We start from the raw sequence: 72,089 nt of genomic DNA on the forward strand, positions 1-72,089 counted from the left end.
TTCAAATTGGAAAAAAATAATTAAACTATTCTCGTTTGCAAATGACATGATTTTATATATAGGAAACCCCAAAGACCACAAAAGAACTCTGTTAGAACTAATAAACAAATTCAGAAAGGTGCAGTATAGAAAAAAAAAAAAAAAAAAACAAGTCTGTAGTGTTTCTATATGCTAATACGAACTATCTGAAAAAAAAAAATCAAGAAAACAATGAAAACAATTCCATTTCAAATAGATACAAAAATACAACACTTAAAATGAATTTAAGCGAGGAGGTGAAAGATCTCTGCAATAAAAATTAGAAAACATTGATGAAAGAAACTGAAGAAGACACAAATAAAGTAAACATATCCTGTGTTCATGGATTGGCAGAATTACTATTGCTAAAATATATATACTATCCAAAGCAAGCTACAAATTTAATGCAATCTCTATCAAAATATCAGTAACATTCATCACAGAAATACAAAGAAAATTCTAAATTTTGTATGGAAACACAAAATACCTCAAGCAGCCAGCAATCTTGAACAAAAAGAACAAAGGTAGAGATATCACACTACCTGACCTTAAAATATCCTACAAAGCTGTAAGTAACCAAATCAGCATGGTACTGGCATAAAAAAGACACACAGACAAATAGAACAGAATAAAACATCAATAAATAAATCCATGCATTTACAGCCCACTGATTTTCAACAAAAGTGCCAAGAGCACACATTAGGGAAAGCCAATCTCTTCAATAAATGGTGTTGGAAAAACTAAATGTCTACTTGCAGAAGAATGAAATTAGATGCATATCTTTCAACACATAAAAAATCAACTCTAAATGTATCAAAGACCTAAATGTAAGATTGAAACTATAAAACTACCAGAAAACCTCAGGAAAAAAACTTCATGAACTTGGTCTTAGCAAGGATTTTTTTTATGACACCTCAAAAACACAAGAAACAAAAGCAAAAATAAGCAAAAATAGACCAAAAAAAAAGAGAAAATAATTAACAGAGTGAAAATTAACTTATAGAATATATTAATATTTACAAGCTACACATCTGATGAGGAGTTCATATCAAAAATATATAAGGGATTCAACTCACTAACAAAAACAAATAAATAACCTGATTTTAAAATGGACAAAAGACCAAAGTAGGCATTTCTCAAAGAAAAAAATCTCAAAGAGACGTAACTAATGGCCAAAAGGAGTATGTGAAAGTGTTTAAGAGCACTAGTTATCAGTGAAGTGCAAATCAAATCCATGATGAGAAACTGTCTCACTCCAGTAAAAATGTCTGTTATTAAAAATGACAAAAGATAACAAATGTTTTGAAGACGTGGAGGAAAGGAGGATGTGGAAAAAAGGAATATTTGGTACATTGTTGGTGGGAATTTAAATTAGTGAAATTAACCAGGCACAGAAAGACAAATACTACATAATCTCCCTGTATAAGTTCGTTTTTTATGCTGCTGAAAAAGTCATACCCGAGACCAGGCAATTTACAAAAAAAAAAAAAAAAAAAAAAAAAGGGGTTTATTTGGACTCACAGTTCCATGTGGCTGAAGAGGCCTCACAATCATGGCAGAAGGCAAAGAGAAGCAACTCACACCTTACATGGATGGCAGCAGGCCAAGAGAGAGCTTGTGCAGAGACACTCCCAGTTTTAAAACCATCAGATCTCATGAGACTCATTCACTATCACCAGAACTGTGCAGGAAAGACCCACCCCCATAATTCAATCATTTCCCACTGGGTTCCTCCCATGACATGTGGGAACTGTGGGAGTTACCATTCAAGGTGAGATTTCGGTGGGGACACATTCAAACCATATCACTCCCTCATATATGGAATCTGAAAAGGTGATCTCATAAAAGTTGAGAGTAGAATAATGGTTACCAGAGGCTGGATATGGGATAGAGGGGATAGGGAGAGGTTGGTCAAGGGGTACAATCTACAATTAGATAGCAGGAATAAGTTCTGGATTTTTATTGCACAATTGGGTGAATATATTTACCAATAATGTATTGTATATTTCAAAATAGCTAGAAGAGAGAGAGACTTTGAATGTTCTCATCATGAAGAAATGATAAGTGTTAAATAAATATGTAATGAGTATGTTAATTACTCTAATTTAATTATTACACAATGAATACATGAATTGAAACATCATATTAGACCCCATAAGTATGTATACTTTTTATGTGTCAATCAACAATAAAATAAATCTTAAAAAAATTTATACAACAAAAAGATAAAAGGTCATTGCTGGTTGCTGGCTTTTTCTCCCTTACAATGTAGGTTGTAGATTTAATGTCAAAATCTGCTGAAGTGCTACAAGTTGCAAACCTTCATGGACTTAATCAATACACTGGGGCTAGAATTACAGTTATACCTAGGGACTCCATAAACTTAAACAATGTAATGCCTATTAATCTTAGGGGATTTGCAGCACATAAAATAGAGGACAGAGAGCTATGCCTTACCTGAACTATTCCCTTGCCTGAGTTCTCCATGGTCATATCACCTATGGCCCCTAAATATCCCGCAGTGGATATAAACACTGTGATCCAATGAGTAATAAAGTGAAAATAAGTCTTTGGATCTTATAAATTGGCATGATGAAATGGGATCCAGGGATAATTCCCTAAATTAAAAATGTTAATATGCCCAATGTAAATTAAAACAGGACTTTCAAGAATTGAATTTTATTATATAAAGCCCAGATAAAGAAGTAATTGTTCTCCTCACTGATGTTATATTTAACAATCCAATTGGCCTGTTCTTAATCTTGGAAATAATCAGTGATACTTTATGGTGGATTACTGAAATCTTTTTTGTTTTTTTTTTTTAGCAATGTAACTAGATTTTCTTTCTTTTTTTATTTTTTTATTTTATTATTGTTATTATACTTTAAGTTATAGGGTACATGTGCACAACGTGCAGGTTTGTTACATATGTATACCTGTGCCATGTTGGTGTGCTGCACCCATCAACTCGTCAGCACCCATCAACTTGTCATTTACATCAGGTATAACTCCCAATGCCATCCCTTCCCCCTACCCCCTCCCCATAATAGGCCCTGGTGTGTGATGTTCCCCTTCTCGAGTCCAAGTGATCTCATTGTTCAATTCCCACCTATGAGTGAGAACATGCAGTGTTTGGTTTCTGTTCTTGGGATAGTTTGATGAGAATGATGGTTTCCAGCTGCATCCATGTCCCTACAAAGGACACAAACTCATCCTTTTTTATGGCTGCTTAGTATTCCATGATGTATATGTGCCACATTTTCTCCCGGGTTCCCGCCATTCTCCTGCCTCAGCCTCCCAAGTAGCTGGGACTACAGGCACCCGCCACCTCGCCCGGCTAGTTTTTTGTATTTTTTAGTAGAGACGGGGTTTCACCGTGTTAGCCAGGATGGTCTCGATCTCCTGACCTCCTGATCCGCCCATCTCGGCCTCCCAAAGTGCTGGGATTACAGGCTTGAGCCACCGCGCCCGGCTGTGCCACATTTTCTTAATCCAGTCTGTCACCGATGGACATTTGGGTTGATTCCAAGTCTTTGCTATTGTGAATAGTGTCGCAATAAACATACGTGTGCATGTGTCTTTATAGCAACATGGTTTATAATCCTTTGGGTATATACCCAGTAATGGGATGGCTGGGTCATATGGCATTTCTAGTTTTAGATCCTTGAGGAATCGCCATACTGTTTTCCACAATGGTTGAACTAGTTTACAATCCCACCAACAGTGTAAAAGTGTTCCTATTTCTCCACATCCTCTCCAGCACCTGTTGTTTCCTGACTTTTTAATGATTGCCATTCTAACTGGTGTGAGATGGTATCTCATTGTGGTTTTGATTTGTATTTCTCTGATGGCCAGTGATGATGAGCATTTTTTCATGTGTCTGTTGGCTGTATGCATGTCTTCTTTTGAGAAATATCTGTTCATATCCCTTGCCCACTTTTTGATGGGGTTGTTTGTTTTTTTCTTGTAAATTTGTTTGAGTTCTTTGTAGGTTCTGGATAATAGCCCTTTGTCAGATGAGTAGATTGCAAAAATTTTCTCCCTTTCTGTAGGTTGCCTGTTCACTCTGATGGTAGTTTATGTTGCTGTGCAGAAGCTCTTTAGTTTAATTACATCCCATTTGTCAATTTTGGCTTTTGTTGCCGTTGCTTTTGGTATTTTAGATATGAAGTCCTTGCCCATGCCTATGTACTGAAATCTTAATACTAGTCTTCTACCTATTAAGACCCCCCATATTCAATATTGTATAAATTACTAACTTAATCCATCTGTTAAATATATTGCTATTATTGATTTGGCTAATATGCTCTGTTCAGTGTCTGTATCAACAGCCTCTCAGTAGCAGATTACTTTCACCTCTGAAGGGACACAGCATACATTTACTTCTGAAGTACCCGAACAACCTTGCCTAACTGCACACAGTCTTTCCGGGTAAGAATTTAACTTCATGGAGTTCTCTCCAGGAGCACAGGTATGACATTACACTGAAGACATCTTCCTCCAAAAACATTCATTTGGCATTTTCATTCAGGATACATACATACTTATAAAGAAGTATGTAAAATGGGGATGAGCCATTGTCCCACTTGTAGTGCAAGACCTCTGCCTAGAGTAAATTTCTGAAAGTTGTTTGGTAAACCGAGGATGACTCCATGCTGACAGTGTCACGAAACATTTACTGATCCTCTTAGCACCCACAATGGTAAAACAGGGCCCTGATTGTTTTTAAGTTTTTTGGGTTCTAGAGGCAACATGTTCCTCATTTACACTGTTGCTTGCAAATTGTCCCACCTTGAAGCTTGAATGCACTCCTTCCAACAAAGGGCTCTAGAATCTATCTAAATTGTGATATAACAGACCATCCCTCTAGTTCCCCCCAAGAGACTCCTTGCATAGCATCTGCTGTTATGAATTGCAAACACACATTTATGGCCATGAGTTTTCCATACATTTCTTATTCAAGAAACTACCCTCATTGACCCTGCATTATACAGCATTGGAGCAGCAATCCCTGGCCACACACTGAGCTCTCTCCTGGCGTAAGAGGATATTACAGGTTCTGAGACAATAGCCCTTCATACTGAGTTGTCCATTATGTTTGAATTCATGCAAGCAGCACTCCACAAGCTCCTGACACCTCCTTGCTATCAGTTGTACCTAATCCTGAGCCTTCTGACATTTCTCACCTGTAAGAAGTTATAGCCTCCCCTGTCCTGAGTCTCTTGTTAGATACCATGATTCCAGAAAAGGACATCTCTTTCCCAGATTATTTAGCTACTTAGGTAACTGTTTGAGATTAACTGCCTGTACAACAATAGTAGTTTGCATACTTTAAGGATGGAATTGCCATAATGATGGGACTTGCTAGATAACTATTGCTTTTCATTCCTTAACAAATATGTCCCTGATAAAGGACAGCACCCAAGTCTCAGCACAACTGGCCAAACTTCAGACAGAAGTCTTAGTACTGGATGTCATGGCCAATGTACAAATCAGCTTCATTTGTACATTGTTACAGAGTAAAAGAGTAAATAATTCTGGAAATTTCTTGCCCCATAGATACTCAAATAATAAATCAGGGTAACATGTCTTTGCATATACTAAGAACACAACACAAGCCATCACCAGGACACCCCTTATATACTTTATAATTCCAGACATTATTGATAGTGTCTATGTCACTCATTTCACTTATGAAAATATGCAACGCTGGGCTCCTGAACAAGCCATTCAACAAAATTTTCATCTTCATTATAGGCTTCAGGTTGCAGTCTTCATAGAGCAATATATTTGCTTATTTAAATAAGTTTAAACTTGGTTAAATAAACTATGGCTTACTTTAGTCATCAGTCAGCATTAGGAGAGAATAGGCATCTGAATCAATTTCTTGGTTTTTGATTGCTGACACATTTTATGCCTCATACTCCTCCTCTTCCCCTTGTGTTTTTCAGAATCCCTTAAATGAGTAAGTGTGTAAAAGGGTTGTAGCAAATGCAACTCGAGTAAATTAATTTGTACTACTTCCAGGGTTAGTCCCTAAAGACCTGTCACATTTGATCCTCTTTGGTCTTCCCCCTACTTTGCCTGGTATGAACAAGTATGTTGACACTGAAAATACATTTTTGAAGATAGCAGAATAATAAAATTTCAAGTTTCTTGGTTTCTTATATAATTGCTTGGAGGAGAGTCATCACCAACCAGAAACACTTGTAGCTCATGAGTAAGGAATTAATGTTATAGCTTTCATCCATTAGATATGTTAGGATTTGCTTGTTATGGCAGCTAGCATCATCTTAAAAATGCACTGCATCACTTCATTTATATGAAACTTAAAAAAATCAAATCAAAGTAATTTACTATTTTTGCAGTAATTGTATAGGGGATAATTATAAAGAAATCAAAGCATGATTAACACAAATATCAGGATTGTTTTTACATATGTCAGGTAGAGAGAGGGATGTGACTAAATAGTATCACTTAGGCTGTTCATTTTATTTCTATTTAAAGTGCATGCATTTCAAATATACTCTTTTATAACCATGCCAGAGTTCACAATATACATTGGTAAAGAATTTATATAAGGTAAAATATACATATATAAGTAAAGTATGAAAGAAAATAGTTTAGTTGGAAAATTTAAGCACTTAATTATTAGGAATTTGGCATTGAGTTAAAAATATAAATTCAGAGGCACTGTAATATAATGCAATATAATAGCTTCTGAAGGCAAAATACCTCACAGCTGATGATACTGCTACAACGCATATACTGGGTGACCAAAAAGCTGAAAATTGTGAGTGGGACCTAAAGCAGTGCAGGATTCCTCAGCAGGTCGAAGCTTTGATACTTGTGCCATAAGATACTAGTATTACAATTATCTCTGGTAAGGGAAGATGCTATGTGGAGTTTATGACAGTGTCATATGGGGGAAAAAAAAAAATCTTGTGGACTCTTGGGACTCTGAAGTAAAGTCATGAAGTTTTCACTGCATAATTATACCTTTTATTTTTCTAAGAGTATCTCCTGATGTGCTATTAGGGTTTGATAGAGATGGATCACCTAAAGATGAAACCACAAGGCACCATGTAGTCAAAATTGTTCATCATGAGTTTTGGCAAGACCATCAAGTCAAACTAATGTGTAGATCCATCAGAAAACCATCATGAGATGGAAAAGATACATCTAGGATAGGATCAGACAGAGTACAGTAAGAGGGCACAAATAAACTGCATGGGTGGGTACCCTGGATGCCCAGGCCACTCACCACAGAAGACGCACATAAACAATCAAGTAAACATAATGACTTGGTTATCAACAGTCGGCCTCTGTCAGTAGCTGCCATACTATTTGCACCATGTATAGCTTATGCATAGGCCACCACTTGTAAAAAATGATACACTGAGAAACACCAAACTTGCTAGTAACAGAGACCAATGGTGAGTCTCCAGTATGGCACCACCGTTTAGTGAGACCAGCCAGCCACTTGATAACAAGTTGACTATATTTGACACCACCAAAGAAGCAAATATTCATTTTACCTTAATTGATACAGACACATGCTTATGGTACGTGTTTGCTTTTTGTACCCATAGACCCACAGTCAGCACTATTATCTGAGGGCTAACGTGTAATCCATTGATGTGGAATTCTATATATTCAATATTTCAATATATTGCATTGGATTGGTTTAAGGAAATTACTTTACAGTAAAGGAGATAAAGTAATGGATGCATGCTCATGGATTTTACTGTATTAACTTATACAATATCATTCTGGCCTCACAGGATAAAAGCTGTTGGCCTCATAGGATAATAATGTGGCCTATGGAAGAAACAGTTGATGTGCCAAGTCAGAGGTTTTAGCCTTCATGAATGGCCCCCATCATTTAGGATGTAGCACACATTTTACATCAATGACAATACTATGCTGTTTTGTACACAAAAGTAGAATACATGGAGCTTAGAACCTAAGCAGTATAAGGAAGAGTGGTCTAACTTACTATCAGTCTCAATGACCAATTTAAAGGATTTCTACTGCTCATTTTTGTAACTTTGAACTCTCTTTAGAAGTCTTGTCTTGCAGTAGGTTAAACATCGGACTTTTATTATCAATATGATGTATACATACCATTATATAATGCAGACAGGAAAGACCTGAATCTTATCATGAGTAGAGTGTAGTTGTCTGGGTCTAATCAGGAGATAGAAGCTGTACAGTAGGTTAAGCAGAATAATTTTAATATGTATTATTAACTCTGATAAAAGATAAACTACAAGATATAAGGAAAGTATAATAACCCAGAGTTCAGAGAGAATAATCAAAAAAGAACAATCATAGTAGGGCCTCTGATCTTATTGGATAGTGCACCAGAGAGCAGAATGTTTCTCTGATTTGACCAGATCAGAGCTGGTCATGAGCTGTATAAGTAATAGGCAACCCTCCACAATGCGAATGGAAGAGTAGTGATTAACAGCTGACGGCATGTGTGTACAATAGAAGTCTGGGTGCTGGTGGAGACAGGAAGACTTTAGAGCATGCAGGTCATGTAGGGGCTTGCAGATAGACTTCAGGTGCTGACCTTCAGATCACATGGATCACACAGGGACTTTGGTTTCTGTGTCAAGAGAGCTACAGATAATTTACTGCCAGGGCAAGGCTGCAAGGTTGAAGAGGGAAAATATTCTACGTTCATTGCTTGGGTCAGAAAGCATGGCTGCCCTTATATCCCTACCATCTACCCCTAGCCAGCACTGAACACAGTAGGAGAGCCTCTTCCTTCTGCGGATCCCTTTAGAGCACTCTCCTAAGAAAGCTTAACATTGTTCTCTCTTTAAAGAAGGAATACTTAAAAGAATTAATTGGTTTATCATACAGTATACATTAAAGATAGTATTAGGGCTGAAAGGCAATACACTGATAATTGAAACACAAAGTTTCTGTCCCTTCAGGGATAAGGGTCTGTTTGGGTTACCCCACTGATCAAGCAGCAATACTACTCAATGGTGAGAAGAAACAAGAATACGGAGTAAAAAAAAAAAAAAAAAAAAGGTGAATATCAGTTGGGATTGTGAGACCTAGTTGCAAAGTTAGGCACTGGCTATACTTTTTTCATTAATCATCTTTATATTAGACACCACCTCTCAGAATCTTAAAAGAACTGTTCCCAGAAATTATGTGAGCCAAGTGCAACTAAGAGGTTCAATGGTTGGATTGCAGTGGATACTATGGTTACTCACCACCTTCCCCTCCTTCAAGACTAAAGCATTCATTTCCCCAGCTGCTGAGAGTATTAATAATTGATGTATCATAGCTGAATATTCCTTTAGAGATTTCCTTCAATTGAAGAAGCCACCTCATGCAATGTCATGTCTCATTCTCAAGAGCAGCTCATGTCCAGTGACTATTGATGAGACTTATTAAGGTATAGCCCCCTTTGCCAAATTTGGGACAACACTGGTGGTTCATCACAGCTACAGTTTCCCTCACTGGGTTGGCTGTGCTCTTTGCTGTGACTGAATTGCCACCAAACACCTCCTTCAGCCTAATGTCGATTCTTTTAATCTACACAATATGTATCCTCAAAGCAACCCACAATATCATTTCTGCATGTCGATTTCTGTTTCAAAGTTCGCTTCACCGAAAATCAGTTTAGGTCAAGTCTTTGCAAATTGCATTTTGTCACAGAGTCCCCAAATTGGTAAATGTAAATATCCAAAAAAGCACCTGAAAAAACAAAAATTGTTACCAATGATGCTCTGTCACAGACATTCTCTGAACTTTAAAAAAAGGAAAACTAGAAAATGAAAAGAAAGCACTGAAGAAACCCTTTACAAGTTTTTGCCTTACTCATTGCAAACATCGAATGCTGTGTTTTTGAGGATGAGGAGTCTATATTCAACGACATACATTAAATAAAGAAGAAACTCAGCATTTGGTATAAAAATAAAATGGCTAGTTTTCAGATTGCCTGTTACTTGAAAATAAATCTCCTAGTGCTGAGTTAATATTAACTCTCTCTTAACTACTGAGTACTAGTAAAGGCACTACTAATTATTGGTTCTGAGGTTGTTACTCTTCATCTGTTACATGCTTCTTATCTGTAGGATGCTTATGAAAGAGTTTGGAAAATACAGTAGCACCATTTAGTTACAATATGATGTACTTTAGGTCTTGAAGTGGTCATGTCTTTTTAATACAGGATCCACCAAAGAGAGCATGTTTTAGAAAGCATTTTGGTTTTACTGTATTTAATTTTTATTGACAAGAAATTGTGCATTTTTATGGTCTACCTCATGGTGTTCTGATATACGTATGCATTGTGGAAAGACTAAACAAACTAATTAACATGTTCATTTTGCTTTCTTAAATTTTTAAATAATATTCCACAACATATAACTTTAAAAATTTTTGTCTCTCTACAAATGTCTTTAATTCATACTAATTTTTGAAAACTATCTTAAAGTTCATCTAAGAAATCTACTTCCTAAAAATCCCCACAAAATATTGTGATCAAAATTAAGTAAACATTACATAATGAAATAAGACAATAAATACACCAAGAAATACACCAAGAAACATTAATGTTAAGGAACATGACATGGTTTGAATTCCCTGCCAGCACCAAAGGAAACCAATTGAGTTTTCTTCTCAGTTCTCCCGGATGTGGGGCAGGAAGGAAGGGAAAATACTGGGGCTTGAAAGTCACTGGCAATAATAAAAATGGAGTCGCACACTTTAATATTCTCCTCCACCAAATAAAAACTCATAATCTTGCCAAACTGAAATAATAACTCTGCTAGACATGCATTCGGTAACATATTTATAGATATAAAGTACTTAGTTTGTTTCTAATTCCAACAAAATCAAACCTTCCTTAAACTTTGACTTTTCTCCAAATCAGTTTTATTCCTTTTCATGGGAATAACATCTTCTGCTATACTTTTATTAGTAACAGCTTTACTAGTTTAAAAATATGCACTTAACATTCCACATCCAAGAAAAATATCAAAGGACAATGCTTGCCTATATTTTTCTAAGAAAACAATCTTCTGATTTAAAAAAAAAAAAAAAGAAGAAGAACTATGGTTAAAAAAATTGAAATCTGAAGCAGTACTCTAGAATCCAATAGTACAAACTAAATAACCTCAAGATTTATCTGACTTCAACACATTCATGCAAGAGAATGTCAGGGAATATCAGATTCAAAGAAGGCATATTTCTGGTTATTGATAGAGGACGATGAGTTTACCTTCAAGACTTTAATTCTTTTCTGTGAATCTGTACAGATGAGCCCAACCCAATTTAGATTTCAACACACACAGCATGCAATTACCTTCTGAGCATCAAATCCCAAATAACTTTTGAATTTCATACCTGTCAGCATGCTTACTTGGTATTTTATGAGAAACATTAAGATTTTGCATTTGAAAAGTGATTCATATAAGCAATTTTGAAGATGTTTTTATTTTTGAGTAAAAAGGGAAAAAAACTTTCCACTTAGAACTTTTTTAAAAAAGTAATTATTGACTTAGGATAGGGACTAATTAATGTTTACTTGCTGTTTTGGTACTATTCTTCCCACTAAATTAACTCTATATGACTCAACAATAGTATCAGAAATAAAACTTAACTCGGTACTATGTGTTTGTATGTATAAATGAAGGGTAAAATATATTTGGTAAGTTATAATACAAAGCAAGTGTCTCTCAATGAAGTAAAATGAAACATTTCAAAGCTAAGCGATTGATTCAGGTAGGATTTCTTCGAAAAAAGCCAAAGAAAGGGAATGTTCAGCTCCCCATAGTATGTAAACTCCAGAAGGAAATTTCTCTTCTTTTTTATTTCTCCTCCTCGTCTTCTCCTCATGAGATAGTCCTTTGCCAAGTTGGTAATCAATAGTATATTAACAAATGATTAATGAGAAATAGATGTTTCACAAAGGAGATCACAATCTCTATTATTGGAAGCTGCAGAGGAATCAAACAGAATCAACATGAATAAGAGGAGACGATGACATTTGATATATTTCTTTCTACTCAAAAATTAGCATTCAGTTATAACTTGAAAATACTAGTTCAGAAGATATGTACAAATTAGATATTTGTGGAAAAGAGTTTGAATATGAGTCAGAATAAAATTATTTTACTGAATAGTTAAGAATGATACAGTTTATTTGTAGATGAAATCATCTAGTGTTGTGTGAAAAACATAGAATGGTAAACTCGTAACAGGGGAGATGCGGTGACTTAACTTAATAGTGCAGCCCTTCTGTACATTTCCATATTATCCTGCCATCTAATCTGTACTTAATGAGCCTCCTGGGCATCTCCAAAGTTCATGACTTTGTATTAGAAGCTGCAGTAAAGAAGCACAACAGTGAAAACCATGTACTGTCACAATCACGGGCTTAATAATTTAGTTTAAAACATAAAAACATGTTCACAAAGAGCTACAATAGAAGGCAGAGAAACGTTTCCACCTGCAGAGAGAAACCAGTGTCCAGAAGAGAGGTAGCTCTATACAGAAGTATTATTATTCTCAACAATATTCTAAGTTATACAATACTACTGTTTTAAGCTTTCACATAGTGAGTGTTCTAAAAATCTTTTAAAGTTCTTATTTGTAACAAAAACAGCAAGTTTTTTTGTTAAAGAATCCATTAATAGTATTTAATATTTTGATATTGTTTATAAATTAAGCAGTTGGAATATTTTTTGTTAATAATGAAAAACACAGAAAAAGTTGTCTCTACACAGTTTAAAACAAATGGCACCAAAGGATGCATGGATGCTTTTGCCATTATGTATTACGAATTCTAAGTTTTAAAGATATGACTTTAAACTCAAATGTTAGCTATTTGCTTACATAAAAATTAATCAAATAGTATTAATAATCTAACCAATTTCTAACCTTAATATTTTCTGTAGGAAAAATTGACCCCTTTATTAGAATCCCTGCCATCATCTGGCTTCTAACATTACATATGTAGCATCATTTTTCACTGCTTTCACTTAATAAAACTACCATTCATTTAGATTACTGCTGTTTCCAACATGTCGTGTTTATCTACTTCTATGCCTTTTTTTGGTACATACACTTTGATGTGATTAAAATACTCTGCCTCTTCATAATCTGAAAAACTTATACTTACCCTTTACAAAACCTACTTCAGATGCCATGTATACATATCAGGAGTTCCAGTCCTTCGTTAGAAAATTCTTTCTTCACTGTTCTTTTCTATATAGGCTTTGTTTTGTTAATTCTGCTAGTGTAGCTGTAAGCTTCCTAAATGGTGGGTAGTTTATCATGCTTTTCCCTAAGAGAACAGATAGATTTGTATTTATATTTATATTCTTAGACTTTCATTGAACCTGACATGTAATTTATATGTTTAGTGAATTTAGTCATCTGTAACTTTTCCAATGTAAACACACCCTTTATTCTCATGGTAAAATGTTCTGTCAGGAGGTTGGCTGTGCTGGGAGAAAGATCTGGGCGGCCAGGTGTTGGATTTATCCAATTAAAACAGCAAGCCTGAAATGAAACATTTAAGCCTTTAATCACTTTCTGTAACGGTGTAACCAAGAGTCCAATCTGGAGAAAGCACTAACTCCCCATGTTTCATCTCTCGCCATGTAACTGCTACGTGGAGTGTGACGGGGGGACGGTCAGGTAGATTAGTGCAGAATTTGGGGTCATCTGACCATTGAAGAAGCTTGAAACAAAAGGTTCCAATTGCTTTTTGGACCATGAGGTTGGGGGTGGATGATGAGTATAATGGATGAAGGCCTGTGAGTGGAAAAGTATTGGGTACTGAGTCACTGAGTCAGAGTGGGGAAAGGTGTCTTCAAGGTATCCTTCTTCTTTTTCCATAAGGAAGCCCTGGCAGAGGAGCCTGAAGATACCTCTGCTCAAAATCTCAGATAAAAAGGCTTAGAAATGAATGCACCAGGCTAGGAATGCAAATATGGGAAGAGTTTGACTGGCCAGGGGGCTTGAATCTTTGATTCCAACTTTCTTCAGAGACCAGTATGCATTAGCTGTGCAATAGGTCTGTTGCAGAGAGTGCAGCTTTCCCCTTGAGGCTTGTCAGGTAAAGCTTTGTAATTGATTATGATTGGGCCTGAAAGATCACACATAGGTTTTTAATCAGGAGCTGGATTTCTACGCTCTTATTCATATATTCTGCTAATATTATACATGTTATTAAAAGATGTTTACAGTTTTCTGAAGGGACAATAAACTAATGAAAACTTAAAATTTTTTTTTAAAGAGTTGACAATACTAAGTGTTGGTGACAATGCACAGTAACAGAAACCCTTTCATATAGACATTGCCACCATTTTAAAAACTGACAGCTTCTACCAAAGTTCAACAAATTCATATGTCATATATACTTAAATGAAAACATTTTCTAAAGTGTATATTAAATTCAGTTATGATTTTGATTCTTTTCATATTAACTGCTACAGAAAAATGGACTAAGTTATTTAGGTAACAGACAATACAGAGGTAGAAGATAGTAACAGTATGCTGGTAAGAATAATATGCTATGAGAAGAAGCAAGCAATATACAAGAAATAAAGAAGAAAGGCATCATAAATGTGTATAGAATAGAAAATATTTGGATGAGACAAGAGATGGAAATCACAGATAACAGTTGTCTTTGTTGAGAATAGAGACATATTAATTGAGAGTGGAATCAAAGGAGAGAAAAATTATACAATTGACCATTTAGACATACATAATAATAGCATGTTGGGATTTTACGAGTTTAGAAGGATGTCATTTATTTACTTTTCCATAATTGTTTAGGAAATGGAAAATCACCCAATAAAAATAGTATTTTAAGTTATAGTTTTATATATTAAATATAGAATTTGTATATTTTATCAAAATATGTTACTTTTGGTGTGACAGTAATAAAAAGTTCTAAATTTTGATGAATATTTGCTCAACTATATAAAAAACCTGATTTTTCTTGAGAGAAATACATTTTAATGTGATATCAAACTTGGTAACATTGATGCAACAGTCCTTTATGTTTAACCTGCTATTCCTCAAGTTAATGTAAGTATAGGGGAATGGAAAAAAAGATGGCAGGAAACGACATTTATATGTCTTTGCGATGATTTCTTACAGATGCTTCCCACAATTTCCAACATTTGGAATTCCTCTGTACAAATTGGAGGACAATTTTATTGAGAAAACTGAAAACATTTTCTACATTTTTCTATGGAACCATGTGTTTCACTACAGGATAGAATGATTGTCAAATTGAGAAAAAGTAGAAGAGAAAACTGTTCAATGGGAGAATAACCTAATGATTGGTGCACTAATGTGCAAATGCTTTGGGGATAGAGATGCTTTGACTCCAAAGGGCCTTATTCTGACTTCTTTCTTAGCTCACTTGGTGACTAAAAGCATAGAAACTGTAATCTCATGAACAACTACTTCAACAGAGTATAACCACGTGAATCATTCAAGTAAGACATCATATAATAGCAATTTAAGCATAAGAAGCCTTCAGTTTTTCCTAGAATGTCTTGTCCCACATCCCCTCATTAGCAATAAGGCCAGCAAGGAAAGACTATTAAATGGTACAATCTGGCCCTTTATTCTCCCATAGATGAACTGGTAGAAAAATTGAACTGAAGTTTGTGGGTTCATAATGTGCTGTGGGAATAGTTATTTGTCACACATTTGTCATGGAAGAGTTGTTCCTTTAAGAGCCATTTAGTTTATAATTGCAACCACATTCAGCTCAATTCCTTTAAGGCAGTCACTGATCACTGGAAATAAGTCAGCACTTCTGGAGTGGCATTAACTCTTTGGCCATCATGTCCATTTTATGCATGAGCATTAACAGTTCACTAAACAGAACCCTGGTGTTCCAAAAAGAAAAAAAAAAAACAAGGTGGAATGCACTGGAAAGAAATAGTTGTCTTAGTTCATTTAGTGTTGCTATAACAGAATACCCAAGGCTGGACAATTTATTTTAAAAAAGAAGTTTATTTGGGTAATGATTCTGGTGACTGGAAAGTTCAAGATTTGGCAGTTGCATTTGGCAAAATCCTCAGGCTGTTTCAACTTATGATAAAAAGTGGAAAGTGAGCAGGTGTATGCAAAGAGATTACATGACAAGAGAGGAAATAAGAGAGAGAAACTAAGGAAGCCAGACTCTTAATCACTTGCTCTCATGGGAACTAATTCATTCTTGCAAGAAGAGCACTCACTCACCCCTATATCTGGGTATTAATTTATTCATCAAGGATCTGCCCCCATGACTCAAACACTTCCCATTAAGTCCCACTTCCCAACACTGCTACATGGTAGATCAAATTTCAACATAGTTTTGGTGGGAACAAATCACATCCAAACCATAGCACTAATAATAAATATCTTAGTTTACTTTAAACATATATATTTGTCAATTGTGAAATAAAAATAATTTTTGAAAGAAAATATATTTAATTAAAAGGAGCATATTGTCTCTATATAAACATATTTTACTGGCTCTTATAAATTATTTTAATCATATTTTTATAATTTTTATTTTCTATTTGCTTTGTTAAGACAAACATTAAATTTGAACAGAAATGAAAATTGACAACTATTAAATACATGATCTTGGCATTGATTCATGAACAGATTGTCCACAATGTGTGATAAACAAATACTTCATACACTTATAAACTACTACATTTTATTGGAAGCCTTAGAGTCTACGAGTACTCTGGGTAAGCAGGTATAGGAAGATTTCCAATGGCAGTTCTTTTCAGAATTTTTCCTGCCTCTTTACTAGTGAATTCACTTCTTAGGACTTTGTTGTACTGAATTTCAACCCATTGAGAAGTTTAGTCACTTTTAGATTTTGAAAAGCTGCCTGTGACTATCATTTTCTACCCTTCCTCTTTCCAGTAAAATTCTGAGCTGATAATGAACATTTTAATTATTCTACAGGATTATTTTTTTCTTAGAGACACATTCTAACCTACTTAATTTCTTAAGGTATTTTTACTTTATGTTATCTTATTGTTAAATCTTTAAAAATTTTGATTCTCTTTTGATCATTTTATCTTTTTTTGTATTTCATTTATTTTTATTTTTGTTCATACTAGATAGGCATAATATTATCTGATGTTCTAATAACCTATTTTTATATCTTTCATACGTTTCTTTAAACAAAACTTATTTTTCTCCTAGTTTCTTTGTGAATTTAGCATCCCTTATTCTAAGACTTTGATTTACATCATTTTAAATAGATTATATATTATTGTGATTATGTTGATTCATTCAATTTTTATTTAAACATTTTTATTTTTTTATTTTTTACTTTCAATTGTGTATTTGTTTACCACCCAGTTCAAAAATGGGTGCAGGGCTTTTGTTCAGCAAACATACAAAAAGATATTCAACATCACTAATCATTAGGAAAATGCAAATAAAAAACACAAGCAATGCAAATCAAAGCCACAATGAGATACCATTTTATACCCACTAGAATGGCTACTATTAAAAAAAAGAGAGAGCAGCAAGTGCTGGCCAGGATGTGGAGATATTGAAATCCCTGTACATTATTGGTGGGAATGTAAAATGATAAAACAGTTTAGTCGTTTCTCCAAAAATTAAAAATGGAATTACCATCAGATTCAGCTGTCCTCTTCTGAGTATATATCCAAATGATGTGAAAGCAATCTTGAAGCGATATTTGTACAACCATGCTCATAACAGCATATTCACCATAGCCAAGAGGTGGAAGCAGCCCATGTCCATCAACAGATGAATGGGTTAAAAAATTCATATATACATACAGTGTAACACTATTTGCCTTAAAAATAAATAAAGTTCTGACACCTGCTACAACATAGATGAATTTGAGGACATTATATTAAGGGAAATAAATCAATTACAAAAGAAAAATGCTATGTAATTCACTTACATAAAATATCTAGAGTAGTCAATATCACAGAAACGAAAGTAGAATGGTAATTGCCAGGGACTGAGGAAAAGGGGAGATGGGAAGTTAGTGTGTAAAAGGCATAGATTTCAGTTTTGTGATACGAAACAGTTCTGTAGATGGGTTGCAGAACAACGTGAGTATATGTAACTCTACTAAACTGTACATTTAAAAATAGTTAACATGATCAATGTTTCTGTTATGTGCATTTTGCCATAATTTTTAAAATAATTAAAACACTTAAAAATTTAAATATGGTAGGAATTGATTCAACCATATCCATAATGTTTTTAAATTAGAACATTTTAAAAGTAACAGTTAAAAGACACAGATTGTCAGAGTGGCTTAAACATAAACAAGACAAAAATTTGTGTTGTTTATAAAAATTCTACTTTAAGTATAAAGACTCAGATTAAAAGTGAAGACACAGGAAAACATACACCAGGCTAACACTAATAAAAAATATATTGAAGTAGCTATATTAATTGTAGCTGGGACTACAGACTCCCGCCACCACACCCGGCTAATTCTTTTTGTATTTTTAGTAGAGATGGGGTTTCACCGTGTTAGCCAGAATGGTCTGGATCTCCTGACAGCGTGATCTGCCCGCATTGGCCTCCCATAGTGCTGGGATTACAGGCATGAGCCACCGCGCCCGGTCTTACTTTTTAATTTTTTTGTTTTGTTTTGTTTTGTTTTGTTTTAACTCTCCAAAGTGACAATGGAAACTTTTACTTAAAAAAAAAAAAATTAAGGATATGCTCCCCAATCCACTTTTTAGGCTCTTGCTTTTTGATATAAGGTAGGTATTCTCGCATTTTGTATTACTCCATAACATTTCAGAATGATTCCCTCTGAATGTGTGCAGAGGGTGGCATTTAAGAAGCATGAAAACACGGGGACTTTAATTTATTAACAAATAAAAGTGCTCTCTATTTTCTTCAGAAGATACACAAAGACAGTGGAGGCACAATATTCTCCAAGTAGCCAAGTCATGCATAAGTTAATTGGGCTTTAAATATATGAACATAATGAGAAAAATCACATGCAGTTTTAAAAACATGACAAACCAACTAAAAGCATAATATTTTGCAATAACATAGATAAATTCAAGACATTAACACATAAGTTGAAACAGAAATTTTCCGATTTTGTTCATCTTTGAGATTCTTTCCGATTTTATACTACATGGTGATGTACAGTGAAACTAAAGATTGCTTACAAAATTAATTCAGGAAAAAAGGAAATATATCAATATTTCAGATGAATAATTATAATAAAACTTAGCAGAATAAATTTTTGCTAGAAATTTCCTGCAAAAAATCTACTCTAAGAACTTAATTTGTCATAATTAGCACATTGTGAAAATAAAATCTCTAAACTAATAAATATACTTCACTAATGCTTATTCAAAAATAACATTTTGAAATTGAATGCTATATTTCAGTTGGTTAAGAAAGAAGATACGTGCTTTGAAATATTTTACAAGTAATTTAAAGACGTGCCACAAAATTTATAAGGTGGAAAATTTGGGATACTCTCATATTAGTTGGTAGTAATTATAAAGAGTTTTATATAGTGATTCAGGAAATGTAACTTTAGACAACCTCAGAATAGTAAAAAAATAAAATAGCAATTTAAAATGTAAGAAAAAGTAAAGTATGACAAAGGGAATGCAACAATCTGTAATTGTTTTTTTCTTTCTCTCATTTTAATTTCAACATGACCTAGAAAGAATCAGACAGAAGTCTGAAATAGAAGAATGAAACCATCTGCTGGAATAAAACTATTCCAGGAGAACATAATTAGCTCTACCAGGGCAGAGGCTTCAACTTATTTTGATCACTGATGGATCTTACGGCCTAGAGCCGTGGTTCTTACATTTATTTTTTGTTTCTGGTCCTGATTAAATTCTTAAACTGTATTGAGAACCACAAAATACTTTTGCTTATGTAGTATATATAAATATGTGCATTTATAGGATTACAAATAAGATTTAGGCATTCAAAAATATCCATTTATTAATTCAGTGTAAATAACAACAATAAACCTACTACATGCTAATGTAAACAACATTTTAATGAAATACATTGTAGCTTACAAAGCCAAACAAATAATGTGAAGAGTGACTCATATATTTTTAAGTACCTTAATGTAGGACTAAATAAAAGATGGAAATGAAAAGTGTTTCCATATGTTTTGCTGCTTCTGAATTCAGTCTGCCCTGGTATATTACTTTGATCGAAATATGCAGTTAATCTATACTCATACAGATATGTAGTTGGAAAAGGCAGGAGTCCCTAATAAACTTTATAATAACCTTGATAATTATCAGTTTGAATCTACAGCAAAATCAGCAAGTAATAGTTTTGTTTTTTTTTTTTTTTTGAGACGGAGTCTCCTCTGTTCCCCAGGCTAGAGTGCAGTGGCATGATCTCGGTTCACTGCAACCTCTGCACACTGGATGCAAGCGATTCTCCTGCCTCAGCCTCCCCAGTAGCTGGGACTACAGGCACGAGCCATCATGCCTGGCTAATTTTTTGTATTTTTAGTAGAGACGGGGTTTCACCTTGTTAGCCAGGATGGTCTCGATCTCCTGACCTCGTGATCTACCCACCTTGGTCTCCCAAAGTGCTGGGATTACAGGCATGAGACACCCCGCCCGGCCCCAAGTAATAGTTCTTAAAAGTAGCAATGTAAGAGGTGAAACCATTCTGATTAATTTTCCTTACTATGTTACATTTAAAACTATTAGTATATCTCAAACTTTTCTTCATACGTAATCTTGAAACATCATACATTCATCTTTTAGAAACTGATTCAGTGGATTATGAAGATATTTCAAATGTTGACATCATTTTCATTATGTAATATGAAAAAGAATCACATGCGCTAATATCAACTTCAATCTTATTAGAAAAGTGCATTAAGAAGATGTCATGCTTATTTTGGCAGATGCAAGTTTTCTAACACTTAAATTTTGTCTTAAAATGCAAATTTTATTATTGACAACAAATGCGGTAGGTTGTTTTATTTGGCAGTAACAATGCCAGATTGTTTATTTTTGAGAAGATGTCTGCCAAATACCCAAGGTTTAAAAACTCTGGTGTTCTGTTTCCTGTTCTTTGTGGAAGAAATGGTGCTTCATGAACAAGTGGCTAGTTAATTTCCTCACAATAGCAATCACACAAAAGTCCTCCCTCAAGATAATCATCCTACTTTGATGTGTAGCAGAAGTTCATTATGTTTTTTTTTTTTCCATTTTATCACTCAAAGTATAAAAAGATATGTATCTATGGGTGGAGCTTTATTAAAATTATTTATTTGTGATTCATCAAACACATTCTTTTTGAAAGCTGTCTTCTGTTTGTTTTCTTTCTTTCTTTTTTCTGTTTATGTTCACAAAACAATATATTGACTTCTAGGTATAGTTTGGTGCCACTGAATGACGCCAACCACCAACAACCAGCAATTGTACCTACCATCAGGGCAAAAGTCCACACAATTGTTCCAGGATAACTTATGAGATTCAAAAAACTTATTCAAAATTTTCATTTGTGTTTACTTCCAAGCATTCATTAAAAATAAATTGTCTAATTTATTAATTGGTGTTAATCTTAGATTAATGTAAATACAGCAAGTCCAGCCATGCCTGTAGGTTATTCATTTGTAAGACAAAAACACTAATCTACAGATTGGGTACTAATTCAATCTTGATGTTTATAGTAAGTCTTCAGTTCCATGAGTTACAGTATTGTTAGAAAGTAGAAGTGCCATGATTTTGTTAATTGACTTTTCATCTAGCAGGCATTCAAGGCTTTGTCTTACAGCTATTCTAAGTGTTTCTCCAGCCAACAAAATATAATTTTCCCTGTAAGATGCTTCAGTGGATTTTTCATTTTTAGTTTGAAAAGCTATAATGAATAATTTTTGTTTTTCAAATAGCTTATCATCTCTACATTTAAAATACTCTATTCTTTTAATTCATGAATTGACTAGATTTATCTCAAAATGATCCACAAATTAACTGACAATATAATATTATTCAAAACGGTTCTTTTGAATAAGATACAATATACTAAATTATCAACACTCTAAAGCTTAAAAAGATAGCTTTCATCAGTTCCCTTTCTTACTTAAACTTTTACCTAGTATCTTTAGAATAAATTCCAAAGAATAGATTGTCTTACATATGTCAGAGAATACTCTGATATGTCAGTTTCTTTGTATTTCAGCATCTTTAGGAATAGATAATGCAACTGTGAATTGAAGAAGTCAAGTCTCATAATCCCAATTGTAGTCATCAACCAAATCTTAAATATGCAAAATGTATAAATACAATTATTTTAATAATAAGTAGTTAAATTTCAAAATAATAACATATATGGATCCATTTTTCTAATTTAGAAAAGTGTTCTACTTTGTAAATAAATAATCTTCTCATAAAATAAATCAACAAAATTTACTTTGTTGTATTTTCATGTAGGCATAAAGACAATAATTTCAAAATAATTCATGGGAAGATAATGAGTTTGCAAAGATTATAGTGGTGACAATAAAAAGAAAGAACATAAAGTTCTAAGAACCAACTGCATTAATTCCAAAATACATACAAGTTATACTCTAAAGCCACTACCTTAGAAAACTACAGAAACAAAAAAATAGAAAAATACATTCCATTAGCAGTCAGAGCAGTGACAAGTGACATCATTACAGATCATGTAGCCTCAGAAAAAAATCTTCTGTATACTTATGATAGAGGAAAAGACAAATAATATATCTGCATTTATATGAACATAATTGTGACATTACAAACCACTTAAATAGCTTGGGAACCACCAAGGGACTCTTAATAACTTTTGGAAAACCACTAGCCTAAAAATGTGTCAGATAAGTAATTGGCACTAAAAAACAATCAAATAAATGAAGAAAAAAGTACTTCAGTAGATATATTTGTGTGTGTATTTTGCAATTGTATTTGCAATTAGTAGATATATTTGTGTGTATACTTTGCAAATTTCTTGTTTACTTAAATGATGGAGTTTAACATGTACATTTTAAAAATCATATTTTTATAAATTTTTTCTATAGGAGCAACATATATCATCTTTTTCTTTTTTACAAAATAAAGCAGTCATTATTATACAGATTTACCCTCTCTCATTTTTACTTTTTAAATTTAAAGTCATATAAGAGAGAAGTAAAACAGTTGTTAACATAAGCCAGTGCTTGAATGCATTATTTCTTACTTTCTACAGTCTTACAGTGATGAATAATTTATGTTCCTGAGTTTTCGAAGCATTTGCACAGATCCCATAAATGTGGTAGGATGAACACATACAGTCATGTATTTGGTGATTTAGTGCTGTTAAGGCCTAATAAGGGATTTTGGATTTTTATAACTTATTCTTCTATGACAAAATGATCACATGGGTTCTTAATGTGGAAGCATCCATACACATAGTTTATCTTGACTACTTTGACTACAGTGAAGGGTCTATTCCAGTGAGGAGATTCATGAGTCCAAAGCTCTGTCTACCTAATTCATCATTGTTCCAGGAAGTAGCACAGTGCCAGACACATTACTACTATCAGTGAGTATTTTCATTCCAATGAACATATTTTGAACTCATTAAATTACAAAGTAATTGTTCTCCCATAGGGTGGGCTAAAGTAGACTACTCCTTTCCTTTTTTGTGTCCATCTCTTTAGATATAATATGTTTGATCTTTGGAAAACACTTCATAGAATGCCATAGAATAATTGCAGGCAACATTTTCAATCAACATATTTGAATCAAAATGGCTTATATTTTTGTTACTAAAAGAAAAAATGCACATTTTTATAAAAAGAGTTTTTTGTTTAGTATTTAACAGCAAAAAATAATTTAGTATTGAACCTGAAAATATGTAATGTAATTAATTATATAAAGACAATTTGTACATGCTTATCTTTTGTTAGTAGAAAACTAATTATAATATTCTCTAAAGTAGGAGCAAATGAATTAAATATTGAATTAGTTAATTCTCATGTCAGGAGTTAAAATTTAAAAAGTAACATCAGACAGATATGCAATTAGATGCCCATGACACAGAAAATCTTGGGTTATCATTTTGGGTATCAGTAACTATCTCTGTGACCTTGGGCATGTTATTTGTGACAGACAGTCTTATGATTAATAACATTTTCAGCACAGAGATAAGAAATATTTGTTTCTTCTTTTTGGATTTTACTTGTTGAGGTTGCATATCCCCTGAAATATCAGGTAAATAAATATCAGACTGGGATTTAACCTCTGAAAGTCATGTTTTAATAGTTTTTTTTTTTAAAGGAGGAAAAAACATCTGCTTTTGAAGAATTCCCATGATAATCAAAATTGGCTTGTGAACTTTTAATTATATAACACTTAAAAATTCTAACATGACATCAATTACTCAGAAGATATATAGAAAAATATGGCGCATAATGCACATATGACCAAACTCCTGGTTAATTGCACTTTTCAGATCCTAGAAATCAATTAACCTAATTGTTTAACTGAAATAAATAAAGTAAAATAATTATTTAGCATAACCATTTTCCAGAAGCTCTATATAAAACGGTGGTAAATTGTTACCCTATTGCCATTTATCCTATAGTTAGAAACAAAGCTCTTATTTTTTAGAAGACACACTAAGACCCACTTACATAGATTTTAAGTAAAAATCAAGCAAGGAAAGAAGAGGTATGCAGCAGATAAAAATAAACTTTGCTAAAGAGAATAGAATGTGACAAGAACCACAAAGAACAACCCCGACAAGCATATCTGACAATTAATATTTTGAATAATATCCAAATAAGATTATAAAGATATTTGGCATCCAGAATTCCCAGAAGCTATTTGGAAAGGCTTATGATCTACATAGAGTAGCTCTTGAATATTTTCCAAAGTAAGATGTAAAAGAGGAACATCAAGAGCATCTCTTTATAACCCAGCCTAATCAGTAGTCTCTATTACCAGGAGACAACAGTTAATTTCCTTTGCTTAATAATATTTTATGCCCAAAAATGTGTGAAATTTTTTGTTTCCCTTTTGATAATTAATGTATGGAATAACCTCTGTTTAATATATGACCTTGAGAAACCATACAATTCTAAACAATAAGTAATAGATTTGAAGTGGCATTTTACACACAGTGCCCCCCCAATATAACAAAAACATATCTATCACCATAGAGATTATATTGTCTCATGAGAGATGATTATTAATGTGTGGAGAAAATTATTCCTAGCCTTTGCAATCAACTACGAAAAAGCTGCAAGAAAAATATTGCCAAATTTTCTCCACATCTACGCCACCGCTTATAATTGTCAATTCATTTTCATTTTATTCACTCTTGTAGGTGTTAGCAGTCCTTCAATGTGGATCAAATTTTGCACTTCCATAACAAACAGTATTTTGAGCATTTTTAATATGTTCATGAGAATTTTACATAGTTCATTTAGTGAAATATCTGTTCAAATGTTTTGTCCCTTTACTATTACGATGTTTGGTTTACTACTGAGTTGTAAAGTTACGTATACATTCTGGACACAAGCCCATTGTTAGCTATATGCATTGTAATGTTTCTTCGTGTGGGTTGTACCTTGTTCTTTCCTTAATGGTGACTCTTGAAGAGAAATTTTAATTCTGATGAATATTAAATTACAAAGATTTTATGATTCAGATTTTTGTACACTAAGAATTATTGCCCAACTCAAGATCACAAATAATTTCTCCATATTCTACAATCTGGTTTCAATTAATTTAGTATATACTGTTATATTTTTTTTCTTGTCTAATGCAATTTGATGCTGTAAATTTCCTTCAAAATGCTTGTTTAACTACATCATCACATATTGATGTATTGTGTATTCATTTTCTTTGAGTTCAAAATATTCTGTGATTGTTATCTCTTTTCTACTTTCTAAATATTTGTAGATTTTTTTTCTATTTTGGTTTTTTTATAAATTATACTTTACGTTCTAGGGTACATGTGCACAACATGCAGGTTTGTTACATATGTATACATGTGCCATATTGGTGTGCTGCACCCATTAACTCGTCATTTACACTAGCTATATCTCCTAATGCTATCTCTCCCCCTCCCCCCACCGCACAACAGGCCCCATTGTGTGATGTTTCCCTTCCTGTGTCCAAGTCATCTCATTGTTCAATTCCCACCTAGGAGTGAGAACATGCAGTGTTTGGTTTTCCATTCTTGTGATAGTTTGCTGAGAATGATGGTTTCCAGCTGCATCCCTGTCCCTACAAAGGACATGAACTCATCCTTTTTTATGGCTGCATAGTATTCCATGATGTATATGTGCCACATTTTCTTAATCCAGTCTGTCACTGATGGACATTTGGGTTGATTCCAAGTCTTTGCTATTGTGAATAGTGCCACCATAAACATACATGTCCATGTGTCTTTATACCAGCATGATTTATAATCCTTTGGGTATATACCCAGTAATGGGATGGCTGGGTCAAATGGTATTTCTAGTTCTAGATCCTTCAGGAATAGCCACACTATCTTCCACAATGGTTGAACTAGTTTACAGTCCCATCAACAGTGTAAAAGTGTTCCTGTTTCTCCACATCCTTTCTAGCACCTGTTGTTTCCTGACTTTTTAATGATCGCCATTCTAACTGCTGTGGAATGGTATCTCATTGCTGTTTTGATTTGCATTTCTCTGATGGCGAGTGATGATGAGCACTTTTTCATGTGTTTGTTGGCTGTATGAATGTCTTCTTTTGAGAAATGTCTGTTCATATCCTTTGCCCACTTTTTCATGGGGTTGTTTGTTTTTTTCTTGTAAATTTGTTTGGGTTCTTTGTAGATTCTGGATATTAACCCTTTATCAGATGAGTAGATTGCAAAATTTTTCTCCCATTCTGTAGGTTGCCTGTTCACTCTGATGGTAGTTTCTTTTGCTGTGCAGAAGCTCTTTAGTTTAATTACATCCCATTTGTCAATTTTGACTTTTTTTGCCATTGCTTTTGGTGTTTTAGACATGAAGTCCTTGCACATGCCTATGTCCTGAATGGTATTGCCTAGGTTTTCTTCTATGGTTTTTATGGTTTTAGTGCTAACATTTAAGTCTCTAATTCATCTTAAATTAATTTTTGTATAAGGAGTAAGGAAGGGATCCAGTTTCAGCTTTCTACTTATAGCTAGCCAGTTTTCCCAGCATCATTTATTAAATAGGGAATCCTTTCCCCATATTTGTAAGTGTTTAAAATGTATTTTCTATTAATATATAATAGTTGTATAATTTTATGGCATACATGTGATATTTCAATACATGTATACAATGTGTAAAGATCAAATCTGGGTATTTAGGACATCTATCACTTCAAACATTTACATCTTTGTGCTGAGAACATTTCAAATCTATTCTTTTATTTTGAAATATACAATGCATAATTTTTAACTGCAGTCACCCTACTGTGCTATTGAACACTAGAACTTATTTCTTCCATCTGACTTTATGTTTGTACTCATTAACCAACCTCTCTTCATTCCCCCACTTCCCAGCTTCTGGTAACTACCATTCTACTCTATCTCCCTGAGGTCAATATTTTGGGTTCTCATATATGAGTGAGAACACACAATATTTTTCTTTCTGTTTCTGGCTTATTTCATTAAAAGCCTCCAGCTTCATCCATGTTGCTGCAAATGACAAAATTTCCTTCTTTTATATGGCCAAATAGTATTCAATTGTGGGTTTTTTGTCCGTTTACTTTTTCATCTATGTATTCATCTATGGACACCTATGCTGATCTATGTTTTTCCTACTGTGAATAGTGTTGCACTAAACATGGATGCACAGTGTAGAGGACTACGTGTTCACAAACCGGGTGTTCCCGATAAGTCCTGCTCTTGCAAACGAAGCAGGGCGTTCCCCATAAGTCCTGCTCTTGCAAACGAAGCAGGGCGTTCCTTCCCTGTTTACAGGGAGGACAAAGGAGCCAGCTGCTAACAGCAGACCCTGGGTGCTTGTTTATGTGTAAACATCTTGAAAATCCAGAAAGTCAGGGAAAGGTCAGAAAAACAACAATGTGTCTTGTGACTTGGCAACATTCCACAAATGACTGTATAAAATAAAGCAGAGCGCGCCATTCGAGGTGGCTGCCATGTTTGTCTTGTCTTGTGTTGTCTTGTGTGTTCATTCCTTTGTTTAGGAAACACGCGGACCCCAACAGCACAGGGATCTCTTTGATATACTGATTTCTTTACTTTGGGATAAATACCCAGTAGTATAATTGTTGAATTATTTTAATTTTAGAAATAATTCCAAAATTTTTTGAGAAATTTCTGTACTATTTTCCATAATGGCTGTACTGATGTTACATTTCTATCAACAGTATGTAAGGGTTCTCTTTTCTCCACATCCTTACCACATTTGTTTTTTTTTTTTTTTTTTTTTTTTTTTTTGTCTTTTTGGTAATAGCTGTTCTAACAGGGTAAGATATCTCACTGTGGTTTGATTTGCACTTCTCTGATGATTAGTGATGTTGAATCTATTTTTGATGTACCTCTTAGCCATTTGTATGTCTTCCTTTGAGAAATGCATATTTTTGTCAGTGGGGCTCTTGGGATATAGAGATGGTGAGGCCTGGTATGTGGTATCCAGCCATTGTGTGGATTCCAGGCAGCTCCTTCACTAGCCTTAGGGCCCACAGGGGCCACGGGTCTCTCCTGTAGCTAGGATTGCAGTAGTCTGTGGTGGAAATGTGTTAATGTGGACCTCTCTTCACATTTCCCTGTAATGAGGAGTTTCCCTTGACTCCAAGCTGATTCCAGCCACACCAGCTGTTTCTCTTTCTTCTATTTCTGTGCCTCAGAGTTTCCCAGTGACTTTCCTGCTGAATTCAAGTGAACTCTCTTAGACATTCCACTTACCATGTGATTATCTCCTGACTGTTTTTGTTCTTCTTCGTGGAGGAGGCCAGTGCTGGATGCCTCTGGTTAGCCCTCTTAAAGACTCTGGTAGATTTTTTTTAATGTATTTTTTTCTGTTATTTAATTAACAGAAAAATTTTGTTGTGATAAGCAAAATACTTTGCATATTTTGTTATTGTTTAATTTATTGAGATTTTATATGATATATATGATGTATCACATGGTCTATCTTGATGACTATTTCATAAACACTTGAAAAAACTAATATTCTGCTGATATTTATAAGATTGCCCTATTATTTGATAGCATTCAAATCTTCTACCCTTACTCAGAGGAGGTGTTTAAATTTGCAACTCTAATTTAAAATTTATCCATTTCTTTTTCAATTTTACCAAGTTTTGCTTTATGTAAAGCCATTTGTCTTTATCAGATTTCATACTTCTTATGTATAAAGATTCATGGCCCTTAAAAATTTCTTTATTTCTGCATCTCTTATTAAATAGATGTTGAGTTTATCATATTTTAAAAAGAATTATTCTTAATTTTCACAACGCTTCATCACTGTACCATTCTATTTGCCATTTTTGGATATTTTTCTCAGGTATTTATTTTAATATAAACTTCTTTTATTATTATTTTGGGGGTTATATTTGATCCAATTTAGTTTAACTGCAAATCTTAACCTCCACGATTATATATTTTTTCTCTTCTTGTAACTACATTTTATTTTTAAATCTGCTCTTTAATTTTAACTATCATGTTCTTTTTAGAGATTAAATCAGTATTTGAAAATTTTATTAGTTAAACACACTTTAAAAAAATCTCGCATCTAAATATATAAACGTCTATTTCTAGTGCTGTGTTGGCTATGTTTCACTCACTAAAAATTACATTTCTTAAGTATTTTGCAATAGTTTATTTTCAATTTGACACTCCCCCAGGGAGTGTTTTTTTGTGTTGAATACTCTGTGGTTAATGAAATTGATTGTTCTCTTTTCTTCACTTATTGGTTCAGTAATGGTTTTGAAATAATTTTGCTGCAGTTTATATAACATTTCTCTTTGTTTATACTGTGGGATATTTTATATTAGCAAAATGAAATATTCAAGAAACATATTATTTATACATTTCTTCTCTGATATGGTTATAGATTTGGGTAGGTTCTAAAATATTAACTACAATTTTAGAAAGTAGAGTTGAAAAACGTGCGTTTCAAGTTTTGAAAATAAATTTAAAGTGTAGGAACAATGCACTCCAGTGTGTGTTCAGTATCCACACATTTCCTGGAGAATCAGTTAGTCAGAAATATTTTTATAGTGAATATGGGGCTAAAATTTAGGCCAGCTTAATTTAATAAAAGTGTATTTTTAAAACAATAAGGGGAAATCTATTTGTTCTTTTTGTTCATGTGACTATTTTATGGTTATCGTTATTTTTTTCTTCTATAGAGAAGTTCCGTTACTCAGCTTGTAATGAAACCAAACCTGAAAACCAGGAAACAAATTACTTTGTAGTAGTGTGGGTGATGACTGGAAGCCTCAGTATGGCAGTGGTTGGATCTAATGAGGTCGATTATTGGATACTTTGAATACATCTGAGGGAAATAACTGCACCATGTATACAATTTTAGAATAATTTAGTTGGGCCTTGTTGATATTTTTATTTTAAGATATAAAATTTTACTTAATTTTTACAGCAGATTTCTTTATGCCAGACCTGAATCCCAAAGGAAGCGTTAAATTACATTAGTCTGATATAAATAAGGCAGATTTAAAAGTAAGCATACTTAGTTCAGAAATCAACTCAATAAACACAAAAATCACAAATAATTGTACTCTCCTATCCATAATTAAAGATGCTATTATCTCACTGAAATCTAGGAAGTCTACTTCATTTTGAGAATCAAAGGATAATTTAACTTTTATGCACATATGTATGATTTGAATAGTATAAATGAACCCTCTGATGTTTAGACAATTAGAACCAGTTTTTCCTAGTTAATTTTAATTTCAAACTTCTATCACTATGCTAAAATTATCACATAATTTTGTATCTTAAAATTGAGAAATAAAGTTTAGTAGTGTTAATATTTCCCTTATGACTTATTATAAGCTCAACATTAGTTCATTCTACTGAATAATTAGGAGACTCAATCAGTCAAAATTAGTTCAAGGTAATTAATCATTGCACAACAAAAGCAATCAGGAGTCAGAATTAGTTTTCCAAGCTGGTGAGAAAAAAATTGATTTGAATTAGGGATCAAGTAGATATGAAATACTTGAAGCAAGCTCAGGAGAACACAAGATTGAAAACAAATTTTCAAACCAAAATTCAAAAAAAAAAAAAAAAGTAAGAAACAAGTCAACCTTTCTTATAAGCTCATCTCAAGATATTTATGGTGCAGAAATCACAGTGGTTCAGATTTACAAACTGGTTGAGATAAAACAATTAACATGAAAGTAATTGACAAAAATGTCTGAAATTAATACATGTTTGATAGTAACTTTAACCTTCTCATCACCAAAAATTAATCTGTATGGAGACAGGCATGGTAGCTCATGCCTGTAATCCCAGAGTGCTTTGGGATGCCAATGTGGGAAGATCCTTGGAGGCTGGGAGTTTGAGACCATATTAGTAAACATAATGAGATCTCATCTCTACCAATTTTTTTTTTCTTAATTAGACATGCCTTGTGATGTATACTTATAGTCCTAGCTACTCAGGAAGCTGAGGCAACAGGATTCCTTGGGCCCAGGATTTCTAAGTTACATTGTGTTATGATTGTCCTACTGTACTCCAAGGTGGGTGACAGAGTGAGATTCTGTGTCTAAAATAACTAAGTAACTAACTAAATAACAATGAAAAGTACTCTTCATGTGTCAAGCTTCTTCATAAATTTTTTAAGCAAAACTTTTTTTGTTGCCCTTAAAGTTTTTACAATATACAACTGAAGATGACTTATTATTCGCTTTTTCATTCTGGACTACAGTTAATGTATAGAGCTCATACTTCTTGAAATCGTAATAAAATAACTGCTTAATACCTTTAACATTCCAATATCCCTTATGATACTATATTTTAAAGAATGAGTTTTAAGTAACTTGTAGTTTCTTGATCTCAATTCACCATTCAAATGGATCATGAACATGAAAATAAGTTAAACTTCAGCAAATGGAGATCTGAACAAAAAATAAAAATTATGCCATAAGATACAAAGCAACTGCAGCGTGACAAATTTGGGATGAGCTTTTGGTGTGTATTTTATTTAATTAAAAGATTAGGTTTGACTGGAATTATTTTTCAAAGTAGTTATTACCATTGTCTTTGAAAGATGTTTTATCTGTATACACTAGTTCCTAAATACTTCACCTTAGCTATATATCTTTAAATTATATGTTTTCATTGCCCATAAATATGGCATAATAATAAGAATAACAATTCAGCACATGTTAACATAAGGTTTGCATGCATGAAACACTGTTCTAGATACCTTACATGTTGTATCTCATTAAATTCTCAGAATCACCATATGAATTCTTGTTGTATTAAGTGACAAATGCCTATAAACTACTTAGAACGATGATTGGCAGAAGAAAAGGGAGAAATAAAGAGGGAGGTGGAATATAAGAGGCAGAGAGGGAGAAATAAATCAAAATTAGAAGATGGAAAATATGCCAAAGACCATAGATCAATGTTTTAAAAATTTCGTGTTCCCAATTTATACTAGTTTCTTAGAGATTTCTAGTTCATGCTAACCTGTGTTAGCATACTCTTACTGGTGCTTGACTTCTATTTGTACTTATTTTTATTCTTTATCTGACTCTGCTAATACTCTTCTACATCAACATAGCAACCAGTCTATTGGCTATAAACTCAAAAAAAAGGGGAAAAATAATCTTGTTTTATAATATCATTTTCTCAGATATTTATACATAAACTTTTTAAGTATTCATATAACATTAATTGTCAACTCTCCATAAAATTATTGTGTACTAAGTGATCATTCAAAGCATCCAGTATTCAATATGAAACGTAAAGGAGAAGCTGATTTTACATAATTATTCAAAATGTTTTACTCTAGTATCTAATTTGATGCATTAAATATTTTTACAGTGTATTCTCCAAAGGTAAAGGCACTAATTACTTTAAAATATTTTTCTGAAACATTTCTACTTTTAATGCATTTTAAACTAGCATATAGCTCACCTGTCTATAGATGTATTGGACTGGCAGTTTAATTCATATGGTATTACTGTAATGTGAAAGTGTGACACACTTTCTGTTAACAAACAAGGCCTTAAAAAAACAATTTAAATCAAGTTAAAGTATAGATAGAGCAGAAAAGTCCTCACAAATAGAGATATACTTTGCATAATGTTTGATTTCTAACATATTTATGTTTTAGAAAACTAAGCAGACTAAGAAGTTATTGGATGACAACTAATATTTGATATATTTAAAATAAAACACAAACAATCATAACAACAAAGAAAGCAAAATCTTTGTCAAGCTATTGCTTGTTCTGTGACAATAAAAGCAAAAGAAAATAAATGAGAGCAAAATGAACCCAGATATATTTTTATCTGTGTAATGAATGCATCACATATGTGCTAAAAATTTAATAACATATCCATTATTTATTAAAGCAGACTATTGTTATATTTCTAGAATGGAAAAAACATAAATTAACCGAATACATTGTGCAATAATAATTTACTGAGATTGCTACTCTGTTGGGTCTAAAATATGTGGCTTTGTAGATATCAACTGTCAGTGTCCAGTGCTCCTACCAATCCAAAAATTCACCTACTTAATTTATCCTTAAAAGGAATTACATGCTGACTAATATCGCAAGGTGAGATAGTATCATTTCCTTTAAAAACTATAATAAATATTCCAAATATCATTTTGTCTTAGAAAAAAAATATTTGCCATTATTAAGCAGGAAATCAAACAAACAACTAAGACCAAAGGAAATTCTATAAAATATCTACATGATGTGTGGTTGTATGAGTGAGATGGAAGAACATCAGCCTGGCCTAAATTTCTTACACCAATAGGAGGAAAATACTGGAATTTCTTCTTCTTCTTATTATTATTATTTTGTCATTGCTACTGAGGTCACATTAATTAGAAATGTAAATGGAGCATAACTTCCCATTTCTTAAGTGTGGGCTACACACAGTGACTTTCTTCCAAAGAGTACACTATGGAAAGGGTTATAAAAGAGTATCTTTCAAATGGAGAAATCTTACAAACACCACCTCAGCCAAAAGTTCAAGGTCAATACCAACACTTATAAGTCATGTTGATAATATGTACTTTTCATACAAAATGATGATGAAAACGATACTTGGCTACTGTAGACTTTTTTTCTAACAACACATAATCGTAATCTAATCAAGAGAAAAACATCAAATTTATTTCAATTGAAGGACATTCTCCAAAATTTCTGATGAGTACTATTCAACACTGTCAAGGTCATCAAACACAAAGAAACTATCACAATCAGGAGAAATCTTAGGAGACTAAATGTAATATGGTATCTTGGATAGAATCCTAGAACAGGACAACAACAACAAAAATAGGCAAAAACTAAGATATCTCGGCTGGGTGCAGTGGCTCACGCCTGTAATCCCAACACTTTGGGAGGCCAAGGAAGGTGGATCACAAGGTCAGGAGCTCAAGGCCGGCCTGGCAGATATGATGAAACCCCGTCTCTACTAAAAAAAATTTAAAAAGATTAGCCAGGCGTGGTGGCCAATGCCTGTAATCCCAGCTACTGGAGACGCTGAGGCAGGAGAAGTGCTTCAACCCGGGAGGGGGAGGTTGCAGTGAGCTGAGATGGTGCCACTGCACTCCAGCCTGGGCAACAGAGTGAGACTCAGTCTCAAATAAATAAATAAATAAATAAAAGAGATCTTAATAAAGTTAGAGTTTTAGTATATAATAATGAATTAATATTTGTTTATTAATTATGACCAATGTATCACATTGGTCTAATGAGATATTAATATTAGGGAAAACTGAGAGTGGGGTATATGAGAAAACTACTGTTTTTAAACTTTCCTAAACATAAAACTATCCTAAAAGAAAAAATAAGTTAATTAAAAGCAAAAAAAGAAGAAAATATAGAACAACATAGTAGAAATTGAAGTATAAAGTGTGTTTTTAAAACAACACTAATATTTAAATAATCTAACATGAATAAACCTCTACATTATGCCAAAATTAATAAGCAAATGAGGAGCTTTTATTGGAGAGTGAACAGAAACATGCAGACTTGTCGGGAATATACACAGAGAAGGAGAAGATAACTAGCTTCTGGGTTTTTTGTTGTTGTTGTTTTTGTTTGTATTTTGTGTTATTTTTGCATCTTTCAAGCATGGGTTTGCCAGCAGTTGACTGGAACATGCCAGATGGCAGCAGTGACACCAGTAGAAACACGATTATCTTTCTAGCTTGGGGAAAATAAAAATGCCTATATAATTCTATAATTTACTAAAAAGAAACAAACATAAAACCAAGAAAATAGAAAGAATTAAACATTTTTCCACAAAGATGGTGTTACTAGCTTCAAGCAACAAACCATCTCAATCATATTAAGCTCTTCTAGATAATAGAAAGAATGAAAAAAAGTCCTATATCCCAGTTCATTTTCAACGTCAGCATAGTTCTGATAAGGTCAATATAGCAGAGAAACTCTGTAAGTCCATTTCATTTATTAAAAACATGTAAAAATCCAAAACAAAATATTAGCAATGAAATGCAACTGTACAAAAGGTAATAAAAGATACATTGGATTACTTACTTAGAATATGAGAATATGAGAAAACACCTAAATCTAATTCATGAAAATGTTAAAATACAATATTAATTTGAGCCTCTCAATAGATATAGAAAAAATATAGAGCTTATTATATATTTATGATAATAATTAAATAAATTGGAAATAAAAGATATCTCCTGGAAAATTGTATATATTAGAAAAAAAACTACACACACCATCTTAGTTGAGTAGAAAACATTCCTTAAAATAAGAAACAAGACAGGAATATTACTATAAGCATATACTATTGTTGGAGTGAGCTTAATAAGGCAAGATTAAGAAATTAAAGTATTTTTAATTGGAGTGTAGAAAAACAAAACTTGTAATATTAACCTAAAAACAAGGGCATTATAATATCACAACAAAACACTAGAAAATATAATTTAAAAAATTCAGTTTTCAATAATATAAGAAAGCAAGTACCTAGAAATACATTTTATAAAAGATACGCAATTATTCTTTTTGGAAAAAGGTAGTTTGATTGTAAGATATTTTAAAAGCCAAACATGGATACCCAACATTATAGGCAATGAAATAATAGATTTTGATGCCATGTTGCGGATACAGAAAATAAATTTTGGAGTTCCTAAAGTCTGATATTTTTAATTTTTTTCTAAGATTTTATATCTTTTTTTTTCCTTTGGTATAAATAAAATCTGCCTTTTGGATTGTTGATATAATAAAACCATAGTAACATTTGTAAATCAAAGCTCATTGTTAAATAATGTTGAAGGTTCCTTGGCCACTGATTTGACTTGAGTTTCTAATTTATGCTGAAGATATATCTTTGCTAATGTTGAGGTTATTTGAGGAAACACAAGTATCAAGTGAATATAAGCATTTCTGCAATGAAAGCACATAGATTTTTTTTTGGTAAATTCTTAAATGATGATATTAACATGGTGAATATTGAGCTGCTCCTTACCTTCACTGTCACTAGCAGCAGTGTGTCTTCATTCAGAGTCTGGGAATGTGGAGAATCCAGACCAGGACATGCCACATCTCTTCTTGCTTAGTGTGGCTATCTCACTTCCATTAAATGCCTATACTAATGGCTAAGTTATCAGTGGAGAGACTTTATCTTATAGTGTATGTATATACATGTGATTTCTCTCACCACAATAAGACACTGCAAATATTAAATGACAGTGTATTATAATAGGAAAGGATATTTACAAAATGATTAAATACATAGAGTGGGAATTTTGAAAACTTAAAATATGTGTGTTTTCTTGGTGGTTTTTATCAGTTAGGTAATTATGTTTTATAATAATATTTAATTGAATTAACTTTTAATAAAACTATAAGGTCAAGTATACATTTGTTTGAAAACAAACTGTGTCCAAAAGAATTCCTTATGAGTAGGTCATATAAAAGGACTCAAAACAATGTAAGTGATTGGTGCAATTTTACTACTCACTGCTCTTTCTTGACAAATTGGATAGCAAACTATAATTAGCAATCAGTTGCTGATTTTTACATGACAGCACTGTGCCAATATCGAACTCTGGTCTCTACAAAGACTAGCAATCAGTTGCTGATTTTTACATGACAGCACTGTGTCAATATAGAACTCTGGTCTCTACAAGGACTGTTCTGTAAAGCAACAACACAAAACAAAAGCACCATTAACCCAAGAGGCTTGCTAAGAAACTTTTTGGAGTAGATAATGTAAAACGACATGATGAATTTGGAATACAGAGAATTACGTTTGTTATCTTTAAGAACATAAAAATTTCATTTTCATTTTCATAGGTCTTTTGAAAAAAGATATCAATGGGTTTCAGTTATCCAGTCTAGGTCATTTTCACTTTGTCATTTGTATTGGTGCTGGGTGTATAAACATATGGTGATGGAGAGCAACTCTTGATTAATTCTGTATCACAGACCAGTGTATCAGAGGAACCAGTCCCCAATATTTCAACGTAGGTTATTTTCTATTTTCAATAAGGGTCAGTCGGTCTGAGAAATAAAGAGAAATAGTACAGAGAGAGAAATTTTATAGCTGGGCCTCCAGGGGTGACATCACATTTTGGCAGATTCTGTGATGCCCTCTGAGCTGCAAAACCAGCAAGTTTTTATTAGGGATTTCAAAAGGGGAGGGGGGGCATGTATAGGGAGTGAGTCACAAAGATCACATGCTTGAAAGGGCAATAAAAGATCACAAGGGCAGAGAGGCAGAGCAAGAACACAAAGCCAGGGCAAAATTAGAATTACCAATGAGGGTCCATGTCCTGCTGGGCACGCATTGTCATTGATAAACATCTTAACAGGAAACAGGGTTTGAGAGCAGACAACTGTTCTGACTAGAATTCTCCAGGCTGGAATTTCCTAATCCAAGCAAGTCTGACGGCACTGCAAGAGACCAGGGCATATTTCATCCCATATCTTCAACTGCATAAGAGAGACACTCCTAGAGCGGCCATTTAGAGGCCTCCCCCCTGGGAGTGCATTCCTTTCCCAGGGTTATTCCTTGCTGGGAAAAGAATTCAGTGATATTTCTCCTATTCGCTTTATGCAAGAAGAGAAATATGACTCTATTCTGCCCGGCCCCACAGGCAGTCCGACCTTACATTATCTCCCTTGTTCCCTGAAAATTGCTGTTATCCTGTTCCTTTTTCAGGATGCCCAGACTTCATATTGTTCAAACACACATGTTTTACAAACAATTTGTGCAGTTAACACAATTATCACAGGGTCCTGAGGCGACATACATCCTCAGTTTACCAAGATGACAGGATTAAGAGATTAATGTAAAGACACATAGGAAAATATGAGTATTGATTGGGGAAGTGATAAATGTCCAGGAAATCTTCACAGTTTATGTTCAGAGATTGCAGTAGAAACAGGTATAAGAAATTATAAAAGTATTAATTTGGGGAACTAATAAATGTCCATGAAATCTTCACAGTTTATGTTCTTCTGCCACAGCTTCAGCGGGTCCCTCCGTTCGGGGTCCCTGACTTCTCAAAACACCAGTGGTTAAGTCTTTGAAAAAAAGAGTATAAAACTGTTCCTAGCAATCTTCATGGATGTTAAATAAAGGAAAATGTCCCACTCACATTAGCTTCTGCTGAAATCATATAGCTAGAAGTACACTAGGAAGATAGATAAAAGCTCCATTATAATTGAAAATATAGTTTGTGCAACATCATAAAACTTTAAGAGAGCTGAGTATACTGGTGGATTATGTAATAAAATCATTATCATGGTCAAGCTAAAACTATTATGATTATTACTTGAATTTTGCACTCACCACTGATGGCTACTCCACCTGGGTCTGGAAGAACTGATACTTTAAAAATTGCTTAATGCCTAAACATTTTAGCATGTGGTAAAAGATGTCCCTGTTTTTGATAGAATCCCTTGATGGACCTATAATTGTAGTCACTAAATTTAAATGTTAAACACTAAATTTAAGTGCTTTTAATCAGATTTTCCTAATATTAGACAATGCAGAATTTCTTCCATTGGTAAATTATTTTTTAAAATAAAACAAATCAAATTAACTGCAGGTACTTTATTTTCATATACAACTAATATATTTTTTAAATATTGGCTTGAAACTAGTTTAATATTATCCTAAACTGAGTCCACATAGTCACAGATGTATTAAACTTTGGATTGTATAATTGTATATACTGTTTAAATTCAGAAATATCATATTCATTCATTTATTCATTTTACAAAATGTTATTGAGAGCCTATTTTTCATTTATTTATTCATTTCATAAGATGCTCATTGAAGGTAAGAAATAAAAATAAGTTCCTAAACCCCAAAATACTGAACGGACCATCTCTTGGACAAGGAAACTCCAAAAGAAACATTAAAACTTACTTCCTGGCCATGATGGAACAAGAGATCGGATATGCTTCAGCATGTCCCTTTCTTACTAACCTTCAACCAGAATTCTTTCCTAAAGAGTAAGCAGAAACAAGTTCTGGAGAAGAGGAAACAGACAAGTTATTCCTTTATCACCTTAAGCCAAACATCTGAGACTGCCAAGGGACTCCCCCTTCCTTTTACAGTTTTGACATGACAGCTTACCAGTTTCATGACACATCCCTTCCTAGAAACTAGCCACTATCTCCAGCTTTGGTCAAAACTCTCAAGGGATGCACAATGAGAGTTTATGCATCTTCTGCTTCACATGTTGACATCAGAAAACTGAAAACTCTCCCATTCGATCATGCAAACATTGTCAATTTTTTGAAAATGTGACCATGAAATTGCATGAAGTTCAAATGCACATGCACATATTTATCCTTTCATAAATATTCGTGACTCATATAGCTTACTGAACTTGTATATTAGCCAACAATTTCAACATAAATTCCTGTTCCTCTTACCCCTCCCTCAAAATGCATGTTCTTAGCTTCTGCTGGAGGCTATAACCCCTAGCCTTAAGGATGGCTAGCCTGTGGGCTGCAACCCTTTTTGAGAAATAAAGTATTTTCCCAAATTTATAAACCTTGAGATTCTTTGGTTGGCAATACCTTATTATATGCTCAGGATTGCATTAAATATTGGTGATAAAGATGTCTTATATTGGTGTAGATGACAAGATATTTTATCACAAATGTCTTTACTGTCCAATCAAGACGGCTTATATAAAAACAACTACGTGCAAAAGCATGTAAAAGAATTATATAGCATGTTTATATGGGAAATTATGCCTTCACATGGGAATACAGGGTAAAAAGAAGCCCCGGTGGCATTCATCCATAATTACCTCAGCAGGATGGCAGCATAGCTACTAGGAATAAAAAGAAGACTGCTGAGAGATTTTAGGCAGAAAGATGATTTCAAGGGTTCCATGTACTGTACACAGAATTTAGTATTCATTATTGCTTTTTCTGCATAACATCTTGAGAGTCAAGTGATCCTTAACTCGATTTTGCTTGGACTAGATAATTTCAGCAACATTAAAGTAACAGATAGCATAACTTAAAATACTCAAAATCATATGTAAATATAAACACATATGAGGAGACTGAAGAATATATATAAATGCTATGGAAAATAAAGGAATATTACTGACCATGCTATTTTCAAATAATCACTAGTATACTCAAGACTTCACCAGGTATTTCTTTGCAAGCCCATGATCTAGAGTGTGAGCAAAAACAGCGGAGTCCCTGCCTTTGAAAATTAACTTAGAGATACAACCAAATGTTCAATATGCTTAAATTTAAAATACAGTTGCCCCTTGAGCAACACTGGTTTGAAATATGTGGGTCCACTTATACGTGGATTTTCTGCTGCCTCTATCACTCCTGAGACAGCAAAACCAACCCCTAGTCTTTCTTCTCCTCCTCAGCATACCCAAAGCGAGTAGATGAACATGAAGTCCTTATGAGGATCTACTTCCACTTAATGAATAGTAAATATATTTTAGCTTTTCTATGGTTTTCTTAATGATATTTTCTTTTCTTCATCATTCTGTTTTGTAAGAAGACAGTATTTAACACATATACAAAATATGTACTGACTGTGATATTAGTAAGTCTTCTGGTCAACAGTGGGCTATTAGTAATTATGTTTTGGGGGGCCCAAAAATGTTCATTTTCAACTACACAGGGGGTTAGTGCCTCTAACCCTGTCATTGTTCAAAGGTAATCTGTAACTGAAGAAGTGTTATGTACAAAAAAAATTGGGTATCATGACAAACAATAATAATAAAACTTTATTTAGACTGGATTGGTGAAAAGGAAATATCTCTTTAAGAGAGTGGTAGTTAAACTGAAAACTAAAGGATAGATGGGAGGTAACCAGAATAATTAATAAAGCAAATTATGTCTCGACCTGGGATAAGACATTATTAAATAAATAACACTAATAATATATTCAAATTAACTACCTAAAATGAAATTCACATGTAGATTAATGAAAACAATACTTTTAACTTTTATAGAGATCACATATTTCATTCAGATCAGTTGAATTTGAGACTGAATTTCTTGGGTTCAACAGGACTGAATTTGAGAAGTTCTCCACTAAACAGTGTAATAGCTTCCCTTCTGTTTTCTTTCATTAAAGATCTATTAAATTCCTGAAGAGCCAAGAGTGTTGCTAAATGTGGAGGAAACGTTCCCTGAATGTATAGACTTCTCACTTTTTAGCACGGGAGACAACCAGAAAAATGTAAGGGTGTTAACTCTGAAGTGCCAATTATATATGGTCAGTAAAATAAGCAGTTGCAAATAAAGTTCTTGGGTTAGCAAGAAAGTTTAGAGCTGAAATCACAGTTGAGAATGGGTATTGCAGTGGAAGATGTGAAAACAAATGCTTTACCCTCCCCAAGTGGTGTTAGACAGAAGTGTGATATACGTCCACAAGAGGAGTCATTTACTGAATCCCCCTGTTCATTTTCTGTCAAAAATTCTAATCATAATACTTCAGCCCTGAGCATAGGTAATTGTATGAGGCAGAGTTTTTCCAGAGAAATAAAATCTATAGTAAAGGGATAAGGAATACCAGAGAAAGAGAGAGAGAGAGAGAGAGAGAGAGAGAGAGAGAGATTGATTATGAAGGACTGACTTACAAGATCATGGAGATAGAAAAGGCCCACAGTCTGCTGCCTGTAAACTGGAGATCCACAAAGTCAGTGGTGTAGTTCCAGCCCAAGCCCAAAGATCTGTCAATCAACAGAGCTAATGATATAAATCCCAGTCCAAATCTGAAAGGATGAGAACCAGAAGCACTGATCAACCAACAGAGCCAATGATATAAGTCCCAGTCCAAATCTGAAAGCATGAGAACCAGAAGCACTGATCAACCAACAGAGCCAATGATAAATCCCAGTCCAAATCAGAAAGCATGAGAACTGGAAGTGCTGATTTCCAACTGCAGGAGAAGATGGATGTTCTGACTCAAACAGGAAGCACACTTGCTCTTTCTCCACATTTTTATTATATTTAGGACCTCAACATATTGGATGGAGCTCACCCACACTGATAGTGACAATCCTCTCTATTCAGTTTACTGACTCAAATGCTAATGTTTTACTGAAACATACTCACAGCTATACGCATAAATAGTTTTACCAGCTATATGGGCATTTCTCAGCACAGTCAAGTTGACACATAAATTAGCCATTCTAGTAATTACGAAAACTACCTGTCAGGGCTAATGTGGAAAGCTGCCTCTTCATGCTAGACTTGCTGCACAGCCAGTGCATTTCAGTCTCTGAAAGGAATTGTAATCAGGGACTCAGGCTTCTTTGACCAGCCATGTTCTGATGCTTTTCTATATTCTAACCGAACCACCTTCATTCAGAAGCATCTTTATCAAGGTGCCTTGGCCTAGTCCTTTCCCAGACCCCTCTGATGGGAATACTTATGGAAATTCTTATGTTGAATTTTGAAGACAATTTTCTCCATCCTGATTCAGTACTCAGTACTCTTCTGCCCTTGGACTTCCCCCTTTCTCTTCTCCAGACTCCCAGGTATATCAAATGTCAGGAGACACAAGCCTATCAAATGTTTGGTGCTCTCTCAGCAGTGAGACATACTCCACGTCTGCATGAATATATCTGAATCTCATCGCATGCATCCCATGTGAATGAGACAAAACACTGAGGAAGGTGGTGCTTTCTCCTTCTACATATAGTATAGAAATAAATATTTACTTATTGCCTTAATTCACTTACTCCAAAACCTGGAAGCTCTACTTTCTCCAGGCCACCTCAGCTGTTGATACATAGCATATTTTTATAATCACTTCATGTTGATTTTGGATAAGTCTCAAAACACTTTCAAACAGTTCTTTATTCTGTCAATACCAACTGTTTAAGGTAAGCATACAAAATACGACCTATTCATTTCTGACATATATATATCTCTCTTCCAATATATACATACAGATGTATCTATCTTATATGTCTATAGATATATTGATATATACATATATCAGAATATATATATCATAAATAAATAGGTTTATATCCATATGACTATTTATTGATATATTTATATTGATATATCTTTATCTGTATCTATAGATACTTAGAGATAGAAATATAGATATGTATTGAGATATATAATATATATAAAAATACAGATGTATAGGTTTATAAGATAACAATTATTAAATGACTGGTCTGTTGAGTTGAGTGGACAGAGGAGCATAGTTTAGACTATTCCAGAGTATTCTGTCCTTGCAGTAGTATTTTAACTATTCAAGAGTATTCTGTTCTTGCTTTAGTATTTTAACTATTCGAGCCAATTTTATTGTTGTGAACTTTAAAAGCAATAATTTAATTATAAAACTATTAGAAGATCTTATCAGATAAAGGTAAATGGTCATTACAAGCTGGGACATCATTAAGTCAAAAATTTAAGGTGGAGAGTGGGTTTGTGTTCTAGATAATAAAATAAATTACCTAAGGAGAAATAACAGCTATAAATAGACCTAAGTTACCACATTCTCATTGTAGTAACAAGTGTGAATAGCTTTTCATTCAAGAGGCAAAGAAACTTTACTGAGTTGCTTTGTAAAGTTCCAAACTCAGTAAAGTTTGGAAGTCATTTGTATTAATTGAAAATGGTACTTTCTAATGTGTGCTCTCTGTGTGTGTATATATATACACACACAGAGAGCAAGTATATACATATACCATTTCTATTAGAATACCCTTCTTTACAAAACTGCTTCAAATCCTTCAATGAAATGAAATCTCTCTCTCTCGATATCCTAAAATATAATTTTGTGTCACCTGTTTATTGTATTTTTCATCCAACAAGAAAATAGCGTGTATTATAGACATAAATTGATACACACATATACATATCTATCCATAAGGTTATATATATATAACACATATTTATATGTATATATATGTGTGTGTTACATATTCACATATATAACATGTACATATGTATACATGTATTATTTATATACACATATATATTCAGACACATATATAGCATACATACATTGGAGAAGGATGTTTATCTTTTCTCTTAATTTTTGTTTATTCAATGAAGATAATTTCTAATTAATAGAACTACACAGAGATGAATGAGTAATGTAATGTACTTTGTGCCAAGAACTCATTATCAATATTAGATAGGTAGAAAGGAAATCAGTATATTGAAGAGATATCTGCAGTCCAGGTTTACTGCAGCACTATTGACAATAGTTCAGATATGGGATCAGCCTAAGTGTCCATCAACGGTTGAAAGGATAAAGAAAGTGTGGTACATAAACACAATGGAATATTATTCAATCATAAAAAAGAATGAAATCCTGTCAGTTGCAACAACATGGTTGGAAATGAAGAATATTATGTAAGTGAAATAAGCCAGGCCCAGAAAGACAAATATTGTATGCTGTCACTCATATGCAGAAGCTAAAAATGTTGACCTCATGGAGACAGACAATAGAATGATTGTCACCAGACAACGGCAAGTGTAGTGGAAAGGGTGGGGGAATAAAAAGGGTTTGACTAATGAGTACAAAATATAGTTAGATAGAAAGAGTAAGATCCAGTGTTGATAGCATTATATGATAATTGTAAATAACAATAATTTAGTTTACATTTTACAATAACTAGAAGAATGAAATTGGAATGTTTCTAACACAAAGAAATGATAAATGTACAATGATAGATATCCTGGTCACCTTGATTTGATTATTACACATTGTATACTTGTGTCAAAATATATGGACTCCATAAATATGTGCAACTATTGTGTATTCATAAAAATACAAATTAAAAAATTATATAGAATAATGGATAGATATGTATTTGTATGTATCAATTTATATATCCAAAATACATGCTATTTTTTGTTGGATGAAAAATACAATAAACAGAGGACACAAAATTGTGTGTTAGAATATTAAGAGAGAGAGAGATTTCATTTTATTGAAGAATTTTGAGTCATTTCATAAAGAGTATTTCAATATAAAGTTTGAAATAAATGAGGCATTTAACTGCCAAAATACTCAGAAAGGGAACTGATAGATAAGAAAACAGCATGAACAAAGGAATAAATGCCTCTGGCACGATGAAATAATAGCAATGTTAAAATGTTACTTTGCTTTAAGTATTTTCTTATTAAGTGATTTAATACGAAAACTGCCACATAATTAAATTTAGATAAATAAGTAAGTAAATATAAAGTGGAATGATAATCTAGACTTGAGTGGTTCTTCCTTTCAATAAATTAGAGCAGCAATACAGAAGGCACATTTAAAGTGTTATTAATTTACATTATTTTAGTAGTGTGAAATTTAGCTTTAGGAAAAATATATGCTTTAAAAGGTGCTTTTGGTAAATGAAAAATTTTGCTATAGATGTCAACATTATTTTTTTATTTTTTATTTTGACACGGAGTCTCGCTGTGTCACCCAGACTGGAGTGCAGTGGCGCAATCTTGGCTCACTGCAAGCTCCACCTCCTGGGTTCACACCATTCTCCTGCACCAGCCTCGCGAGTAGCTGGGACTACAGGCGCTCGCCACCACACCTGGCTAATTTTTTATATTTTTAGTACAGAAGGGATTTCACCGTGTTAACCAGAATGGTCTTGATCTCCTGACCTCGTGATCTGCCCGCCTGGGACTCCCAAAGTGCTGGGATTACAGGCATGAGCCACAGCACCTGGCCAACATTTATTTTTTAAAGGACAATTATTTGAATACTATACAAATAGTTATTAGACACTTTTTTCTGTGCTACACTTGTTCTTTGTGTACTTGTTCCTTGTGCACTTATTTTTTTGTCATTTTTTGCTTTCCATTTTTATGATATTCATCAATTCATTTATTCTAATCATCAATAACTATTATTTCAAAATGAAAATAAGAAAATGGGTCTTTAAAAAAATAAGCCTATTTCTATTTATCCAGGTTTGGAAAGTCATGGTTATAGTTAAAGTATTGATTGTTATTAAATTGTTATTTTAAAAATATTATTTCACCCTTAGATGTAGTAGCTTTCATTAGCGTATGCTTTCTGATGCAGTACACAATTCCAATATTCCAGGAAAATTATATGTCAACCAAATTGGCTGAGTTTCCCATTTTAAAAAATGATCCCTGGTATCTGGCTTTCAAAAGTCATTATTTTTTAGAGGTCTCCTGTCATAAAATGTATTGACAATAATCTCAGAACTCAATGTGTGGCAAAGCACATGGTTAATCATTAGCTTTCTATCCAGGAAAAGACAAAAGTGTAATCCCCCAAAACCTTTCCCAGATACATGTCAGGAAATGCTTAGGTAGGACCACCAGGTGGAAATAAGATGACACCAAATCAATGGCAGGGAAACAACTCTACAACCAACCATTTCTTTTCGCTTCTAACTTTAAGCAAGGTATGTCCAGTGAGTTATGACACTCAAGGCCCTACTTACAGAGGACTGGACTGGCACAATTTCCAACCTCGGAAATAAAATAAATACACACTTCACACATCTGTTTTAACATAGGTCTGATTATGAGGCATATTGATACAACATTTAAAAATGAGGGAAGGTGATACATTTGGGTACTTGTCACCTCCAAATCTCGTGTTGAAATTTCATCCTCAATGTGGGAGGTGGGTGTTGGTGGGAGGTGTTAGGGTCACAGAGACAGACCCCTCATAAAAAGATTTGGTGCCATTCTTACAGCCATGTCAGAGTGAGTCTTTACACCATTAATTTCCAGGAGATCGAATTGGTAAAAAGAGCCTGGCGCCTTCCTCTCTGCTCTCTTCTTTCTTCTTTTGCCATGTGAGGCCTGTATCCCTTCACTTTCAGTTGTGAATAGAAGCTTCCTGAAGCCCTCATCAAAGGAAGATGCTGGTTCCATACTTCTTCTAAACCACAAAAACCTCTTTTCTTTACAAATTACCCAGGTTTGGGTATTTTTTATCGCAACACAAAAACACAGTAAGATAAGGAAGAGTAATTAAAGAGTTCATTATGGGATTGTGCGAATGTAATTAAATGTAAGGTTTTTTTTTTTTACTTTTTCCAGAGGGGTGTGTGTGTGTGTGTGTGTGTGAGAGAGAGAGAGAGAGAGAGAGAGAGAGAAAGACAGAGAGAGAGAGAAACTGAGCTAGTCCCTTTTCCCTGAAAAAGTGCCCCGCCACACCAACTCCCTTCCCAAACACTACTCTGTGTTTCAGTAGTACAACCCCCTCCAGACCACTTTCCAGTTTATCAACTTAATTCACTGAGCTCTAGGAAAGCTTGCAGACTGAAGGAAGAAAAGAGGAAAAGGGTTAATTTCACTCTTATTTCACCTCTGTATCTCTGCTGATTGCTTTTCTAAAGAAGCTATTCCAAATGACATCAGTATAAGTTAAGTGTTCTTACAAATATAAAACAAAAGAAGTCTACCATGTTGTTAAGGTTTCATAAGGTCTGCTTGCCATATTAGAACACAGTCTTCTCAGAATGTCAGATCAACTACACTTTCCTTCAGCCAAGTGCATTTACGCTTCTACTTTCTGGCACCCTGCCACAACTGAGTAGTTTTCATTTATCAAACACTGTAGCACACCACTCTAACTAGGCAACTGCTCCTCATTTCTGCCCAAATCTCTTTATCATGGAATTGGGTTCATTTCAAAAACTTTATCATTTTGAGAAGGAACTGCAATGCAAAAACAATGCCATTTATCAGCTTAGGCAAGGGGACTGCTAGGAAATGATAAATTTCCTGTATGTGGCTTTAGTTTATCACCAGTTTATTTTAGCTTCTTGAACTTGCTGAATACACTTGTATGACAGGTAAACTTTAAGTGCCTCTTGCCCTTCTTCCCTGATAAATGTGCTTAATAATGTAGATGTGTATTTATAAAGTTGTCTTTCACCAGAGAATATACAAGAAAGGGAAACTGTAAGAATTATAGAATGCTTTTAAATACATGATCTTAAGAATCATGAAGTCTCATCTTCTAATCTATAAAAAACATCCGTGAAACCTTGAGTGATCAAATAAGCAATGTAAAATCATGGAGCCAGTTTATGGCAGAGCCAGGAACTGAACCTAGAATAAGACACTGTCACTACTCCACATGAGTAAACTATTATGGTATGATAATTAGTTTATTAAAAGATACTGTATTAGGGTTCTCTAGAGGAATGAACTAATGGAATATATACTTTTACATACTATTACAGATTCTAAACTAATGGAATATATATACTATTACATAAAGTTAACAATACTTATATGCTAATGTGAAGTCAATAAATCTTATTTCACATGATGAAGATATTTTCTTAGTACAAGTTTATACATGCACAAACATGTTTTTAACAAAATAAGGAAATATTCATGACAATTACATAACAATTTTATGTATGTATATGAGTTTATTAAGTATCAACTCACACAATCACAAGGTCCCACAATAGGTCATCTGCAGGCTGAGGATCAAAGAGAGCCAGTCCCAGTTCCAAAACTGAAGAACTTGGAGTCTGATGTTCCAGGGCAAGAAGCATCCGGCATGGGAGAAAGATGTAGTCTAGGAGGCTGGGCCGGGCTCCTTTTTCACACTTTTCTATCTGCTTATATTCTAGCTGCAATGGCAGCTGATTAGATTGTGTCCATTCAGATTAAGGAAGGATCTGCCTTTCCCAGCCCACTGACTCAAATGTTAATCTCCTTTGGCAACACTCTCACAGACACACTTGGGATTAATGCTTTGTATCCTTCAATACAGTCAAGTTGACACTCGATATTAACCATCACAAGTCCACCCCTTGTCAACTTGAACCTATACACATCTCCTGAAATCATACATAATCTTGAAATAAAGGCAATAATAAGGTCATAATTACCCCTAGCATAATACAACTATCCTTCATACAAGCGGAAATGCCCAAATCCCCAAACCAAATACTGTTACACAAAGTTAACAGTACTTAAATGCTGATATGATATCAATAACTCTTATGTCACATGATGAAGATATTTTCTTAGCACAAATGTACACATGCAAAAACATGTTTTTAACAAGAGAAGAAGGAAATACTCATGACAATTACAGTCCTCGTCTCTTCATCTGGTCACGTGTTTGTAGCCGGTATTAATGACTACCATTTTCTACTACCCATTCTGTGTTCCCTTTCCCTTCAGCAAGCTTCTCAGCAGGTCATGTTTTTTGTTGTTTTTGCTTTGTGTTTTTTCTTTTTTCTTCCTTTTTTTTTTTTTTTTTTTTTTTTTTTTTCTGGTGGATTGACCCAAACCTTCATTCCTGAAGGATGTGGGTCATTTGTATTCCTGCCTGAATTGTGCTGTTGCAGTTTCCCATTGAGGTAAATCATAGGGCATGGCAATACTAAGAGATGCCCTAATTGATCTCCTGTATTCCATGTGTGCTCGTCCTTACCTCTGTTGTGGAGTAGTAGACTGATTTCATCTTGATAGTCTGGGTCAGTCAGCCCAACCAACACTGTACATCTATTGACTTAAAGGTAGAAGCCCAAAGTGTCCAAGTGTCAATCTTAACTTCCAGTGTGATGGAATTGATGTTATGTCTCCTGGTGGCAGCATTCCTCCTTCTGGATCTAAGACCTCTAGGCCAGCAGAATGTAATGTTGTGGGAACAGGAAGCAAAAATTTCACTAGTGGATCACTAGGGGTGATGATGAGTGGTGCCACTTCCACTTCCACCCCTTGATTCCTGGACCCGTGAATCCCGGCTATGGGAGAAACAATACCATATATTGGACACTGATTCAGAGCTTAGAAGGCTTTCTGGAGAATTTTGTCCACCACTGAAAAGTATTGTCACCTAGTTGACGTTATAATTGTGACTTCAAAAGGCCATTACACCATTCTATATCAATCCAGCTACTTCAGGATGACAGGGAACATGGTAAGACCAATGAATTTCGTAATCACGAGCCCATTGCCACAATTCTTTAGCCATAAAGTGAGTGCTTTGGTCAGAGGTAATGCTTTGTGGAATACAATGACGGTGGATAAGGTATTCCATGAGTCCACAGATGGTAGTCTTGGCAGAAGCATTGTGTGCAGGATGGGCAAACACATCCAGAGTAAGTGTGTATTCCAGTGAAGACAAAACTCAGGCCTTTCCATGATAGAAGAGGTCCACTATAATCAACCTGACATCAAGTAGCTGGCTGATCACCCCAGTGAATGGTGCCATATCAAGGGCTCAGTGTTATTCTATGCAGCTGGCAAATTGGGCACTCAGCAGTGGCCACAGCCAGATCAGCCTTCATTAGTGGAAGTCCATGTTGCTACGACCATGCATAACTTCCACCTCTGCCACCATGACACTCCTCTCACCCCCACTGGCTATTACCCCCATGCGATGTGGATTGTAATAGCCTGGGAGGGGGAGAGAGGTTTTTTTATTACTCTCCATATAGCAGGGGTGCCTCACCCTCCTGCCATGTGGATCGTAATAGCCAGGGGGCGAGAGGGGATTGCTATTACTCCCCATATTGCGGGGGGTGCCTCACCCTCCTGTATCGCGCGGGGTGACTACTACTCCCTGTATGGCGGGGGGTGACTATGTGTGTCCATTATTAGCATTCTCTTTTTTCCTGGATATTAGCAACAATTTCACAGGGTGTGTGTACACAGCCTGGGATATGAAAACTAATATCATCCGCTGCACCTCCGGATATTAGGAACCATATCATACATTGGGTGTACATTTTTTGCGAGATTTGGGGTAATGTCATCCTGTGTTTCCCTGAATATTCGGAGAAATATCACAGGATGGGCGTACACCCACTACTCTCTTAGGAGGAGCATCATGCTTTACCTACTGGAAATTAGGAGCAATATCACAGACGGGGTGTAAAGCCATTGTCATACTTGAAGTAATATCATGCTCTCCTCCACTAGTTATAAGGAGCAGTATCACAGGAGGGTGTATACCTTCTGCGGTTTTGGGAGTAATATCATCATCTGTTCCTTTAGATGATAGGAACAGTATCACAGGGGGGTGTACACCCCGTGTATTTTTGGAAGTAATGTCATTCTTTCTTCTAGATTTTACGATTCATATCACAGGCGGGGTGTACACTCCTTGTTATATGGGGAGTCATCTCATCCTCTTTCGACTTGTATATTTATAACAATATCCAATGTGGGCTGTACATCCCTTCAATATCAGTAGTTATAGCATCTTCTTCTTTCCTGGATACAAGAAACAATATTACTGGTGGGGTGTACACCACTTGCAATACTGGGAGTAGTATCACCTCTCTCCATGCGGTTATTGAGGACAAAATCACAGGGTGGGTGTACAGTTCCTACGTTATTGGGAGTAATATCATCCACTCACCCCCTGGATATCAGGAACCATATCACAGAAGAGGGGTACACCCCCTTCGATATTGTCAGCAATATCATCCTCTTCCCACCTGGATATTAGGAAAAATACCGCGGTGGAGGTTGGGGTATACACCCACTGCGATATTGAAAGTAATATCAGTCTCTTTCCCGAAGGATATTAGGAACTATATCACAGGAGGGTGTGCACCTTCTGCGATATTGGGAGTAACATCAGCCTCTGCCCCGCTGCATATTAGAAACAATATACGGGGGATGGTGGGGTTACGCCCCCTGCAATATTGAGAGTAATATTATTCTCTTTTCCCTATACATTAGGAACTATATCACAGGGGTCTGTACACCTTCTGTGATATTGGGATTAATGTTATCCTCTACCCCACTGAATATCAAAAACAATATCACAGTAGGGTGTACAACCCCTGCGATATGGCCAGTAATATCATCGTCTCTACCTCTGCATACTAAGAACAACATCACAGAGGGTGTGTACACCCCCTGCGATATTGGGCATAACCTCATCCTCTCTTCCCCTGGATATTAGGAACAATATCCCTAGTGGGGGGAGAACAGTATCACCGGGTGGGTGTACAGCCCCCGTGATATTGGGTGTAGTATCATCCTCTCTTCCCTAGGATATTAAGAACAATATCAGAGGAGGGGTGTACAGTCCCTGTGATATTGGGACTAATATCATCCTCTCCCCCTCTCAATATAAGGAACAATATCCCAGGGTGGGTGTACATACCCTGCGATATTGGGCGTAATGTCATCGTCTCCCAACGTGGATATTGGGAATAATGTCACAGGGGGGTGTACACCTTCTTCGATATTGGGAGTAATATCATCCTCTCTCCTCGGGATTGTAGGCAAAATATCAAAGGGGTTTTACAACTCGTGCGATATGGCCAGTAATACCATCCTCTCCCCACCTTGATATTAGGAATTATGTCACAGGTGGCTGTACACTTCTTGCGATTTTGGGAGTAATATCATCCTCTCCCATCATGGATATTAAGAACAATATTACAACCCCTGCGATATTGGGAGTAATATCATCCTCTCCCCCGAATATAAGAAACAGCATCACAGGAGGATCTACACCCCCTGCGATATTGGGAGTAATATCATTTTCGATTCGGAACAATATCACAGTGGGTGTGTACACCCCCTGCGATATTGGGGGTAATATCTTCCTCTCCCCCCGGATACTGGGAACAATGTCACAGAAGGGGTGTACACCCCCTGCTCTATTGGGAGTGATATCATCCTCTCCGTCCCTGAATATTAGGAATAATATCACTAGGGAGTGTACACCTCCTACAATATTGAGACAAATATCATCCTTTCACCCCGTGGATATTAGGAACCATATCACAGGGGTGGTGTACACCCCCTGTGAAATCGGAAGAAATACCATCCTCTCCACCTTTGGATGTTAGGGACAGTATCACGGGGGAGGTCTACGTCCCCTGCGATATTGGGAGTCATATCATCCTCTCCCACCCAGGATTCTAGGAACAAGATGATCAAAGGGATGCACACCCACTGCGATATTTTCAATAATGTCATCCTCTACTCCCTGGCTATGAGGAATAGCATCATTGAGGGTTATATACTTTCTGCAATATTGAAAGTAATATCATCCTCTCCCCCCCCGGATATCAGGAACAATTATGTTAATGATTAATATTAATAATTATAATAAAATTAATAGTAATAATCGATATTAATTGCAATAAAGATAGCAAAAATTAATACTGATTTTAAATGCTAACGATTACTATTAATAATTAATAGTAATATCACTATGACTAATAACATAATAATAGTAATTAATGTTAATTAAATCAATAAGTGATGCTGTAATAAAATATAATTAATATTAAGATCAATAACAGATATTGATATACGACATTAATATTAATAATTAAATCTAATCATATATTTAAAATAATTATTAATAATTAATAATAATTAATAATAAAATGATTATTAATATTAATAATGTTATACAGTTAATTGATGTTTAATAATTAATGTTAATATTAATACTCCTAATACCAGAGGGGGTGTACACCTACCTGAGATATTGTTCCTAATATCCAGGGACAGAGAGCATGATATTAGTTTTAATATCATAGTAGGTGTACACTCACCCTGTGACACTGATCCTAATATCCAGGGGATGTGGTCTGACACGACTCCCAACATAGCAATGAATGTACAGTCACCGGGTGATATTGCTCCTAATATTCACGGAAGAAGCGTATGATATTACTCTCCATATCGTAGGGAGTATACACCACTTCTGTGACATTGTTCCTAGTATCTGGAGGGGGAGAGGATAATAATTTCAGTAGCACAGGCTGTGTTCACCCACCCTGTGATATTTTTATTAATATCCTGAAAGGGAGAGGATGATATTACTCCCCATAGAGCAGGAGGTGTACACCCACCCTAGGATATTGTTCCTAATATCAATGGAGGGGAGAGGCTGATATTATTCACAATATGGTAGGGAGTGTACATCCACCTTATGATATTGTTCTTAATATTCAAAGGCAGAGAGGTTGATATTACTCCCAATATCACAGAAAGTGTACACCTCCTTGTGATACTGTTCCTGATATCCAGAAGGGGAGAAGATGATATTACTCCCCTTATTGCAGGAGATGAACACCCACTCTGTGATAGCTTTCCTAATATGCAGGGGGAGAGAGGATAATATTATTCACAATATTGCAGAAGATGTACACCTCCCCTACCCCCGTGATGTTGTCCTTAATATTCCAAGATGGAGAAGATGATATTACTCCCAATATCACAGAAAGTGTGCACCCCCCAGTGATATTGTTCCCATGATCCAGGAGGGAAGAGGATGATATTACTTTCAATATCGCAGGGAGTGTACATGCCCCCAGTGATACTGTTCCTAATTTCAACGTGGAAGAGGATGATATTACTCCCAGTATTGCAGGGGTTAAAAACACTCCTTTGATATTGTTCCTAATATCCAAGGGGGGAGAGGATGATATTCCTCCCTATATTGCAGAGGGTGTACATCCGTCTTTGATACTGTTCTTAATTTCTAGAGGGGGAGATGATATTACTCACAAAATCGAAAACACGCTATGTGCCCACCAGGGATCCTAATATCCAGGGAGGGATATTAATCCCCATATCGTGGGGGGTGTCCACCCCACCTTTCATATTGTTTCTTATATCCAGGGAGGAGAGGATGATATTGCTACCAATATTGAAGAAGCGTACACAACCCCTGTGATATGGTTCCTAATATCCACGTTGGGAGAGGATGATATTACTCTCAATATCACAGGGTTTGTACACCCTGCCTGTCATGTTTTTCCTACTGTCCAGAATAAGAGAGAATGATATTACTCCCAATAGTGCAGGGGGTGTACCCCCCCATGTGATATTTTTCTCAATAGCTAAAGGAGGAGAAGATAATATTATTCCTTGTACTGCAGGGGATGTACACCCACCTGTGATATTGTTCCTAATATCTATGGAGAGAGAGCATGATATTACCCCCAATATTGCCATGGGCATACACCCACTTTGTGATATTGCTCCTAATATCCAGGGGGTAGAGTATGACATTACTCCCAATATAATAGTGGGTGTACATTCACCTCGAAGATATTGCTCCTAATATTCAGGGAAAGGGAAAATGATATTACTCCCAATATCACAGAGAGTGTACAACCCTTCCGTGATATTGTTCCTAATATCTGGAGGGGAGAGGATGATATTACTTTCAATATCACAGGTTTTGTACAACCACCTTGTGATATGGTTCCTAAAATCCAGGAAGGGAGAGGACGGTATTACTTTCCACATAGTAGGAGGTGTACACCCATGCTGGAATTTTGTTCCTAACATCAAGCAGGGGAGAGCATAATATTACTACCAATGTTGAAGGGGGTGTACATCCCCCCCCCCCCGAGATGTTGTTCTTGCCATTCAAAAGAGGAGAGGATGACATTACTCCAGATACTGAAGAAAGTGTAACCCCCTGTGTGATATTGTTTCTAATATTCAGAAAGGGAGAAGAGGATATTAATCCCCATATCACAGGAGGTGTACACTCACTCTGATATTTTTCCAAATATGCAGGGGGGAAAGAGGATAATAATATTGCCAGTATCGCAAGGGTTATACAACCCCGTGTGAGATGGTCCTTAATAATATTCCAAGGCGGAGGGGATGATATTACTACATATATCGCAGAAAGTGTACACCCCCCAGGGATATTGTTCTCATGATCCTGGAGGGAAAAGGATGATATTACTTTAAATGTCTAAGAAGTTGTACACGCCCCCAGTGATATTGTGTCTAATTTCAGCGTAGGAGAGGAGGACATGACAATCAATATCACAGGGAGTAGAAACACTCCTCTGATACTGTTCTTAATATTCAGGGAGAAAGAGGATGATATTATCCCAATAGAGATGGGTCTATATCCTCTGTAAACCAAGGGTATACACCCGTCTGTGAAATAGTTCATAATTTCCAGAGGGGGAGATGATATTACTCACAATATCTTAAACAGGCTGTGAGTCCACCATGGATCGTAACAGACAGGTGGAGAGAAGGGGTTGCTATTACTCCCCATATTGCCACTTTGTTCATGAACCCATTGGGTGACAACATGCATGGCTGTGGAAAAAGGCTGAATGGTGTTAACAGAACTGGTATTTCTATCCACTTGATTATTAAAATCCTCCTCTGCTGAGGTCATTCGTTAGCGAGTACTCACATGAGATACAAATATCTTCACAGTTTTTGACCACTCAGAGAGGTCCATTCACAAACCTCTTCCCCAAAATTCTGTCACCAATTTTCTGATCATGCTTCTTCCAAGTCTCTGACCATCCAACCAAACTATTGGCTACAGCCCATGAATCAGTATATAATCGCACATCTGGCCATTTCTCCTTCCATGCAAAGGGCACAACCAGGTGCACTGCTCGAAGTTCTGCCCTCTGTGAGATTTTGCTTCACTGCTGTCTTTCAGGGATGTCCTAGAAACGAGCTGTAGTGCTGCAGCTGTCCACTTTTGGGTGGTGCCTGCATATCGTGCAGAACCATTTGTGCACCAGGTCCTAGTCTTCTCTTCCTCTGTCAACTGATCATAAGGAACTCCCCATGAGGCAATCAGTGCAGGGTGGTTGCAAGAAGGCCGGGTGTCAGAAGTAGAGACCATGGGCATTTGAGCCACTTCCTCATGTAACTTACTTGTGCCTTCAAGACCTCCTCGAGCCCAATCACTTATATACCACTTCCATTTGATGATGGAATGCTACTGTGCATGACCCACTTTATGTCTAGATGGGTTAGAAAGGACCCAGTTCATGACAGGCAGCTCAGGTCATGTGGTGACTTGAGTCAAATGTTCAGTTTTCACCAAAGCACAGTAACAGGCCGAGAGCTGTCTCTCAAAAGGAGAGTAGTTATCTGCAGAAGACAGAAGGCCTCGCTCCAAAATCCTAGAGGCCTCCACTGTGATTCACCTTGGGAACCTGACAAAGGCTCCAAACAGAATTCCTATCTGCCACTGACACCTCGTATGGTCCAAGAGGCAGAGCAGCTTGCCCAGCAGCCTGGACCTGTTGCAGAGCCTTCTCTTGTTCAGAACCCCCCTCAAAACTGGCAGCCTTTTGGGTCACTCGATAAACGGGTCAGAGTAACACACCCACATTAAGAATGTGTTTCCTCCAAAATCCAAATAGGCCACTAGGCATTTTTTCTCTTTCTTGGTTGTAGGAGAGGCCAAATGCAGAAACTTACCCTTCACCTTAGAAGGAATATCTCACAGCCCCCACAACACTGGACCCCTAGAAATTTTACCAAGGTAGAAGATCCCTGAATTTTAGTCAGAATTAATTCCCTTCCTCTGGAACACAAATATCTCACCAATAAGTCCAATGTGTTTGCTACTTCTTGCTCACTGAAGCCAATCAGCATAATGTCATCAATGTAATGGACCAGAGTGATATCTTGCAGAAGCAAAAAGCAATCAATATCTCTTTGAATAAGATCATGACACAAATCCAGAGATCTGGTACACCCCTGAGGTAGAACAGTAAAGGTATATTACTGACCTTGCCAGCTGAAGGCAAATTGCTTCTGGTGGGCCTTTGGACAGGAATGGAGGAAAAGGCATTTGCCAAGTTAATGGCTGCATACCAGGTACCAGGAGATGTGTTAATTGCTAAAGCAACGAAACCACATCTGGTACAGAAGCTGCAATTGGAGTCGCCACTTTGTTAAGCTTATGATAACCCACTGTCATTCTCCTAATCCGTCTGTCTTCTGCACAGCCAAATGGGAGAGTTGAATGGGGATATGGTGGGAATCAGCACTGCTGTGTCCTTCAAACCGTTGATGTTGGCACTAATCTCCACAATCCCTCCAATGATGTGATGTTCTTTTTGATTTACTATTTTTCTAGGTAGAGGCAGCTCTAATGGCTTCCACTTGTTTTTTCCCACCATAGTAACCCTCACTCTATCAGTCAGGGAGTCAATGTGGGGATTTTGCCAACTGTTAAGTATGTCTATGCCAACTACGCATTCTGGCACTGGGGAATGACCACCAGATGTGTATGGGGACCCACTGGACCCACTGTAAGTCAGGCCTGAGCTAAAACTCCATTAATTACCTGACCTCCATAAGCCCTTACTTTAACTGAAGGACAATGATGATGTTTTGGGTTCCCTGGAATCAACATCAGCTCAGAGCCAGTGTCCAGTAGTCCACAAAATGTCTGATCATTTCCCTTATTCTAATGCACAGTTACCATGGTAAAAAGTCAGAAGTCTCCTTGGGGAAGGATGGGAGAAAGATTCCCTGCATAAACATAGTTGGGCCCTTCCTCAAGGGACCTGGCCTCCCCCTCATTCAAACAGATCTGAGTTTGTAAACTGTCTCAAATTTGAAAATTGATTGAGGGGCTGTGATTCTCTGTTTTTATAATTCAAATTAGTCTCTTGTCCATTAAACCTAGGAGTTTTCTGCTTGTATAAATTAAGTAGGAATGCAGTAGGCTTCCTATTAATTTCACTTCTAGGAACACTGTGATTAATTAGCCAATGTCAGACCTCTACATGAGATAGACTATTCTGATTGCTTCTTTGCCTCTGCTGTCCATTACAGCAGCTATGCCCACCTTGCCTTTGAAGGTTGAGTGCCACCACTTGGCCCCTGCCACCTCAGGATCCAATTATTCCCACTGTATTTAAATTCTGTAGTTGAGTGACTCTATCTCTATATTCCTTCCACCATTATCCCACACCCTCAATATCCATTCCCATGCCTGTTCTCCAGGTTTCTGTTTATATACATTAGAAAACTCAAGCAGTTCTTTTCTAGTGCAGTGCACCTCCTCATGGGTCACACTCTCAACCTCACATCTTGGTGCCAACTGGGACTTAAGTCTAGCTATAGGTTTAGAAGCAAACAGGGGTGTTGGGGGTGGTTGTTGAAGAGAATAAACATTATCTTGCCTGGCAACTGCCTCAGAGGAGGTCACCACTGTTGTCTGAGGCAGTACAGGGTTTACCTTCTTAGACAAAGGTGGAAAGGCTGATGGCAGCATGGGTCAGGGAAGGCATGTTGCCACTACTGGGGATGGGGAAGCTGTTTCTTCTGGCAAAAAAGTGTTCATCAGAGTTTACAAACTCAGTGTCCCCAACTTCATCAGGGTCCTCTCACACATCCCCATTCCAAGTTGCAGTGTCCCATTCTTTTCCAATCAATGTCCTCACTTTCATAGTAGACACCTGGCGAGGCTGTGCATGCACCTTTCATTGTAGGCCAGTCACTCACATGGTAAGTGCTTGTATCTGTTTTTCCACAATTTCAGATTGTGGAAAAGGAGAAAAGACTCTTACTCAGGGCACTCTTAGCAGATTTGAGGCTCAGTGTCTGCTTCTGAAGCCAGGGGATAGAATCTCTGGGTTCATGATTTTCTTTCATTACTTTGTCCACTGAACTTAGGAGCAACCAACTAGCTTCATTATATTCCTTAGTTCTCCACATATGGTCAAATGTATTATGTATAGAGTCACTAAACTCCTTGCCTCTCATGATCAATGGATCAGGAGTGTCAAATGCATTTATTTTGCATACTCACTTAACGGTTCACACCAAGGACTATCAGTATTCTCCATACTAATAGAATTAGAGTACTTAGCATTTTTGGGTCTAATCATATTAAGTTGCCAACTCCAGAAACCCCACAACCAAGGAAGGAACTCCATCCTTAATATTCTGTTCCTCTAGAACCACTCCTAATACCAAATCTGTATTGTAATGGAATATTACATACACATAATATTTATATACATATATTATATATATATTATTATATATGGGAGTTTAGTAAATATTTATATGTACTAAATATATATGGGGGAGTTTAGTGTGTGTGTGTGTGTGTGTGTGTGTGTGTATGTGTGTGTATGGGAGTTTAGTAAATATTAACTCTATTAACTCACATGATCACAAGGCCCCACAATAGGCTGTCTGAAGGCTGGGGAGCAAGGAAAGCCAGCCCTAGTTCCAAAGCTGAAAAACTTGGAGTCTGATGTTCCAGGGCAGGAAGCATCCAGCCTGAGAGAAAGATGCAGTCTGGGGGGCTAGGCCAGTCTCCCTTTTCATATTTTTCTGTTTGCTTATATTCTAGCCAAATTGGCAGCTGATGAGATTGTGTCCATTCAGATTAAGGGGGGGTCTGCCTTGCTCAGCCCACTGGCTCAAATGTTAATCTCCTTTGGCAACACCCTTACAGACACACCCAAGATCAATACTTTGTATCCTTCAACCCAATCAAGTTGACATTCAGTATTAACCATCACAGATACCCGCTGAAACTCTACTTGGTGTCATACCCTAGTTAGGGAATAAAGGTATATATGAATAAGGAAAATAGATTAATGCTTTACAGATTTTTATTTTTATTTTTATTTTTTTAGACAGAATCTCACACTGTTGCCCAGGCTGGAGTGCAGTGGCGCGATCTTAGCTCACTGCAACCTCTGCCTCCCAGGTTCAGGTGATTCTCCTGCCTCAGTCTCCTGGGTAGCTGGGATTACAGGCACGTGCCACCATGCCCGGCTAATTTTTGTATTTTTAGTAGAAACGGGGTTTCCCCATGTTGTTCAGGCTGGTCTCAAACTCCTGACCTTGTGATCTACCCTCCTCGGCCTCCCAAAGTTCTGGGATTACAGGTGTGAGGCACTGTGCTTGGCCTGGAGATTTTTATTGTAGAAAGTAAGTTATCAAATAGTTGCAAACACAGTATTTCTGATAATCACATTAAAGGTGCAATGAAAAATCATAGTCATGTTCTCTTGGAAATTATGAGGAAGTAGACACTAGTGGCAGATGGTCAAGGAAAGATACTTTGAACATGTGATGAGACAAAATTTACCTAGGATGTTTTTTGAAATGAAAAATTCTGAGCTATGCGCTCTTAACCCTCTTCTCCTAACAGTTGGATGACTATCCCCTGTTGATACTTTATTTGAACATCAATTAGTCAAATACCTTCCAAAACATTGATCTCTAGGATGTTACTTTCTGGCTGTGGGCTCTAGTGCTTCTGCTTACTTAAAATTCTTTTTTCACTAATAATTCTTGAACATCTCTGGGACCTCTTCTTAAACTTGAAAGGCATAGCTATTGTTTGTTCAATATCTCCACTTCAATTTTCAATAGACATATCAACATTTCACATGCCAAACAGATTTTAAAATGTATATTAAATCATAAAGAGCCAAGAGAAGAGATTTCTGAAAAAGTGAAACAAAAAGGGAAATAAATTTATACCAGCCATTGGTACTTACAGTTAGCTGAACAGAGGGTTCAGGAACAGCGCAATGCCCATGTGGAAATTTGAATCATGACAGAGATGTAAAGAAAGATCAGAAAGGACAGGGCAGCCTAGTCAATAAATATTTTTTTAAATCTTTATCTTTATGGAAGCAATCTAAACTTTAAGTTGCTGAAGATAGATCAATAGAAAATGTCATACTGAAGTTCAAAGAAAAAAAGAATGAGAAAATAAAAAGCAGGTTATAACTGTAGGCAATTTCAAAAGATGTCACATACAAATAGTTGGATTACCAGAAGGAGAGAAAATGTAGAAAAAAGTTTAAAGTAATGACTAAGAACTTTCCAAAATTAAGGACAGACATCATAGCCTGGATCCATGAAGCTCTCAGGGAACATCAAGTAAGACCAATTTAAAAACAAACATACAAATAAAAGATACAACTATACATATTCAAATTTATAATAAAGCTTCTGATTCCATAATTCTTTGATGTTTAACTGGGGGCAACTTTCGTGCTTTGCCTTTCTTCTTCATCTACTGTCTTATATCTGGGTAAGCCAAGAAAGCCGTAGTTCTCCTTTCTTTAATGCCATGGGTGATGCAAATTCCCCAAGTCCCTTCTCATGCCCCAGAATGTTCAAACCAGCCCCACCCACTAAGCACCATGTAAAGCCTAAATCAGTCTCTTTTCTCCAATTTCTGAAGCCATTTTAGGACCAGCTTCAGTGACCCAATATTTTCTTCCAAGAGATTTCCTTATGTTAATAACGAACTTTTTCATACTTTCTTAGTGAGTGTGTGGCATCATTGGTCTTAGTATCTGAACCAAATTTTGGGTATAAATTCATCCCATGATTGCTGGGTTGCCTTAACAAAACTGTAGAAAAGCAAAGACAGAAAAATTCTTGAAAGAAGTTGGAAAATGAGATGTGAGATAAAGCATCTTATAATGGAACTTAGATTCTAAATATGGTGACTTCTTATCAGAAATTATGCAAAGAAACAAGTACAGTTTAATACTAAAATGTTGAAAAGAAAAAGCAACCACCAATCTAGAATTCTACACATAGTTAAATTATCTTAAAAAGTTATTTATTTTTTTTTAACTTACTTTGACAAAATAGAAATCTGAGCAAATATATCACCAACTGATTTTCCCTGCAGGAAATTCTAAAATATCTTTGGGAAAAAAGAACATGATACATATTAATGATTCAAATCTACATAAATCAAGAGCATTGAAGAACAAATAAATGGAGGTAAAATAAAATATTTTCTTTTTTGGATTGATCTAAATATAATTAATTATTTAAAATAATAATAGTAATAATAAATGAATTGAGTGATTATAATAGCACCAAAAAATGTATGAGAAAACTCAAAAATGAGAAGTAAAAGTGAACACACATAAAAAATGATGGAAGTATGCCAAAAGGACCTGAAAGAACTTCCATTAACCAAAGGTGGAACAATTTTCTCAAAAAGAAAATCAAATAGTATTGGATTGTAACTCAGATTGTAAAATAAATACCTATGAGTTCATATTATTGTAAATAAATGATTGGATAAATAAGTATTGTAGATGTCTTGGTCCATTTGTGCTGCTATAACAGACTACAACACACTAGATAATTTATAAAGAATAGAAATACATTTTGTCACTCTTCTGGAGGTTAGAAAATCCTGGGTCAAAAGGCATCAGCATGATCACTGTCCAGTAAGAGCCCAGCCTCTGCTTCCAAGATGATGCCTTCTTACTGCATCCCCCTAAAGGGAGGAATGTTATATCCTCACGTGGTAGAAGGTGGAAGGTTTTATCACCTAAATTTTCACCAGAAGAGGAGCCCTCATGACCAAATCATTTCTTAAATACCTTATATTGCCCATTAAGTTCTAACACCTGAATTTTGGAGGGGACACATTCAAACCATAGTAGTGGGAAAAGAATCTCCCAGGCAGAGATTTCCAAGTAATTTATGTAAACACTCTGCTTTGAAGGAAGTGGAGCATGAAGTGTCACTTTTTAAGAGTAGGTTGCATATAATGACTTCCTTTCAAAGTAGTACAGAAAGGAGATAAACAAATAACTTTAAAGTGGAGAAACCCTATTAGGGTGTTAGAACTTAAATCTTATTCAGTTTATCAAAACAAAACAAAACAAGACAAAAATACAAAGCAATACGTCATTGCTATGGTTTGAATCTGTCACCCAGAATTCAAGTGCTGAAAACAATCTCCAATGAGACAGTGTTGGGAGGAAAGGCCTAATGGAAAGTATTTAGGTCATGAGGGCTCATGAATAGATTGTCATAACAAAGACTCACAGGAATGGGTTTGTTCTCTTGTACTTCATCCTTTCTTTTTCTATCATGTGATGTTGTAGCAAGAAGGCCCTCACTAGATGTCAGTGTCTTACCTTGCACTTCCCAGCCTCAAGAACTGTTAAGTATATACATTTCTGTTTTTGTAGATTACCTAGTCTCAGATATTTTCTTATAGCAGCACAAAAAGAACTAATACAGTCACGTACCCTTAATATGAGGTGATGAAAATGACACAGAACTCTGTGGTCCTCCTCACTAAAAACCATTAATCCTGTCTAATTATAAAACAAACGAACAAACTAAAACCAAAAAAATGGACACATTTCGCTTGAGAGAAACTACGAAATACCTGACCAGTGTTCCTTAAAACTATCAAGGTCATCAAATACAAGGGGGAAAGTCTGAGAAACAATCAAAGCTGAGAAAAGCCTGAGAAGCATGGCAACTAAATGTAATACAGTATATTGGATGAGATTCTGGAACAGAAAAGGTAATTAAATAAAATTAATAGAATCAAAATAAAAATGGACCTTAGTTTATAACAATGCATCAATATTGGTCACATTATGATATGGTTTGGCTGTGTCCACACCCAAATCTCATCTCAAATTGTAGTTCCCATAATCCCCACATGTCATGGGAAGGACCCAGTGGAGGTAATTGAATCATGGGGGCAGTTACTCCATGCTGTTCATGATAGTGAGTGCATTCTCACAAGATATGATGGTTTCATAAGGGTCTTTTCCCCTTTTGCTTGGCACTCCGCCTTGCTGCTACCATATGAAGAAGGATGTGTTTACTTCTCCCTCTGCCATCAAGTTTCCTGAGGCCTCTCCGGCCCTGCAAAACTGCAAGTCAATTAAACCTATCTTTTTATAAATTATCCTGTCTCAGGTATGTCTTTATTAGCAACATGAGAACGGACTAATACATATTAATAGTGGCAAATAGACCATACTAATGCAAGATGTTAATAATAAGGGAAACTATGTGCGCCTATGATGGGGGTGTGGGGGGAGCAGGTAATATGAGATGCTGTACCATGTTTGCTATTTTTCTGTAAATATAAAACTGTTCTAAAATGTAAAAGTTAGTGTAAAAATTAAAATGTTCTTAATAAGAAAAATAGGTAAATATACTTTAGTAGATCTTATAAAAATATTGTATAAAGCAGTGAAAAATAGATGACTAAATAACAGCTACTCTTAACAGAATATATGAAATATACTCATATGGAAAAATAAGAAACAATTTTTTACAAAGTTCAAAAGTAAAAGTCAAAAAATTTACTTTAAACATATATAAAAAATTGACAAAAATCAGGATAATTATATTCCCAAAATTCTGATAGTGTTTATCTCCGATGGAAGGATGCAAGCTTCCAATACAGAGGAGGGAAGACACTTGGATAGAAACAGTTTTTAGTTTTTTTGTAATTGGATGTTATCTTTTAGTAAAAACACACATTGTACATATTGATATCAATAAATAAAAGAGGTTATGCATGGAGCTACAATGAAAGCACAATATAAACAAGATTATTATAAATCAGTGCACCTGGGGTCAACAGCAATAACAAGACAAAACCTAGTTATACTTAAATGAGTATTAAATATATTTCTCTCAATTGCATACTTTATCTTTAAATAGTTATGGTAATACTGGTTTCAGTACATTTCTAATTATGTGGTTATGCTTACTTTTTTACTTTTATTATTAATTGACACATAATTACTATACATATTTATGGGGTACAGTGTGATATTTTGATTTATGTATGTGATGTATAATGATCAAATCAGAGTAATTAGCATGTTCATCACTTCACACGTTTATCAGTCCTTTGTGTTGGGAACATTCAAAATCTGCTTTTCTAAATATTTCAAAATATATAAAAAAATTGTTGGTAGTTATAGTGATTCTATAGTCCTGTAGAAGATCAGAACTTTTCTCTCCTATCTAGCTGTACTTTTGTATCTGTTAACCAACCTTTATCTATCTTCCTCTTCCTCCTACTTTTTCGTGCCTCTAATAACCACTCTTTTACTCTCTACTTCTATGAGATCAAATTTTTTAGCCTCCACACCTGAATAAGAAAATGTGGTACTTATCTTTCCGTACCTGGCTTATTTCACCTAACCTAATGTCCTCCAAGCTCATCCATGTTTCGACGAATGACAGAATTTTCTTATTTTGTATGGTGAAATAATATTCCATAGTGTATATATATACCACATTTCCTTTATCCATTCATCTGCTGATGAACACTTAGATTGATTTCCATATGTTGGCTCTTGTGAATAGTGTTGCAATAAATGTGAAAATGCAGATTTCACATACTAATTTTTTTGACATTCTACTTTCCTATTTTTTGGAAAGAATATGAGATTGGATCCAGTACTGGCATTGCTGGATTATATATTAGTTTTTCTTTTTTTAGTTTTTTGAAGAAACTTCATTCTGTTTTTTGTAATGGCTGTACTAATTACATTCTTACCAACAATGTATACGAGTACTTCTTTCCACACATCCTTGCCAGAACTTGTTAATTTCTGTGTTTTTGATAACAGTCATTTGAACTGGAGGAAGATACTATCTCATTGTGGTTCTGATTTTCAATTTTCTGATGATTAGTGATGCTGAACATTTTTATGTATATTTATTGTCTATTTGTATGTCTTCTTCTGAGAGATTTCTGTTCAGTTCATTTATCCATTTCCAGTTGGATTATTTGTTGTTTTTTGCTTTTTGTTTTTGCTATTGAGTTGTTTGAGTTTCTTGACTATTCTGGGTACTAATTCCTTGAAAATTTGCATGCATTATGTCAGACCAAAAAAGAAAAAAATAATATCAAAGAAAATTTGTTTCCAAAATATATTTCTATGTCACTGAATGAATTACAGTGTTGCAAAATATTAATGGTATACACCAAAAGTGAAAACAGTATTTAGTATTCTCAATGAATCAGCATCTGACTACAAACAACAGAAACTTACCCTCTTAATGAGAACAACAACAAAAAAAATCATGAATTGTTGCTTGAAAGCTTGCAGAAGTACCAGAGATGTCTCCAGGGGCTGGAGTTCCAGATTACTTCATCAGAACCTAGTGTATTTCAGGATTGGTCTTTGGTGACAACAATAAGCCCCCAATAGGTGTAATCTCTCACTGTGACACTTAAGCCTCGGAAACTGGATGACCCCAAAAGATAACCCTCCAGAAGAGATTCTGTGTGGTGCCTTCTTCAGTCCGTATCTCTAGATTCTATATTGTAGCTTTAGGTAAAGCCTAGGTTAGCTGTCTGGGCTCAAGAGGTACTGAGGTTGGGAAAGAGAGTTCCACTTTAGAGAAAAACTGGAAAAGCTTCTACTTTAGAGATACATGGATTCATATCATAAAAATATCCTCAGTCTAAATGGCTTTGTTTAAAGAAGACTTGAAACCAAACTTAAATAAATAGGTAGTTACGTACATTTTCGTTAGCATGACTCTGGGAAAATTGATATCTGTTTGCAATTGTTTACCTGAACATTGGCATGGCTGAAGACAGCTAAATCATGTTATTTGTGTATTTCAGCTAACCCAAATGATATCAGATAATTAAGAAGTAAATTCAAAGAAATAGGATCAGAATCCATTCCTATGTCATAATATATGGTAAGAGATTTGTCCAAATAATACTGACTCTAAACAAAATACCATTTTAAAGGAGAAGCCTGATGTATAAGAAGCTCATACAATTTAGTTTGTGATTGATTCCTGAAAATAAGTCAAAGTTTTATAAACGCTCAAAACAATTACATTTCTCATAATAGAGCCCTCCACAGAGTTGCTGCCTGTAAAGACGGCTTTTAGAATTTTGCTTGATAACTTTTGCAACCTAATAAGTAATTAAGTGGCATAAGTATCTTACATAAAAACTACTGTGAAGATTTGTATGATTGAAGAAAAAAGAAAGGAGTATTTGGATTTGAGTTGTGACTAAAACCAAAATCTAAGATAGTTGTATTGTTATTTTAGTGTTTTGACAGATAGGAAACATGAAAGGGGGAAAACAGTCTCCCCACCTGAACTGGAGGACAGTATGTTAAAAAGGTTGCCCAAGTACTATGGTCTGAATCTGTGTTTCTCCCCCAGATTCACATGTTGAAATCCTCAGCTTCGAGGTGACGGTATCAGGAAGTGAGTGAGGCTTTTGGGAAATGATAAGGTCATGAGGGAGTAGCCCTCATGAATGGGACTAGCATCCTTATAAAAGAGACCCTAGAGAGACCTCTAGCCTTTCCACCACGTGAAGACACAGTAAGAAGGCACCAACTGTGAAAAAGAAAGCGGGCTCTCCCTAGACACTGAATCTGCTGGCGCTTTGATTTTGTACATTCTAGCCTCCAGAACCCTGAGAAATAAAATTATCTTGTTTATAAGCCATTCAGTTTATGGTATAGCAGACCCTCCACATCTGTGGCTTCTGAATACCTAAATTCAACCAACCTCAAATTGAAAATATTTTTTAAACGTGCCTGTACTGAATATGCAGAAACGTTTTTGGTCATTATTCAATAAACTATTAATAGAGTATAATAATTATTTACATGGCATTTACATTATATTAGATATTACAAGCAATCTAGAGATGATTTAATGTATATAGGAGGATGTACAAAGGCCACATAAAATACTCTGCCATTTTATGTAAGTAGCATGAGCATCCATGAATTCTGGTATTCATAGAAGACCCTAGAACCAATCTCCAGTGGATATCGAGGAACAACTGTATGTTTGTTATGACATCTAGATAGAATAAGATACTGAGATAACTTGAAAGGTGCAACACACCTCCCCTGGGCATTTAAATCTAAGTAAAGAGGTAGGAAAACAGAATGTCATTGATATATACTATTTTTTATTACTTATGTTGGCAAGATATAAGAAAAATGTTTGCTTACTAACAAGTAAAAAAACGAAGAAATTGGATGATTCTATAAATCTGGGGCCTGGAAAAAATGGAAAACCAGCTGCTTTTAGATTCCAAAGAGCTATTGAGAGGACTGAATAAGATTTTGATTGGCCAAAACAGAAAATGTTTCAATTGAACAATTCCTTGCGAAGCTTAAATTAGGTGATTCCCTCAACCAATGCCTTATGATCCTTTAAAATAAATATCATTGAGAGGCAAAAGGAAGAGAGGGAGAAGGAGAGAACAGCGATGGTGGGGGTGGTCAGGTGAGCAGAAGAAAAGAGAGAGAAAAGAGAAAGGCACAATTATAAAAGTAAAAAATAATTGAGAAATTTGTAGAAAAATGTTAGCTTTGTTAATGTAGAAAATGAGACTGACGGCCGGGCGCGGTGGCTCAAGCCTGTAATCCCAGCACTTTGGGAGGCTGAGACAGGCGGATCACGAGGTCAGGAGATCAAGACCATCCTGGCTAACCTGGTGAAACCCCGGCTCTACAAAAAAAAAAATAATAATACAAAAAACTAGCCGGGCGAGGTGGCTGGCGGGCGCCTGTAGTCCCAGCTACTCGGGAGGCTGAGGCAGGAGAATGGCGTAAACCCGGGAGGCGGAGCTTGCAGTGAGCTGAGATCCGGCCACCGCACTCCAGCCTGGGCGACAGAGTGAAACTCTGTCTCAAAAAAAAAAAAAAAAAGAAAAGAAAAGAAAAGAAAATGAGACGGACCAAAAAAATTATATTTGTTGTAATTAAAAATCTGAAGCAATCTATATTTCTACAAACTAATTTTGGTATAACTATACAAAGGAATACTACTCAGTAATAAAAAGGAGCAAACTACTGATAGATGCAGCTACATCGATGATCCTGAAACACGTTATGCTATTAGAATGCCAGACACAAAAGAATGCATTATATATGATTCCACTTAGAGTAAATTCTAGAAGATTATTCATATATAGTGACAAAAAATCCATCAGGGAATACTTGTGTTTTGAGTGGCGAAATTCTGACTGCACAAAATCAGTACAAAAATTTGGAGATGTGAAGAGACTGTTCTATATCTAGAGTATGGTGTTGGCCACATGGGTAAAATTTAATAGAATTTTTCATTTACCTTAAAAGAAGTGCATTTTATTTCATCTTTTAAAATTTATTGACTACATTTTTAAAAGGCATTTGCTTATTCTGGATATTAAACCATCTTGGCTCCCATACTTACTCAACCTGAAAGTAGGCGGTATCATTTCTCATCTCGGAAGCAAGAAAAACTAGTTACCTCTTCAAACCAGGGTAAGGGAAGTGGAGGGAAAAGAGAGAGTATAATTGGGGACCAAGGAGAAAAATAAAGTACTTTTGCCTAAAGACAAGAATCAGAGCCTGTTGGAGGAATTTCTGCTCCACCAAGGTTGAGACCTTTACCTTGTTTTCCCAGAGAGATGTCACAATAATTTTGGATGAATAACTCTTCTGTGCATGCTGTATTTCTATTTTTGGAACATTCCGCTTTAGCTTACTCTCTCTGTCTTTCTGTGTGTGTGTGTGTGTGTGTGTGTGTGCGTCTCTGTGTGTGTATGTGTGTATGTGTGCATGTGTGTGTCTGTGCATGTCTATGTGTGGAGGATTGAGGTCGGCTAGAAATAGCTTGTTATTAATTCATAACAGCCAGATCTAACCCTAATATAGAATATAGCACAACATCCAGAACTTCTGGCCTTTGGGCAAAATTCAACAATTGGGTGGAACTTTGATTTACCTGCTTTGGTGAGCGAGAGAGAATGTAATATGTATTTGGGAAGAGAACAAATGAATAATTGGTGAAAGAAGGGTAGTCTGTAGCAAGAAAAGGTATGCTTATCATTCTCTATCTCATTTTCTTTCATTTACACAGAGCTAAAATACGTTTTTCAGTCTGCTTTTATTAAGTGGAGCAAAAACACTTGGTCCTGGACAATGGAATGTTAGCAGAATGGACATAAGCAAATTCCAAGCCTACCTTTAAAAACAACTCGTACAATCTTTTATGTATTCCCTTGGCCCCTATCTGGCAACTAAATTTCAACCCAAGATGACCCTGAGAGTCACATATTGAATAAGGAAGAGTGGCACAGTTGAAGATAGAAGGTTCCGATTGATTACATGAAGCAGAGCTCTCCCAGAAATCTGCACTGGACAATATGTTTGAGAAATAAACTTTTGGTTTTTAGATGATTTTTCTTTGGTATAGCACTTAATGTTGTTCACCCTGAAACAGATTAGTGTTAAATCAGACAAAATTATACCAGAAAAAGTTATAAAAATATTTTAAAAATTGTAATATTTGAAGCCTATCATTTTAAGTTGCTGAAAACCTATGTGGACTAGAAAAAATATATTTAATATTTTATCTTTCAAGTAAATTGTATTGACTAAGGAAGAAATTTCTAGAACTGCTCAAAAACTTTTGTAGTGCAGTTAACCTTGACTTGTAAAGCTGAGAAAAATAAGCACAGCTGAAAAATCTAAATTCCTGCAATGGCATTTCCTAAATACATGCTCTAAAATGTCAGTTCCAGGATCACTCCTCACTATGACTCTATTAGCCAAACCTAGGTCCTCACACTGATGAAGGAGCTGTGTTCTTTTTATGTGAGATTTTGAAATAAAATGCTTTTTAGAGTAACATTTAATAATACCATACTGATGGCCTCTTCTACTTTTTGCTTCAGAGCTCTACATTAACATTTTCAGTGTCTGTTCATTTATTTGTTTTAGTGCCTGAATGTTTTACAAATTGCAAATCCTTTCCTCACATTTTTTGAAACAAAACTTGGATAAAAGAAGCTTTTCAAATATGAACAGTTCAGGAGAGGATAAATTCTCCCTTGATACACTTGAGGGAGATTTAAAAAAAATCTTTCATGTAAAATTTGTTTTAAATTGCTTTACTCTTTACC

Source organism: Macaca fascicularis, chromosome 1 (assembly GCF_037993035.2).
Source record: "Macaca fascicularis isolate 582-1 chromosome 1, T2T-MFA8v1.1".
NCBI classification, from domain to species: Eukaryota; Metazoa; Chordata; class Mammalia; order Primates; family Cercopithecidae; genus Macaca; species Macaca fascicularis.